At 45.7% G+C, this 60,798-nt stretch overlaps 1 protein-coding gene across 2 annotated transcripts; it reads left to right on the plus strand.

The window, feature by feature from the left end:
• The first annotated feature begins 13,601 nt into the window (after positions 1-13,601).
• ACTN4 (actinin alpha 4) lies at positions 13,602-60,544 on the plus strand. Of its 2 annotated transcripts, none has more exons than XM_069746548.1 (21): positions 13,602-13,879; positions 47,795-47,909; positions 47,998-48,117; positions 48,202-48,288; positions 48,379-48,466; positions 50,205-50,283; positions 50,375-50,456; positions 51,304-51,389; positions 53,892-53,984; positions 54,248-54,478; positions 54,672-54,819; positions 54,936-55,086; positions 55,663-55,771; positions 55,871-56,011; positions 56,106-56,288; positions 56,374-56,508; positions 57,318-57,497; positions 57,581-57,727; positions 58,424-58,504; positions 58,881-59,039; positions 59,125-60,544. In XM_069746548.1, the coding sequence occupies exons 1-21, from the start codon at positions 13,748-13,750 to the stop codon at positions 59,281-59,283; spliced, it is 2,706 nt and encodes a 901-aa protein (XP_069602649.1). In that variant the 5' UTR covers positions 13,602-13,747; the 3' UTR covers positions 59,284-60,544. The 2 variants fall into 2 exon arrangements, with proteins under 2 accessions (XP_069602649.1, XP_069602650.1); XM_069746549.1 differs by lacking the exon at positions 51,304-51,389 and adding an exon at positions 51,715-51,800 and having other exon boundaries at positions 13,627-13,879; positions 59,125-60,401.
• The last annotated feature ends 254 nt before the right edge of the window (positions 60,545-60,798 follow it).

Consider the following 60,798-nt stretch of genomic DNA (forward strand, 5'->3'; position numbering starts at 1 on the left):
TGCTGGGAGTTGTGGTTTTGCAATCACTAGCTGAACACCTCTGCTTTTCTGTTGGCAGCAAAAATGATTTTAAATGTTGAAATCCAGCATGTACAATCTCAGAATGTATTTCACATTCTGTGTGCTCGATACAGAATGGGGGAAGAAGCAGGAGTCTTAAAATATCTTCACCTTTGGTTTCGGACCACCCCTTTAAGATTTCCCTTCACTGGAATGAAAGGGCTGGGGGCGCACCCTCATAACAAGCCCGTCCTCCACCAAACTGTACAGCGGGCACAATGGAGTCAGAGGGTAACGTCCTCCTGGTGACACCAAACCAAGACTCGTCCATCAGACGCCAGATAGAGAAGTGTGACCCGTCACTGCACAGAACACGTTTCCTCCAGAGTCCAGTGGTGGCGGCTTCACACCACTCCATCCGACGCTCGGCATTGTGCTTGGTGATGTACGGCTGTATGCAGCTGCTTGGCCATGAAGGTCCTGGCCGGGCGCAGTGTCTGTGCTGATGTTATACCAGAAGAGGTCTGGACTCTGCAGTTATGGGGTCAGCAGGGCGTTGGTAACTTTTCTGCCCTCTGCTCCTCAGCACTCGGGCCCCCACTATGTAACGTTACGGGGTCTCCACTATTATACACTGGGGTGGGGCTGGATGTTATACATCGGGGGCAGTGAAGCCGGATATTATACACTGGGGTGGGGCTGGATGTTATACATCGGGGGCAATGAAGCCGGATATTATCCACTGGGGTGGGGCTGGATGTTATACATCGGGGGCAATGAAGCTGGATATTATACACTGGGGTGGGGCTGGATGTTATACATCGGGGACAATGAAGCCGGATATTATCCACTGGGGTGGGGCTGGATGTTATACATCGGGGACAATGAAGACAGATATTATACACTGGGGTGGGGCTGGATGTTATACATCGGGGGCAATGAAGCCGGATATTATCCACTGGGGTGGGGCTGGATGTTACACATTGGGGGCAATGAAGCCGGATATTATACACTGGGGTGGGGCTGGATGTTACACATTGGGGGCAATGAAGCCGGATATTATACACTGGGGTGGGGCTGGATGTTATACATTGGGGGCAATGAAGCCGGATATTATACACTGGGGTGGGGCTGGATGTTATACATCGGGGACAATGATGCCGGATATTATACACTGGGGTGGGGCTAGATGTTATACATCGGGGACAATGAAGCCGGATATTATACACTGGGGTTGGGCTGGATGTTACACATTGGGGGCAATGAAGCCGGATATTATACACTGGGGTGGGGCTGGATGTTATACATCGGGGACAATGAAGCCGGATATTATACACTGGGGTGGGGCTGGATGTTATACATCGGGGGCAATGAAGCCGGATATTATACACTGGGGTGGGGCTGGATGTTATACATCGGGGGCAATGAAGCCGGATATTATACACTGGGGTGGGGCTGGATGTTGTACATCGGGGGCAATGAAGCCGGATATTATCTACTGGGGTGGGGCTGGATGTTATACATCGGGGGCAGTGAAGCCGGATATTATACACTGGGGTGGGGCTGGATGTTATACATCGGGGGCAATGAAGCCGGATATTATCCACTGGGGTGGGGCTGGATGTTATACATCGGGGGCAATGAAGCCGGATATTATACACTGGGGTGGGGCTAGATGTTATACATCGGAGACAATGAAGCCGGATATTATACACTGGGGTGGGGCTGGATGTTATACATCGGGGGCAGTGAAGCCGGATATTATACACTGGGGTGGGGCTAGATATTATACATCGGGGGCAATGAAGCCAGATATTATACACTGGGGTGGGGCTGGATGTTATACATCGGGGACAATGATGCCGGATATTATACACTGGGGTGGGGCTGGATGTTATACATCGGGGGCAGTGAAGCCGGATATTATACACTGGGGTGGGGCTGGATGTTATACATCGGGCGCAATGAAGCCGGATATTATACACTGGGGTGGGGCTGGATGTTGTACATCGGGGACAATGATGCCGGATATTATACACTGGGGTGGGGCTGGATGTTATACATCGGGGGCAGTGAAGTCGGATATTATACACTGGGGTGGGGCTGGATGTTATACATCGGGGGCAATGAAGCTGAATATTATACACTGGGGTGGGGCTGGATGTTATACATCGGGGACAATGAACCCGGATATTATACACTGGAGTGGGGCTGGATGTTATACATCGGGGACAATGAAGCCGGATATTATACACTGGGGTGGGGCTGGATGTTATACATCGGGGGCAGTGAAGCTGGATATTATACACTGGGGTGGGGCTAGATATTATACATCGGGGGCAATGAAGCCGGATATTATACACTGGGGTGGGGCTGGATGTTATACATCGGGGACAATGATGCCGGATATTATACACTGGGGTGGGGCTAGATATTATACATCGGGGACAATGAAGCCAGATATTATACACTGGGGTGGGGCTGGATGTTATACATCGGGGGCAGTGAAGCCGGATATTATACACTGGGGTGGGGCTGGATGTTATACACTGGGGTGGGGCTGGATGTTATACATCGGGGGCAATGAAGCTGGATATTATACACTGGAGTGGGGCTGGATGTTATACATCGGGCGCAATGAAGCCGGATATTATACACTGGGGTGGGGCTGGATGTTATACATCGGGCGCAATGAAGCCGGATATTATACACTGGGGTGGGGCTGGATGTTATACATCGGGCGCAATGAAGCCGGATATTATACACTGGGGTGGGGCTGGATGTTATACATCGGGGACAATGATGCCGGATATTATACACTGGGGTGGGGTTAGATGTTATACATCGGGGGCAATGAAGCCGGATATTATACACTGGGGTGAGGCTGGATGTTATACATCGGGGGCAATGAAGCCGGATATTATACACTGGGGTGGGGCTGGATGTTATACATCGGGGACAATGATGCCGGATATTATACACTGGGGTGGGGCTGGATGTTATACATCGGGGGCAGTGAAGCCGGATATTATACACTGGGGTGGGGCTGGATGTTATACATCGGGGGCAATGAAGCCGGATATTATACACTGGGGTGGGGCTGGATGTTATACATCGGGGGCAGTGAAGCCGGATATTATACACTGGGGTGGGGCTGGATGTTATACATCGAGGGCAGTGAAGCCGGATATTATACACTGGGGTGGAGCTGGATGTTATACATCGGGGACAATGAAGCCGGATATTATACACTGGGGTGGGGCTGGATGTTATACATCGGGCGCAATGAAGCCGGATATTATACACTGGGGTGGGGCTGGATGTTATACATCGGGGACAATGAAGCCGGATATTATACACTGGGGTGGGGCTGGATGTTATACATCGGGGGCAATGAACCCGGATATTATACACTGGAGTGGGGCTGGATGTTATACATCGGGGGCAATGATGCCGGATATTATACACTGGAGTGGGGCTGGATGTTATACATCGGGGGGCAATGAAGCCGGATATTATACACTGGGGTGGGGCTGGATGTTATACATCGGGGACAATGAAGCCGGATATTATACACTGGGATGGGGCTGGATGTTATACATCGGGGACAATGAAGCCGGATATTATACACTGGGGTGGGGCTGGATGTTATACATCGGGGACAATGAAGCCGGATATTATACACTGGGGTGGGGCTGGATGTTATACATCGGGGGCAATGAAGCCGGATATTATACACTGGGGTGGGGCTGGATGTTATACATCGGGGGCAATGAAGCCGGATATTATCCACTGGGGTGGGGCTGGATGTTGTACATCGGGGGCAATGAAGCCGGATATTATACAATGGGGTGGGGCTGGATGTTATACATCGGGGGCAATGAAGCCGGATATTATACACTGGGGTGGGGCTGGATGTTATACATCGGGGGTAGTGAAGCCGGATATTATACAGTGGGGTGGGGCTGGATGTTGTACATCGGGGGCAATGAAGCCGGATATTATACACTGGGGTGGGGCTGGATGTTATACATCGGGGGCAATGAAGCCGGATATTATACACTGGGGTGGGGCTGGATGTTATACATCGGGGGCAATGAAGCCGGATATTATACACTGGGGTGGGGCTGGATGTTATACATCGGGGGCAATGAAGCCGGATATTATACACTGGGGTGGGGCTGGATGTTATACATCGGGGGGCAATGAAGCCGGATATTATACACTGGGGTGGGGCTGGATGTTATACATCGGGGGCAATGAAGCCGGATATTATCCACTGGAGTGGGGCTGGATGTTATACATCGGGGGCAGTGAAGCCGGATATTATACACTGGGGTGGGGCTGGATGTTATACATCGGGGGGCAATGAAGCCGGATATTATACACTGGGGTGGGGCTGGATGTTATACATCGGGGGCAATGAACCCGGATATTATACACTGGAGTGGGGCTGGATGTTATACATTGGGGGCAATGAAGCCGGATATTATCCACTGGAGTGGGGCTGGATGTTATACATCGGGGGCAGTGAAGCCGGATATTATACACTGGGGTGGGGCTGGATGTTGTACATCGGGGGCAATGAAGCCGGATATTATACACTGGGGTGGGGCTGGATGTTATACATCGGGGACAATGTAGCCGGATATTATACACTGGTGTGGGGCTAGATGTTATACATCGGGGGCAGTGAAGCCGGATATTATACACTGGGGTGGGGCTGGATGTTGTACATCGGGGGCAATGAAGCCGGATATTATACACTGGGGTGGGGCTGGATGTTATACATCGGGGGCAGTGAAGCCGGATATTATACACTGGGGTGGGGCTGGATGTTATACATCGGGGGCAATGAAGCCGGATATTATCCACTGGAGTGGGGCTAGATGTTATACATCGGGGGCAGTGAAGCCGGATATTATACACTGGGGTGGGGCTGGATGTTATACATCGGGGACAATGAAGCCGGATATTATACACTGGGGTGGGGCTGGATGTTGTACATCGGGGGCAGTGAAGCCGGATATTATACACTGGGGTGGGGCTGGATGTTATACATCGGGGACAATGAAGCCGGATATTATACACTGGGGTGGGGCTGGATGTTATACATCGGGGACAATGAAGCCGGATATTATACACTGGGGTGGGGCTGGATGTTATACATCGGGGGCAATGAAGCCGGATATTATCCACTGGAGTGGGGCTAGATGTTATACATCGGGGGCAGTGAAGCCGGATATTATACACTGGGGTGGGGCTGGATGTTATACATCGGGGACAATGAAGCCGGATATTATACACTGGGGTGGGGCTGGATGTTGTACATCGGGGGCAGTGAAGCCGGATATTATACACTGGGGTGGGGCTGGATGTTGTACATCGGGGACAATGAAACCGGATATTATACACTGGGGTGGGGCTGGATGTGATACATCGGGGACAATGAAGCCGGATATTATACACTGGGGTGGGGCTGGATGTTGTACATCGGGGGCAATGAAGCTGGATATTATACACTGGGGTGGGGCTGGATGTTGTACATCGGGGGCAGTGAAGCCGGATATTATACACTGGGGTGGGGCTGGATGTTGTACATCGGGGGCAGTGAAGCCGGATATTATACACTGGGGTGGGGCTGGATGTTGTACATCGGGGACAATGAAGCCGGATATTATACACTGGGGTGGGGCTGGATGTTATACATCGGGGACAATGAAGCCGGATATTATACACTGGGGTGGGGCTGGATGTTGTACATCGGGGGCAGTGAAGCCGGATATTATACACTGGGGTGGGGCTGGATGTTGTACATCGGGGACAATGAAACCGGATATTATACACTGGGGTGGGGCTGGATGTGATACATCGGGGACAATGAAGCCGGATATTATACACTGGGGTGGGGCTGGATGTTGTACATCGGGGGCAATGAAGCTGGATATTATACACTGGGGTGGGGCTGGATGTTGTACATCGGGGGCAGTGAAGCCGGATATTATACACTGGGGTGGGGCTGGATGTTGTACATCGGGGGCAGTGAAGCCGGATATTATACACTGGGGTGGGGCTGGATGTTGTACATCGGGGACAATGAAGCCGGATATTATACACTGGGGTGGGGCTGGATGTTATACATCGGGGACAATGAAGCCGGATATTATACACTGGGGTGGGGCTGGATGTTGTACACCGGGGGCAATGGTGCCAAATGTAAAACCTGAATTCAATGATTAAGACGTCCCAATACTTTTCTCCATATAGTGTATGTTGCAGTAAACTATCAGTACAGGAGAGCCATTTGCACAGATAACATAGATGCAACAGAAGAAACCTCTCAGCTGTGATAAATATTATGTATATCATACACTGTTTAATCTTTAGTTAAATACAGACATAAAACCCTTGAAGTGAACAGGAATGTATTACCAGAGGTTTGGCACACAAAAAATTAGTCTGTATCATGCAATATCCAGAAATAGACACTAGGGGGAGCCTGTGAATGTGCTTGTTTCTATATATAAGAATAAGTTTATTACAAGTATTCCATGGATTCTCTCCTCTGTACACTCTCTGAATCTCACACTACATGAATATACATCTCCCCTCCTTTTACACTGAGGTTGTACACAAGAATAGGGATCAAAGTAAAATGTTGAGCTCCAGCATCGGTATGGACGACCCTTCATCCCTGCAACGTATGGTCATTGATCTAGGGCTCACATATGTATGGCGCTCCCTTAACCCCTCAGCAAGGTTGTACACCTACTACTTGTGGAGAGTGACATGTCAAGCCTGACATGCCAAGGTGAGGAGACTTTTTAGTCTTTACGGGGATGATTGATATCTTCCTGTTCGTATCCGTTTCGATGGCACTGAACACAATAGGTTAGTTTGGTCTTTTCTCTGGCCTAAAATTTAACTGGGATAAATCCTGTGCCCCTCGCAACGTACTTGATGGCATTAGGGAGACCTGTTCAGAGGTGGCCACCAAGTCAATGGGAATGGAACCCAATTTCCCTACAGGTCTCCAGGAACTTGGGGAGACTTTTATCACCTGAATATCTCCTTTTTTAATTCAGTATAAGATAAAAAAGAGAGTAGCTGTCCTTATAGCCCATGATCTGCATCTGCCTAATTAAACTAATTATTATGCAGAAGGTGCTATGTAACCTCCTAAAATTGCTAGCCTATGTAGACACCAACATGGTTGATAGACATTGGGGGTGAGGGACCAGACTCAACTCTTTATTTACCTCTTCTATCTGGCAGGTCCATAGCGCCAGGCTCTGGGGTCAGATACTGCGAAATCCCTGGTCACGGGGAAGTACTACACTGCCATACCCTAAACTATAATAATAATAATCTTTATTTTTATATAGCGCTAACATATTCCGCAGCGCTTTACAGTTTTGCGCACATCATCATCACTGTCCCAGATGGGGCTCACAATCTAGAATCCCTATCAGTATGTTTTTGGAAACCAGAGAACCCGGAGGAAACCCACGCAAACACGGGGAGAACATACAAACTCCTTGCAGATGTTGTCCTTGGTGGGATTTGGACCCAGGACTCCAGCGCTGCAAGGCTGCAGTTCTAACCACTGAGCCACCGTGCTGGGCGGCCCAGCTTTCTCATGAGTGTCATTGGGTAAGAGGATTCGTTGAGGGACCTTGTAGAGATCATCCCAGGGATCTCACATTCACTACATGCTCCTCTGCAAGGGCTCCACGAGTCTCTGCTGGATGCCCGATTCTCAGGCAGGCTCTTCTGGTTTGGTTTTCTGCACCAAGGTTGCTTCAGTCCACTCCCTATGACAGCCTCACCCGTTTTTGGTATTATAAAACCCTCAATGATCTGTCAAATCTGGAGTAGGGTCCTATGTGGTAAAGGGTGGGATTGATCTACCTTGATAAAAAATTGTAGTAGAGACCCTTAAACCATTCCTGACACTAAGATAACTATACCTTCCAAACAATTACCTCTTCCGCTACCTACAGTTACAAAATGCCCTTCAGACCCTGTTCCTGGGTCCAACCCCTGTCCTGTGGGACTACCTCTTGTCCAGGAGCTACGGTTCCCCTGGATCTGACCGTATATCCCTTTTGCTGGAGGCGAGCACAGAACCACAGCATAACCTGTCGAGAAGCAAGTGGGAAGCTGATGTCGGACCAATGATCGATGAAAGCCCACCGTGGAAGCCCCATGTTTCCCCTAATTATACTGAAAGAGCCACTCATTTATATATTGTTCACTGTATGTATTTCATCACATCCAGAATGCACAGGGTACAACCTCCAATCTCGGATGAGTGCCCCAAATGTCACAAAGGCCCAGGAACATTTTTTTTTTACCACCTATGGGACTACCCAGAGATTTGAGGATAATGGGACCATCGCAGATGACCCTGAGATTTGTCTACTATTTGTTGTCCCGGGACAATATCAAAGGACTGTAGGTTGATGATTACTTCTGACTAAGGTTCTATTTAAAGCCCCAAAATGTGTGGCCAGATATTGGATGTCGTCAAGAGGACCCAACATCTCACGAAGGAAATCGGCAGCAAACCTCTACTAAAATAAATATATATATACCTATATATGTGCCCTGGAAAGCGCTAAAAAAGTGAGTAAATTGATTGAATTCCATCTAACTGCTTAACTGGTGGACGAAAGTGATTGAGGGTAGGTTGGTAGATGACCAGTAGGAGAGAGGGAGGAGGCCTTCTGGGCCGAACTTTCTTCTAGGTGGTCTTGAAAAAATAAAAAAAAGTAAAGTAGTCGATGGAAATGACTGGAGTCTGGGGCTTATAAACAGAGCTGCTGATATTATTATCGCACATCCCAATGAATCTAAACATTTCCGGAAGTTCTAACGAGCTGAGACATAATGTGAGATAATGTAGTCATGGAGGGGGGCAGAGATTCCTCTGGATTTCTTGTCATTGATCCCATTGAAGAACCTAACAATCTGCCTCGCCCCAGCCTGAAATGTCCAATAAAAGGTAACAATAAAACGCATTGAAGAACGCCGTGGCTGTAGATAAGAGAGGCTGCAGATGTGGTATCAGTTAGGATAACCCTTCCATTGTGGGTCTTGAGTTATACTGTACATAGAATGTAAGTCCGCAAGGACAGGGTCCTCTCCCCTCTGCACCAGTCTGTCATTGTAAATCTGTTTACTGTAAATGATATCTATAACCCTGTATGTAACCCCTTTCTCATGTACAACACCATGGAATTAATGGTGCTATATAAATAAATAATAATAATATACAAATGGCATGTGGGAGCCGCCATGTTGGTCCCTCATCTGCTGGAGAACCCACAGTTACACAATGCAGGGCTTCCACTCACCTTAATCACTATTATACTGGGATAATTTTATCCAGCCACTAGGGATTGTCTATTAAATATTATTACCCTGCAAATGCTGTAGGGAAAAGGAAGCATTACCTGGTGTCTATTCAAAAGCAAAATAGTGAGAGGGGCCGGGTCCTCCAGCGAGAGAGGAGCTCATTCTAAGTGCTTCCTGCTCTGGTAAAAGATGTGGGTCCGCTCTGCTAGGCTCATGGACTATGTAAAGGCTAGAGACACTTTTGAAATGGAAAAAAAATATTTCTATGCATGTGAATGGTTACCTTTAATTCATAAGATGGCAATATATGTCAGCCTGTAACTTAATTCCTTTGTTCATTTTCAAATATGCAATTTGCATCCTGATCCAAGTTTCAGATTTTTTTTCTTGCGGGAGTGTCTCTGCTGGTAATATAGGCTGGATGTAATCCATGTGTGCTTCTCCCGGTAATATAGGCTGGATGTGATCTCTGTATGCATCTCCCAGTAATATAGGCTGGATGTGATCTCTGTGTGTTTCTTCCAGTAATATAGGCTGGATGTGATCCATGTGTGGTTTTCCCGGTAATATAGGCTAAATGTGATCTTTGTGTGCTTCTTCTGGTAATATAGACTGAATGTTATCTATGTTTGCTTCTCCCAGTAATATAGGCTGGATGTGACCTATGTGTGTTTATTCCTGTAATATAGGCTGGATGTGATCCATGTGTGGTTTTCCCGGTAATATAGGCTGAATGTGATCCATGTGTGCTTCTCCCATTAATATAGGCTGGATGTGATGTCTGTATGCATCTCCCTGTAATATAGGCTGGATGTGATCTATGTGTGTTTCTTCCCGTAATATAGGCTGTATGTGATAAATGTGTGGTTTTCCTGGTAATATAGGCTGAATGTGATCTATGTGTGCTTCTTCTGGTAGTATAGACTGAATGTTATCTATGTGTGCTTCTCCCTGTAATATAGGCTGGATGTGATCTATGTGTGTTTCTTCCAGTAATATAGGCTAGATGTGATCTCTGTGTGCTTCTTCTTGTAACATATACTGGATGTGATCTATGCATGCTTCTTCCGGTAACATAGGCTGTATGTAATCCATGTGTGCTTCTCCCTGTAATATAGGCTGAATGTTATCTATGTGTGCTTCTCCCTGTAATATAGACTGAATGTTATCCATGTGTGCTTCTCCCTGTAATATAGACTGAATGTTATCCATGTGTGCTTCTCCCTGTAATATAGGCTGAATGTTATCCATGTGTGCTTCTCCCTGTAATATAGGCTGAATGTTATCTATGTGTGCTTCTCACAATAATATAGGCTGAATGTTATCCATGTGTGCTTCTCCCTGTAATATAGGCTGAATGTTATCTATGTGTGCTTCTCACAATAATATAGGATGGATGTGATGCCGGCGTGCTCCTCCCGGTAATAAAGGCTGGGTGTGGTCTTTGTGTTTCTAGTGTATTGCTATCTTCATTAGCTCAAATATCAGCACAGCTTCTATCCTCAACTTATTTGCACTTTACATCTGCACCTTGTTTTCTTTGTCCTCCCTGAAAAACTTTCTCAAACCTCCCCATATTGTTGAGATCTGTGTACACCCCAGCAACACCCCCGCTATCTGTAAGGGTATGTGTCCACTTTCAGGATGGCCGGTGGTATCGTCGGAGCGGCTTAGCCGCTCTGCGGTAAGCCCCGCCCCCTTTCTGGGACGCGATGATGCCGGATGTGTTCATAGCACACATCCGGGATCATCGCTCCCCACCATAGGGCCCTGTGCTATATCTTGCGGCGACGCAGCGTCGCCGCAAGATATACAGACATGCTGCGATCTGAAAAGACGCGCAGCATGTCCGAAGTCGCAGGGCCGCCGCGTGCGTGTTACCACGCATAGTGGAGACGGGATTTCATTCAATCCCCTCCACTATGCTGTAACATCTGGACGCTGCGTGTCTGACGCTGCGGCTCTATGCAGCGTCAGACACGCAGCGTTTCCTGCACGTGGAAACATACCCTTACACTGAGAGAAGGCAGAGGGAGAGCAGAGGAGCTCTTACCGATTTGTATCAGATAAGGAACTTACATTTGCTCTGCAACAGCAAATGGATAGAAAGTTTTTAATGAAGATTATTTACAAAGTTGCTTAACTCAAGAAGAAAAGAAAAAAAAGTACCCAGTGACCTGGAGCCAAGGTGCGATTGCCACTACAACTACACCCCTTACTGGTGGGTCCGGACTCTGATATAAAGGGCTTCATTTGGAGGTGACTTTGGAGCTGATCACTTATCAATAGGGTCTATTTATTATGGGACGGGTCACTTATTGATGCTCCGTCCTGTATAGCATAAGATTGCGGGCCCATTAGAGCATCTTTTAGCCCTTGGACCATGAGTCGTCCAACCCTGATCTTAAATTTTGGAGAACATTCCTGACTGCTATTCTGGGATGTAGAAGCACATAGAAGCGATCACCATTGTGGCAGACAGTCAGTACATCAGATTTTCCTCCTACCAGGGCAGCGTTGTCAGTGAGTAGCCTTAGGGGGATGATTCAGGCCTTCCTTGTACGATTATTGAGCATAGCATTAGTAATTGGAAGGATTTTGTAGTATTAAGTAACATTATCCCTAAGGGCCACATTACAGGGACAGTTCATTAGATGTGTTGGAATATTGGGTTGTCCACCTTTGGGGACACCTATTTTTTTTACTTAATGGTATAATATTGGGGCTAAAACTCATTTTTGTAATTGGGTTTCATTAGTGCAGGATTGTGGGATCCCACCTGGCATTCAGTGAACCCACAACCCTGCTTTTTGCTAGAAAGTCAGGTCCCTGAATGCTGGCATTAGAGACATTTTTGTTGATGTTATATTTAGCATATTTCTTACATGGGCCGCCACGGGCAGATGACAGATACCCCTTAAAGGGGTTATTTCCGTGTTCATAGAAGGTTATCGTCTGATAGAGCTTGTAAAAACAAGCACTTTTCCAATTTACTGCTTCTTAAAATTTGCAGCCGTTCTTGAGATATTACCACTTTTTCTTTTGTTGACAGCTCGTTGCCTAGGAGACCGACCACCGCTGACGTCTTGCTGATAAGCACTGCTCTGAAAATGGCCGGGGTTTAAGAGATAACAGCGCGCTCCTGCTTCAAAACAGTGCTTATACTCGCAATTTTTAAAAAAAGAGCTTGTAAGCGCTGCACGTGTTCAGAAGAACTGTCTGACGGCGTTGGTCGGTCTCCAAGGTAACGAGCCGTTAAATAAGAGAAAAGTGTTAATATCTCAAGAACGGCGGAACAATTTACCAAGAAGTAAATTGCAAAATGGTTTGTATCAACAAGCTTTATCTGACGATACCCATATATGAAAGTTAAGAGTAACTCCTTTTATATATATTTTTTTTTAAAGAGGTCAAGACAAGATGGGAAAAGTGAACAGAGTGTAATCTATCAGTAGTGATAGCTATAGTAGTATCTACCACTATATGGGCATTGTATGGCGGTAATATAGCAATGGTTTCTACTGAGGGGTCCACTGTATGTGCGTTACCTAATATGGGGCCCACTTAGATGGGTTATGACCCCCATTTGGTATGCTTCTGACCCCCGACAGAAGATCAAGCACCATACGAAGTGTCCGAGCCGCCATTTTGCGATTGCCAAAAAGTTTTGACGGGGTGATCTGAGGGGACCTGTTGCTAGGCAACCCCGAACATGGCAGGTGACGTCTGTGGCAGGCAGCCATCTTGGTTGTCTCACAGCTCATTTTAGAGTCCAATTATCCCCCCAAAAAAAATAACAAGAAAAGAATTACCACAGATGGGGAAATATGGAAGGACTTTTATTAATAACTTTTTTTTGACTATTTTAAGGCAAAGGCATGATGTCAATTCTGTGTGCACTTATGTCATAACTCTGTGAGTAACTTCTAGGCGTGGAGATTCCTCAGCAGTGCCTCAGAAGTGCTCTCCATATTGTAACATGAGCCAATACTTTCTACTAGGGACGAACGTGTCGGTTGTCGACGCAGACACCTGGCTGAAGAAAAGGGCGGGAACCGTCTCTCACAGGGTGTGAGGGGAACATTGGGTGTGGTAGGTGGCGTCAGCTCGAAGTGGGCGGGTCTTGACTAGTTGAAGCGGGAGGCTTCTATGCCCTCTTTTATTGGCTTACAGTCTAGGTGGGCGTGTTTCTGCCGGAGTAGTGCTCTGCCATTGGCTGGCGCTGTTGAGGAGAGTGAGTAGACGCTGTGGTGGTGGAGGAGGCACACTACGCATGCGCATTCAGCGCTGATCCCTGGAGAGGAGAGGAACCCGAGGCTCTCACACACCGGAGAGACCCCGTCACGTATCACACTAGCTGCCGCCTCTCTGTTATCTCCGGACCGCCATGGTGGACTATCACATGACCGGCGGCGGGGCTACCTCCAACATGACGCAAGATGGCAGATACATGGAGCAAGAGGACGACTGGGACCGGGACCTGCTGCTCGACCCGGCCTGGGAGAAACAGCAACGCAAGGTAACTGCTACCTGTGCAGTGCGTGTGTCTGTCAGTGCAGAGCCTGCCCCCTCCTCTGCAACCTGTGGAGTCCAAGTGTGCACCAACTGCAACTCCTACCAGGCACAGGGGGCCGTGACCGAGCTGTGCTGGGAGCTGTAGTTCCCCAGACCTGAGGAAGTCCTAGTTCTGTTATGCATCCTATGTGTCCTTCTATATGTAACCGGGGCTGAGTATAGCTTATATAGGTGTGATCACATCCTGTGTATACACTGTATACCGTGCAGGGCTATATATAATATATACACATGTATGATCGCGTCCTGTGTATATACAGGGGGCAGTATGAGCGTGTGCAGGGCTGTATATAATGTATACACATGTATGATCCCGTCCTGTGTATATACAGAGGGCAGTATGAGCGCGTGCAGGTCTGTATATAATGTATACACATGTATGATCCTGTCCTGTGTATATACTGTATACAGGGGGCAGTATGAGCGTGTGCAGGGCTGTATATAATATATACACATGTATGATCCCGTCCTGTGTATATACGGGGGGCAGTATGAGCGTGTGCAGGGCTGTATATAATGTATACACATGTATGATCCCGTCCTGTGTATATACAGGGGGCAGTATGAGCGCGTGCAGGTCTGTATATAATATATACACATGTATGATCGCGTCCTGTGTATATACGGGGGGCAGTATGAGCGTGTGCAGGGCTGTATATAATGTATACACATGTATGATCCCGTCCTGTGTATATACAGGGGGCAGTATGAGCGCGTGCAGGTCTGTATATAATATATACACATGTATGATCCTGTCCTGTGTATATACAGGGGGCAGTATGAGCGCGTGCAGGTCTGTATATAATATATACACATGTATGATCCTGTCCTGTGTATATACAGGGGGCAGTATGAGCGCGTGCAGGTCTGTATATAATATATACACATGTATGATCCTGTCCTGTGTATATACAGGGGGCAGTATGAGCGCGTGCAGGTCTGTATATAATATATACACATGTATGATCCTGTCCTGTGTATATACAGGGGGCAATATGAGCGCGTGCAGGTCTGTATATAATATATACACGTGTGATCCTGTCCTGTGTATATACTGTATACAGGGGGCAGTATGAGCGCGTGCAGGGCTGTATATAATGTATACACATGTATGATCCCGTCCTGTGTATATACAGGGGGCAATATGAGCGCGTGCAGGTCTGTATATAATATATACACATGTATGATCCCGTCCTGTGTATATACAGGGGGCAGTATGAGCGCGTGCAGGTCTGTATATAATATATACACATGTATGATCCTGTCCTGTGTATATACAGGGGGCAGTATGAGCGCGTGCAGTTCTGTATATAATATATACACATGTATGATCCTGTCCTGTGTATATACAGGGGGCAGTATGAGCGCGTGCAGGTCTGTATATAATATATACACATGTATGATCCTGTCCTGTGTATATACAAGGGGCAGTATGAGCGCGTGCAGGTCTGTATATAATATATACACATGTATGATCCTGTCCTGTGTTATACAGGGGGCAGTATGAGCGCGTGCAGGTCTGTATATAATATATACACATGTATGATCCTGTCCTGTGTATATACAGGGGGCAGTATGAGCGCGTGCAGGTCTGTATATAATATATACACATGTATGATCCCGTCCTGTGTATATACAGGGGGCAGTATGAGCGCGTGCAGGTCTGTATATAATATATACACATGTATGATCCTGTCCTGTGTATATACTGTATACAGGGGTCAGTATGAGCGCGTGCAGGGCTGTATATAATATACATGTATGATCCCGTCCTGTGTATATACTGTATACAGGGGGCAGTATGAGCGCGTGCAGGTCTGTATATAATATATACACATGTATGATCCTGTCCTGTGTATATACAGGGGGCAGTATGAGCGCGTGCAGGTCTGTATATAATATATACACATGTATGATCCTGTCCTGTGTATATACAGGGGGCAGTATGAGCGCGTGCAGGTCTGTATATAATATATACACATGTATGATCCCGTCCTGTGTATATACAGGGGGCAGTATGAGCGCGTGCAGGTCTGTATATAATATATACACATGTATGATCCTGTCCTGTGTATATACTGTATACAGGGGTCAGTATGAGCGCGTGCAGGGCTGTATATAATATACATGTATGATCCCGTCCTGTGTATATACTGTATACAGGGGTCAGTATGAGCGCGTGCAGGGCTGTATATAATATATACACGTATGATCCTGTCCTGTGTATATACAGGGGGCAGTATGAGCGCGTGCAGGGCTGTATATAATATATACACATGTATGATCCTGTCCTGTGTATATACTGTATACAGGGGTCAGTATGAGCGCGTGCAGGGCTGTATATAATATACATGTATTATCCCATCCTGTGTATATACTGTATACAGGGGGCAGTATGAGCGCGTGCAGGGCTGTATACAATGTATACACATGTATGATCCTGTCCTGTGTATATACTGTATACAGGGGGCAGTATGAGCGCGTGCAGGGCTGTATACAATGTATACACATGTATGATCCTGTCCTGTGTATATACTGTATACAGGGGGCAGTATGAGCGTGTGCAGGGCTGTATATAATGTATACACATGTATGATCCTGTCCTGTGTATATACAGGGGGCAGTATGAGCGTGTGCAGGGCTGTATATAATATATACACATGTATGATCCCGTCCTGTGTATATACAGGGGGCAGTATGAGCGCGTGCAGGTCTGTATATAATATATACACATGTATGATCCCGTCCTGTGTATATACAGGTGGCAGTATGAGCGCGTGCAGGGCTGTATATAATATATACACATGTATGATCCCGTCCTGTGTATATACTGTATACAGGGGACAGTATGAGCGCGTGCAGGTCTGTATATAATATATACACGTATGATCCTGTCCTGTGTATATACTGTATACAGGGGACAGTATGAGCGCGTGCAGGGCTGTATATAATGTATACACATGTATGGTCATGTCCTGTGTATATACAGAGGGCAGTATGAGCGCGTGCAGGGCTGTATATAATATATACACATGTATGATCCTGTCCTGTGTATATACTGTATACAGGGGGCAGTATGAGCGTGTGCAGGGCTGTATATAATATATACACATGTATGATCCCGTCCTGTGTATACACTGTATACAGGGGGCAGTATGAGTTCGTGCAGGGCTGTATATAATATGTACATACACATGTATGATCCCGTCCTGTGTATATACAGGGGGCAGTATGAGCGCGTGCAGGGCTGTATATAATATTTACACGTATGATCCCGTCCTTTGTATATACTGTATACAGGGGGCAGTATGAGCGCGTGCAGGGCTGTATATAATATGTACATACACATGTATGATCCCGTCCTGTGTATATACTGTATACAGGGGGCAGTATGAGCATGTGCAGGGCTGTATATAATATGTATATACACGTATGATCCCATCCTGTGTATATACTGTATACGGGGGGCAGTATGAGCACGTGCAGGGCTGTATATAATATATACATTTATGATCATATCCTGTGTATATACTGTATACAGGGGGCAGTATGAGAGCGTGCAGGGCTGTATATAATATATACACGTATGATCACGTCCTTTGTATATACAGGGGGCAGTATGAGCGCGTGCAGGGCTGTATATAATACATATGTACATGTATGAATGAGCAGGGTGTGGGGCTATATATACTTGTGTGTTCATCCTGTGTACATACTATATACAGGGATCTGTGTGATCACGTTATGTATGTGTGTGTATGTGTATATATATATATATATATATATATATATATATATATATATATATATATATATATATATTATACATATATATACTAGCTGAAGAGCCCGGCGTTGCCTGGGCATAGTAAATATCTGTGGTTAGTTATAGCACCTCACTTCTCTTATTTTCCCATCACGCCTCTCATTTTCCCCCTCACATCTCTCATTTTCTCCCTCACACCTCTCATTTTCTCCCTCACTCCTCTCATTCCCCCCTAACACTTGTCATTTCAACCTCACATCTGTCATTTTCTGATCACTCCACTATTTTTCCTCACTCCTCTCATTTTGCACTCACACCTTTTCATTTTCACCTCACACCTCTCATTTTCACCTCAGTATATACATGTTTGTCATCTCCCTTATATATAGTATACATCTGTATGTCATCTCCTGTATATAGTATATACCTGTATGTCATCTCCCCTGTATATAGTATATACCTGCTGTGTCATCTCCCCTATATATAGTATATACCTGTATGTCATCTCCCCTATATATAGTATATACCTGTATGTCATCTCCCCTGTATATAGTATATACCTGCTGTGTGTCATCTCCCCTATATATAGTATATATCTGAGTGTCATCTCCTCCTGCATATAGTATATACCTGCATGTCATCTTCTATATATAGCATATACCTGTATGTCATCTCCTGTATATAGTATATACCTGTGTCATCTCCCCTGTATATATCCGAGTGTCATCTCCTCCTGCATATAGTATATACCTGCATGTCATCTTCTATATATAGCATATACCTGTATGTCATCTCCTCCTGTATATAGTATATACCTGTATGTCATCTCCTCCTGTATATATATGTACCTGTATGTCATCTCCTCCTCTATATAGTATATACCTGTGTCATCTCTCCTGTATATAGTATATATCTGTGTCATCTCCCCTGTATATAGTATATACCTGTGTGTCATCTCCTCCTGTATTAGACCTCGTTCACACGTTATTTGCTCAGTATTTTTACCTCAGTATTTGTAAGCTAAATTGGCAGCCTGATAAATCCCCAGCCAACAGAAAGCCCTCCCCCTGGCAGTATATATTAGCTCACACATACACATAATAGACAGGTCATGTGACTGACAGCTGCCGTATTTCCTATATGGTGCAATTGTTGTAGTTTGTCTGCTTATTAATCAGATTTTTATTTTTGAAGGATAATACCAGACTTGTGTGTGTTTTAGGGCGAGTTTCGTTTGTCAAGTTGTGTGTGTTGAGTTGCGTGTGGCGACATGCATGTAGCGACTTTTGTGAGATGAGTTTTGTGTGGCAACATGCGTGTAGAAACTTTTTGTGTGTCGTGTTGCATGTGACAGGTTAGTGTAGCAAGTTGTGTGCAGCAAGTTTTGCGCATGGCGAGTTTTGCGCATTGCGAGTATTATGTGTTGTGCCTTTTGAGTATGTGCAAGTTTTGTGTGAGGCAACTTTTGCATGTGTTGCAACTTTTGTGCATGTGGCAATTTTTCCGCGTGTGCAAGTTTTGCGTGTGGCGAGTTTTTCATGAGGAGAATTTTGCACTTGTGGCGAGTTTTGCAAGAGCCTAGTTTTTGCATGTGGCGAGTTCTGCGCGTGGCGAGTTTTGAGTGGCGACTTTTGTGTTTTGACTTTTATGTGGCGAGGTTGGTGTATTTGTGGTGAAATGTGTGCTGAGGGTAATATGTGTTCAAGCACGTGGTAGTGTGTGGCGCATTTTGTGTGTGTGTTCATATCCCCATGTGTGGTGAGTATCCCATGTCGGGGCCCCACCTTAGCAACTGTACGGTATATACTCTTTGGCGCCATCGCTCTCACTCTTTACGTCCCCTTGTTCACATCTAGCAGCTGTCAATTTGCCTCCAACACTTTTCCTTTCACTTTTCCCCATTATGTAGATAGGGGCAAAATTGTTTGGTGAATTGGAAAGCGCGGGGTTAAAATTTCACCTCACAACATAGCCTATGACGCTCTCGGGGTCCAGACGTGTGACTGTGCAAAATTTTGTTGCTGTAGCTGCGACGGTGCAGATGCCAATCCCGGACATACACACACACATACACACATTCAGCTTTGTATAGTAGATATATCTATATGATTCTAATGCATCGGGTATTCTAGAATATGCATGTCAACGTAGTATATTGCCCATTTACGTAGTATACAGCACAGAGCCACGTAGTATATTGCCCAGTGACGTACTATATTACCGAGCCACGTATGTCACAGGTAAAAAAAATAAAAAATAAACATACTCCCCTAACGATCCAAGGGCCCCTTGTAGTTGAACATACTCCCCATTCTGGTCGCTGCTCCTCAGCCTCCCGTCTCTCCCATTCCTGGGATCCAATGGCGCTGTGCAGATGGGCGCGCGGCTGCCGCCATCTTGCGTTCCCAGGATGCTTTGCGAAATTACCCATATGACTTGGCGGTCTCGCTGCCGCATAGGCAGCATCAATAGTAAACGGTTGGGGACACACAGGGTTAATAGCGGTGGTAACGGAATGCGTTACCGCCGGCATTAACCCTGTGTTAGCGGTGACCGGAGGGGAGTATGGAGCGGGCGCCGGGGACACTGACTGCGGGGAGTAAGCAGCGGAGCAACGGGGACACTGACTGCGGGGAGTGGAGCGCCGGGGACACTGACTGCGGGGAGTGGAGCGCCGGGGACACTGACTGCGGGGAGTAAGCAGCGGAGCAACGGGGACACTGACTGCGGGGAGTAAGCAGCGGAGCAACGGGGACACTGACTGCGGGGAGTAAGCAGCGGAGCAACGGGGACACTGACTGCGGGGAGTGGAGCGCCGGGGACACTGACTGCGGGGAGTAAGCAGCGGAGCGCCGGGGACACTGACTGCGGGGAGTAAGCAGCTGAGCAACGGGGACACTGACTGCGGGGAGTGGAGCGCCGGGGACACTGACTGCGGGGAGTAAGCAGTGGAGCGCCGGGGACACTGACTGCGGGGAGTAAGCAGCGGAGCGCCGGGGACACTGACTGCGGGGAGTAAGCAGCGGAGCGCCGGGGACACTGACTGCGGGGAGTAAGCAGCGGAGCAACGGGGACACTGACTGCGGGGAGTAAGCAGCGGAGCAACGGGGACACTGACTGCGGGGAGTAAGCAGCGGAGCAACGGGGACACTGACTGCGGGGAGTGGAGCGCCGGGGACACTGACTGCGGGGAGTAAGCAGCGGAGCGCCGGGGACACTGACTGCGGGGAGTAAGCAGCGGAGCGCCGGGGACACTGACTGCGGGGAGTAAGCAGCGGAGCGCCGGGGACACTGACTGCGGGGAGTATAGAGCGGCCATTTTCTTCCGGACTGTGCCCGTCGCTGATTGGTCGTGGCTGTTTTGCGGCAACCAATCAGCGACTTGGATTTCCATGATAGACAGAGGCCACGACCAATGAATATCCGTGACAGAAGGACAGACAGACGGAAGTACCCCTTAGACAATTATGTATATAGATATATTTCTCCCCATGTCCTTTGTACTGTATACAGGGGTCTGTATGTATGAGCATGTGCAGGGCTGTGTATAACTTGTGTGCATTATCATGTCTTGTGTATATACCATATACAAGGGAATGAGTGAGCTGGGTCCAAGGCTGTATACAACTTTTATGATCGCCTCCTGTGTATATGCTATATACAGGGGTATGTATGGCTGCAGTGCAGGGTTGTTTATAACCTAGGAGTTATACGTGTATGATCACGTCCTGTCAGGACTGTATATGACTTGTATAGTAATGTAAGCACTGGGTCTGTATAATTTGTTGGATTGGATTTTGGTGTAATTCGGTGCCAATGGAAATGTCACAACCTTGCTGACCTTCGTGAAGCTATACTTCTGGCTACTTGAATAAGTTGGGCCCCCCTGTGCTATTCTCTTGGTGGCTTTGACGCCTGCAGTTTACACCCCATCCTTATAGTCCTTCCCCCCCCCCCCCCTCCCCTTCCATAAGTAATAGATAAAATTTATCCAAGCCCACCATTATTTGTGAGGTTGGCCGTCCATCCAATGTACGTGAGGGCCTCCAGACTGCCCCCCAGCAGGTAAATGGGGAGATATAATGATCGAGTTGTTGGCATTTGATTGCCTAAGCTTCTTGCCAAGACTGGTCTCGGTGTGATGACTGTCAACTGAATGATAGTTAGCAGACCACTATAATGTGTGTGGCCAGCTTTAATGTGAACTGTGGTGGTCTCCAACCTGCAAAACTACACTTCTAATAAATATGCAATAGCCAGATGCTGTAAGACATGATGCTGGGAGTTGTAGTTTTGAAACTGCTGCAAATTAGAGATCACAGCTTTATGATCTACTTGTATATTAGATTATACAGTAGTGATCTACAACCTGAGCACAGAGGCTGTTGGGGCATGCTGGGAGTTGTAGTTTTGCAACAGCCGGAAGGCCTAGACCAGGGGTGTCAAACTGCATTCCTCGAGCGCTGCAAACAGGTCATGTTTTCAGGATTTCCTTGTACTGCACAGGTGATAATTTAATCACCTACACACACAATGATTGCAGCACCTTGTGCAATGCTAAGAAAATCTTGAAAACACGCATGGTTTGCGGCCCTCGAGGAATGCAGTTTGACACCCCTGGCCTAGACCTAGACCATACAGCAGTGGTCTCCAACCTACAGCTCTCTAGCAGTTACAAAACTACAACTCCCATAATGCCCTGGAAACTTCTGGCCTGAGGTTAGACATTGCATGTATGATCCCGGCAGTGGTATCTAACCTGTGATTTTCCAGCTGCAAATTGCAACTACAGATCCCAGCCAGTGCGGTCAGACATGTTGGGTGTTGAAGCTTTACATAATCTGGTTAGAGACCTCTGCTCTATTATCTAAATATATATTATGTTCCTGTTGGCCGAAAATAAACTTTTAGTAATGTTACACCTAACTTTCTTTTTTAACAAACAGTCATAGAGGAAACCCCAATCTTAATCTGCAATCCCATACCTGAGACCTGCAGTGTGGCCTCTGCCAGCGACCTTTACTACATTGTAACACTTCACTTGTGGTGTCTACATGTAATACAATTACCGTATGTTACATTGTATGTCTAATGCTTCCGTTTATGTACTGTGTCATGGGAATACTGAGAGCTTCGAGAAAATTGCTTTCAAGTGAGAGCTAAGAAAGTAGATGGCAGATCCTTGGGGAACTTTTCCATCAGGGTCCTCATGTGATGTTACACAATCCTTGTTTGCAGAATATTTGCTCCATGAGGGCTACAAGACTTGTCTTGATATCACAGTATAGACCCTAGTAAGTGGGTTATATATATATCTATATCTATCTCAGACCCTAGTATTGACCTATTTAATCCTGGTCTTTCTTTACTGAGGAGCGGTGGATTTGGGAAGGTATATGGGAGCGCTAGGTGGCTTGACAGGGTGTCACAATGAACCGGAGGGTGTGGCGAAAGATCAGTGAGACATGATTGAGAGTCACGCGTATAAAAATTCACATATATTGCCGCTTCAACAGAGCAATGGGGCTGTCGCCTAATCCCAGGGTGGGAGTCAACGATTGTTGCCAAGCCGTCAGTTGTCACGCTGGGCTATGAGACGAGAGTGCACTAATGAATACCCTATGTGCAGATGGGTCACGGCCAGGCTCTTTAATGCTCTGCAATCTGGGCTGGGTTCCTTGATGACATGGGTGGTAATAAGTAATAACCCAACAACATATAACTAGCTGGTGCATTGCATGTTGTAATGATAAATTGGATCACATGGTTATAGTCCAGGTTAAGGAGCAGGGCTTTGAAGTTTATGTAGGGACCACCTCTTGACACGTGTGGGGGAGCCCCATTTGTGCAGTGACACTTGTTCTGTTGTCTGAGGGGAAGGTAAATGTACATAGGGTTATTTTCAGCTGAATAAACAGGACTGATGACTGCGGATGCTGGATTTCATGTTCCTGAATACCTCCTTTTTACGCTTTGGCTTCTGTGGTCTCGGCCTGAGCCGGCTGTGTGTTGCATGCACAATTGTGTCCCTTTCTAGTCTCTTTTCTTCCAGGCAGAGAACAGTTTAGTGTGTCCAAACCTGGTTTGCCAGTTGTAAGTGAAACCAGTGACCTATTAACAGAGAGCCTGGAAATCTTTCATGTTTGTACTTTAACTCCCCCCACCTCCCCTGACTGGGCACAGTCCTCCTCCTGTCTGAAAGACCTCTTTATGGGGGCTCTCCTAGTGAAGCATAGTTGCCTTTTTGTGACACACAATGACCACAGATAAGAGTGCTCAGTGTTCACATGCTGACCAGACCTGAATTCTCACATTTTCAGGTTCCTGTCTGCAAGGATTAGTAACATGCAGGATTGTTTGTGCCTCTTGGATAAAGTCCTAGGAGCTAAGATCACTTTCTGGGGCCTCCTGCTCTTGGAAGCTGTTAACCTTGTGCGTGCTGGGTCACACCTGTGCACTAGTTTTACCTTTACAGCAGGAATTGGAACATTACAGGAATGTTTAGGAGCAAGATCCTGTTTAAAGATAATCTTTCACCGTGTTTTTGCTGCTTCTAAGAGCAACATGACATAGAGGGCAGAGACCTAGATTCCAGCAATGTATCACTTCCTGCATGATGATGATCCCTATATTCTGTGAATGGTCAGCTCTGTATAACCCCGCCCACATCACTTGAAGCTTTCTGCCTAGGCAGTGTACTCCGAAAGCTGTCAATCAGTGGTGGTTACACAGCTCATGTATATGGATGGCTAATTTAACCCAGGTTTGTTCTCTAGTGATAATCTTTTGCTGATAAAACAGTGGTTTCATGAAATCTACAGCAGGCAGCCCAGTAAGTGACACATCGCTGGAATCAGAGTCTCTGTCTCAACATTATGCTGCTCTCAGATTAGGCAAAAACCTGGTGATAGATTCTCCTGAATCGTCAACCATCAAAACTTAGCGGAGGCAGTGCTTGCTTGTTGGATTGGCCCTTTCATGCTTGGTCTTTATTCCAACAGCTGTGCTGCCATTATCATATTCCAACTCAAAGAATCAATATTACTTATGAAGATCAGGCAGGTATGAGCCCTGTGTTGTCTCTAGTTATGAAGGTACAGGACTCCAATTTCATCTATTCTCCTCTTAGATGTTGTGTGCATGCACCAGCACATTCTGCATCAGTCCCTGACAACGATAGAGAATTTAGGCTTTTCTACTAATCAACCTGGTAGTGTTTTTGGAGTGTGAGACACAACCCATGCAAATACATCTACTCCATGGACACATCCTATGGCCCTATAGTAGTGGTTCGTTCACCTGTTTAACCCATTTTGTGCTGAGCCGACAGCTAGTCATGTCCTTTGCACATAGCACAGTGCCAGGTTCAGCCGTGGACTTGTACTTTTAACCTTCTAGCTTTTTAATCATTAACAGGTTTCATCATGGCCCTGTCAGTAGACTACGGTAGGTTAATGAGTCTTGCATTTGCTCTGTAGAGAATAGGTTGGTGAGTCTTGCATTTGCTAACTTATGCAAGCAGTGATGGTTTAACTCTTGACTTATACTCAGGATGATGCCCTTATGTTTGCTCTGGCCTCATGTGCAGCCACAGCTATTTTTCTCCTCTTCACATGGCTATTTCTGAATCTATAATGGCCACTTAATTGGTTAGTTTGCCGCATAAGTCATCAGGCCCCATAACATGCTTACTACTAGTTCTGTATCAGTGCCCTACAATGGGAAACAGAAGGTCGCGACGGTCATTTAATAGATAAATGGAAACCGCAGCACAGTACCAGATCCTTTCCACGATTGGCATCCGCATAGCCTGCCGAGATCCCGACGGCATAAGGAGGTCCACTGGGTTCACTGTTGTCTGTCGTTCTAATTCGAGAGGTATCACAGAACGTAGTCCAATTTATTTTTATTTTTTTCCCCCATCAAAGTTGATTATTCTGCTGCAGATGAAGTCAAGAAAAGTTGTTCAGAACTGCAAGAATGCCAACATGATTGCCTTAGGCTACTTTCACACTAGCGTCGGAATCTCCCCGTCGCAATGCGTCGGGGAGAGATTCTGACGCTAGCGTTTGACGCACTGCACAACGGGTGCAGCGGATGCATTTCCCTGGTGCATCCGCTGCCCCATTGTGAGGTGCGGGAAGGTGGGGGCGGAGTTCCGGCCGCGCATGCGCGGTCGGAAAAAGCGGTCCGTCGGGAGCAAAAAACGTTACATGTAACGTTTTTTGCTCCCAGCGGTCCGCCACAACACGGCGCAACCGTCGCACGACGGTTGCGACGTGTGGCAAAGCGTCGCAATGCGTCGCTAATGTTAATCTATGGGGCAAAAACGCATCCTGCAAACAACTTTGCAGGATGCGTTTTTTTGCCATAAACGACGCATTGCGACGTCTGGCAAAAAACGCCAGTGTGAAAGTAGCCTTACTTCTAAATATTGCTAGGAGCCCACATTTTTCACTTTAAGAAAACCATCAAATGGTGTGGTAGGCACCGCTGAGATGACATGACTTGGCTGCAAAAAAAAAGGCAGCGCAAGATTCTTCTTCTAATGATGCAGTTTTCTGAAATCTTAGTCGGTAAGATCTTCTCCTTTTTCATTATTTAGTGGCTAGAATGAATAACTGACAACTGCTGTAACCCAAATTGATGATGATAAACTGTTGTCAGTTTTCAGCCCTATTATCAGGTGTATGCATCACACGTTAAGCCGTTGCGTCTTCATACTTTGTTTGTATATCTGCCTCTTATTTTTTGTCCTGACTATCCACCTCCTCTGAAAAGACTATTACGAACCTCAGTAGTTTAATATAGGGCCATATAAATTCCCAAGGTTAGTTATTCCCATTTTTGTGGCATCTTTTTGTCAAGACTGCAGCTTGTTCCCCAGAAAACCACCCTAGGGAGGTAACCAGTAGCCTGAAAATAGACTGCGCCGGAAAGTTGCTTGCTCATAATGTGTCTTTGTGTTTCTCCTATTGGCAGGTCTAGTTATGTGAACATCTGTGAAGCAGGCTTAGGTGTGTACACAGGACACTATGTCCTCAGAAGCTTGCAGTCTAAAAAGTGCCCCCTCCCGTGCGCATAACCCTGCACATCTATTGAGTCCCTTTCTTGAGGAAGGTGTTCAGAGCAGGGCTTAATTTACTGCTGCAAAAGGCCAAGTGTTCCTGTGGTTTTTGCTGTTTCGTTCCCTCGGGTTGCTGGACAGGAATCTCAGCTATGCACTTTTTAAACAGCCAAGTAGAAATTGCATTCACCCTTTGCTTGTTTTCCCAAACTTCCACAAACCAGATATACGCGCTGTGCCAGTAAAGTTACATTTCCATTTTCTATTCCCGATCCAAACTCTCGGCCGCCTTATCACTATAATTAGCGTTTCCCAGAGTGCTGCAAATGAGAAAAGGGAATGTCTTGCTGTAGCCCACCATTCCCTCCTGCAAACCTGGCTGCTACCAGCTTTTTCCTCTCTTATTGCTGTGGGTGTAATATTGGTGTTTGCTCCAACTTGTGGCTGGGTATGTGCCAGCTAAGAAACACAAGATGCATATGAAGGCTGTATTGTGTTAATGGCGCAGGCTGGGACCAGAAGGTTGTGGTGGAGGGAGGTTGCTTGGACCTCTATAAAGAGGGGAGTCCTATCATTTATACTAACAATCAGGTCGCTTCATAAGATACTTTTGTTTTTGAGGTTATCCTGCCACTCCAGGAATGTGTGTATAAAACTCCCATCTAGCTAAATATATTTAGTAGCACCCTAAGTTTTTGGTCATGCAGATCCCTCTCTCACGAATAGGGGGCTTTTTTTTTCTGTACCAGTGCCCCTCCAGACCATGGGCTGCAACTGGAATTGCAGCCCAAGCCCTACATTTGAGCAATGCAATACTATACGTGGCCCATGAATGACTAGCACCGTTTATGGAAAAAAAATAACCACTCCTTTAAACAGTAACTAAACTTTTATTAAAAAAAAAAAAATATATATATATATATATATATATATATATATATATTACACACACACACACTTTTATATGTTCAGCATGGAATTATGAAACGTACGTGTGTTTTATATATTATATTTTCACTCACTCTACACATACGGTCCATACTACCAGCCTAGTTCTTCCAAACTCCCGCAGTTAAAGAGCCTTTGGCAACGACGTGTTCATATGACCGTGATGTCATTAAAGTTCCTTGCGCAGTCCTGAAATCGGAATAGAAATGCTGGGGTCCCTGGGCAATTGCCCAGTCCTCCTCAATCACTGGTCACTTCGACTGTAACTAGGGCTTACATTTCAAGCATATTCCCAAAATCATGCTAGGGCTTATTTTTGGGGAAACACGGTAAGTGGCTTCCAAACCCCTACTCTTCCCAAGTCTGTTTTCTGGCCTTCAGCTGCTATATCAGAATCTACTCGTTTGGAGTACTGATGCTGGCAGTGATGGGTCAGCTCAGCGCCTGTGTCTCACGAATGCCAAATTCATACATCTATGTGTCCATGATCACAATATGGACTGTCTGCGGACCCCCTGATCTGATCTTGACATCCTCATATTATGCCAGTTCGGATCAGATCATCTGCTGCCATTTGGTGCATCACGGTCCGTACTAGGACCATGACACTGATGTGTGAATGCGGCATAACTCTGGGGAGACTCTGTTGCAGGAGATTTAGTGTTCTGCTTATCTGAACAGATGGGGAGACGTGCTGACCCATCACTGCCAGCATCGGTACTCCTCGTGAGTAGGGTTGAGCGACTTTTACTTTTTTAGGGTCGAGTCAGGTTTCGCGAAACCCGACTATCTCTAAAGTCGAGTCGAGTGAAATCGGCCGATTATGGCGAAAAGTCGGGGATCGACCGAAACACGAAACCCAATGCAAAGTCAATAGGAATTTTTTATTTTTTTTTATTTTTTTTCCCTCTCCCGTCCCTGCCCCTAAGACCTATGTCATCACTCTGCACACGCTCCTTCATTGGCTGAAAAAATGGCGCCAAGCGCATCATACGAAATGCGACTTTGGCGCGAAAGTCGCGTACCGCATGGCCGACCCCACACAGGGATCGGGTCGGGTTTCATGAAACCCGACTTTGCCAAAAGTCGGCGACTTTTGAAAATGAACGATCCGTTTCGCTCAACCCTACTCGTGCGTACGTTCTGATATCAATGCATGTTAAGAATGGATAAAAGCAGGCGTATGAAAGCTCCTTGCCCTGCTTTCACAGGAAAGAAGACCAGTCCCCTGATTGATTTACAAAGTTTGATCACTTTGTCCAGCATGGAAAGTAATTTTAAAAAAAGTTTAAAGTTTAGTTACTCTTTAATCTGTGAAACAAAAGTGTCTGTTGCAGGTCTGAATGGTCCTAACGTGCTTCCTATATATGCTTCTGTAATCACCAGGCCGTAGTCGCGTCTCGCTCCGAGCCGGTCTAATTCTTCTGCATTTATAAAATGCTCTGCTAACCACAATGTAATTTAAGCAGAAAACTGTCTGTACAAAGTGGAGACGAGCATTTAGGGGCATTTAGTTCAGTGCTCCTAATGTTTCTTTCAAAGATTGTGTTTAGAAGTGTGGAGCATGGCTGCCGGATGAGCCTTTCAATACTATATTAGAGGTTTTGATGGCCTATGACTGTGCCAAGGCATGGAATAAGTTCCTGTTAGTACACCCCCCTTGCATGACTGCAGTTTAACCCTTCAGAAACTGTATGACTGGCAACATGGAATAATACCAAATAAATGTGTTGGCCACTTATTAATTTAGTTTTCCTTCTGGTTTGCTTGGTCTCTGTGCCTGCTGGGAGCCGTGGGCATTACCTCTGCCACGCTGTTGGTACATGTGGTCAGCCAGTGATTACGGGCTGGGAGTGTAATGTCTGTATGGCTCACCAGCCTCACCCTTTATATGTGTGGCAACAGTTCTGTAAGATTAGTGATCTTGGCACGTAGATGGGATCATTGCAGAGTCTGTGTCATTGCTATTGCTCTATACTGGAACTCAGGTGTGGGTATGAGGCTTTTTTCTTTTTTTTCTTTTTTTTTTTTTTTTTGGAGGAAAGGGCACTAGTACTAAAAGTTTTTGACCCCCCTAATAAATAAGTGGACAGGATTTCATTAGCCCTGTACTGAATGGCAACAGGTAGGACTAGCTTAGCCAGTCTTATTGTTTCTGCACCCTGCAATTACTTATTTCTTGGCGGTTTACTCTGAGGAATAGCAGATTTCCATGTTTGGTAACCTCTACCCCCATAGCGTGTTTTCTCATGTCACAATAGCCCTCCTTTCTGTCGTGTGTGCACCGCTGTCGGGCAGCAGTTTTGCAATAGGAAATGTAGAAAATGCCGGTGTTCCTGTATTTTGCTTTTACTGACATATTTTCCCTGGCTTCTTTTGTTGGGTGGGGGAGTGTTGGAAGTAGCAAGTAAAACTTTGCACAGTCCTGACATAAAATGAACGTAATGGGGTGCAGGGAGAGAGTCTCACCAGCCTGGAGAGGGGGCTGGCTCCAGTGGCAGGGGATGAATGTAGGCGTAGCATATCGCAACACACGCTCTTTCCAGGGTGTGGCAAGTCATGGAGCAGATCCACAGACTTCTTCATTCTCACATGTGACTCCTATTTTACATTTTCTAATCTTCAGCGCATGTGTAAAAACAAAAAAAAAACAAAAAAAAAAAACCCTTGAGACGTGAGTGTGTTTTCAGTTCCGCTTATTTATAGCAGAGGAAAGGGTAGCCCCTCGTATAGCGCCGTATGATGTCAGACCCTGCTTGCCGTGATTACATGGGGGGGGAGTTTTGTGTACTCTGGGCTCTTGTGGCTCATAAAACGCGCTTGTCTTTGATGTCCCGTATACAGAAACTTTTAATAAAATTTGTGATGTACGCCGCGCCCCTCCCTCGCTCCCTCCGCCGGATCTTCCTTCTCTCACTTACGGCTCGCTGTATCGCACACATTGGGATTAGGCTGTTTCTAATTTGCAATATTGGAATGTGCGTTCGGTTTTCATCACCAGAACATCCATTGCCGGTTCTCATTTGTGAAAACCTGCAATTAAAAAGCATCCACGCCTATAAAATGAAGATCTGATCTGAAGGCTTTTTTCACTAGGTGTGGAAGCAATATTAATATTAAGTGTCTTTTATGCGATGTTTGTGGCCAGGATATGAATGACAAGCCCTTTCTTTTCCAGTATCGCAGCATTGGCTTAATCATAAAGTCGACAGCAATAATTGACAGCAGCAGCGGTGACCTTTTTTAAAGGGGTTTGTCAACTGGACCTATTGCATTGATGCATCTGTCAGATGAGGCAATGCTAAAATAGTGAGAATACTGGATGGTTCCCCAAATCCATGGGCTGGGAAATAACATTAACTGGTGACCCTGGAAGTCCAGCTGGGAGGGGGTAACATGACACATAGTAGTATTTGAGGGTAGCGCCCATCAACGGATAGTTGGGCATTCCAGTGACGGGCCCGTCTTGAAATTAGTCCAGGGGGGCCAGCTGTTGTGGAACGACTATTTGGAGCATGCCCAGCTGTTGTGACATGATATCTCCCAACGCTCCATGGTAGCCGGAGCATCGGTGATTGCTAACCCTCTAGCTTAGACCATGGAGCTGAAATTAATGCTCCTATGTTGGTGCTGTTGAAATAAACATCATTATTACTGATCGTCTCGATGAATTGCTCAGCATTTGGCGGTCCTCTGTGTGCCCACCCAGTGCTGTACAGTATATGGGACCTCAATCCTGGTTGTGCATGAGATGATTTCTGATTATAAAACAGGGGTGGATTCAGCTTTCTCAACTTCGTCCTTTCGTTTTTTTTTGCTTAATACCAAGTAAGGACATGTCAGTGTTCTCAGGGCCTCTCCCTTTGTGAGACAGGTAGTGTCACTTATTTTTTTCTTCTTCTTGTCTCTTCACATGCAGCCGGTGTATACTTTACTCACACCTTTTTTTTTTTTTTTTTTTTTAAGCAGATCTTTATCACTTTAACCTCACAATTATACATGGGTCCTCTAGACTAGAATGTATAGAATGTGTGTATGTGGTAAAACAGGATCATAAAGATCGCACTGCGCTGCCAGACACGGCCGCTGCCTCGCACACAGGACATTGTGGTCAGGCCTTGCAGAGAAATGGCGAATCTCTAATATACTGCCATTATCAAAATAAAGACTGATTTGATATTAACCCCGCAGGCAAAACATTCTGTGACACTGGTTAGCAAACTTTCTTGCTGGTTCCCCATAAGACCTGCAATCTGTCCCTATGATAAGCCCTCACATGCCTTATAAACTTTGATGCGCTGCCATAGACTGCAATAATATTGTTCTGAATTTCATTTGGTTTCCTTGAGAAATCGGCAAGATGGGATATCAAGTCTTCTAAAGTGAAGCTGTAGGACTTCATTTTTCTTTTCCCATTTTTTTTTTTTTCTTCTTTTAGGATTCCTAATAGTCTTATCACAAATGAGTAAAATTGCAAAAAAAAAAATGCTTCTAAAAGCAACTAGTCAATTTGCCTTCTATTAAAAATCCTTTCCTTTCTCAAGAGCAGAGGGATTTTTTCCTTCTGTCGTGTGCTGCTAGTTTCCCTGATTAGTATATGTGCACACGTTAAGCATTTGGTGCAGAAATTTCTAAAATTTCTACACCATTTAGGCTATGTGCATACGTTGCGGATTAGGCTGAGGAATTTCTGGTGCGGATTCTGCCTCTCCTGGCAGAAAACGCACCTGCGGATTTGTTGCGTTTTTTGCTGCGGTTTTCTTGCGGATTTGCTGCGTTTTTTACCGCTGCGGATTTCTATAATGGAATGGGTACAAAAACGCTGCAGATTCACAAAAAAGCGACATGCTACTTCTTTTAAACCGCAGCGTTTCCGCAGCAAATTTTCCGCAAAGAGTGCACAGCATTTTTTTTTCTCTCATTGATTTACATTGTACTGTAAATCAATTACGGATCTGCAGCGTTTCTGCACTGCAAAAAAACGCTGCGGATCTGCAGAGAATCCGCAACGTGTGCACATACCCTTATGCATCTCTTGGCAAGAAATTGCAGCATAAAGTTGTTGTTTTTTTTCTTGTTTGTTTAACTTGTGTTTTTGGAGGAGCCCCCCCATTCTTTAGTATGAGTAAAATCTGCAGAAAAACGCTGGTAGAATTGACATGCTGGGGATTTAAATGTGCTCCGAATGAGCAAGTCACAGTAAGCGCCGCATGCAGGATTCTCATTCACTTTGCTGGAGTCAGGAAACCCTACAGGATTTGTGACTTCTGCTCATAAAAAAGACTTGATAAAAATGCAACGTGTGCACACAGTCTTACCGGCCACCTGTGCAGTTCAGCAGTTTTTTAGGCAAGTTCTTTGCTTTTGTTGGCCAGATAGTTGGATGTCACAAGCTTCAGTGCCCCACGCACCTATTGTGCTCTGCAGCTGCCTTGGCTTGCAACATCTGAGAGCACATTCGTCTGGACTGTCAATCATCCAGGAGCATCCCTCCCATCCCAGCATGTAAGGAGGCAGAGGAGCGGTTTGCTCCTGAAGAGAGATCATGAGAATAACCCTTTAAAAGAAGATGCAAAATACGAGGCTGAAGTTGGTTTCTTATTCGTTCAGTTTCTTATTCGGAGCTGAAGTTGGTTTCTTATTCGTCGGTTTCTTATTCGGCAATTTTTTCTTTTCTGTTTTTTATAGGTTTAACAGCAAAAAATAATCATCATAATAATAAGACAATGCAGCGAGGAGCCCTGATGTGAATACACTTAAAAACGGCAACAAAAACAATAAAACTGGCACAAAAATGGGCATCAAAGTGGGCACCAAAGAGTGCTGAAGAAAGGGTTAAATGCCTTTGGGCCACTGATCTAACACTGCAGACATATAGAACAGGGCGCCCCACATCCAAACCAGTTATTTCTAGCCTGGCCCAAATGGGTTCTGGGCATCAGAACTGGCATCAAAGTGGGCAGACAGTCAATTTTTGCCATTTGAATAAGTAACTGATGTTTTTAAGGGGTTAAATGCCTTTGGGCCACTGATCTGACACATAAAATATACAGATAGTGATGCCCTGCATCAAACCCAGGTCCCTCCAGCCTGGCCCAAATGGGTTCTGGGCACCAGAACTGGCATCAAAGTGGGCAAACAGACAATTTTCTCAGATTTGAATAAGTAACTGATGTTTTTAAGGGGTTAAATGCCTTTGGGCCACTGACACGACACTTAAAATACACAGATAGTGATGCCATGCATCAAACCCAGGTCCCTCCAGCCTGGCCCGAATGGGTTCTGGGCACCAGAACTGGCATCAAAGTGGGCAAACAGCCCATTTTCACACATTTGAATAAGTAACTGATGTTTTTAAGGGGTTAAATGCCTTTGGGTCACTGATCTGACACTTAAAATACAGACAGTAATGCCCTGCATCAAACCAAGGTCCCTCCAGCCTGGTCCAAATGGGTTCTGGGCACCAGAACTGGCATCAAAGTGGGCAAACAGCCCATTTTCACACATTTGAATAAGTAACTGATCTTTTTAAGGGGTTAAATGCCTTTGGGCCACTGATACGAAACTTAAAATTCACGGACAGTGATGCCCTGCATCAAACCCAGGTCCCTCCAGCCTGGCCCAAATGAGTTCTGGGCACCAGAACTGGCATCAAAGTGGGCAAACAGCCCATTTTCACACATTTGAATAAGTAACTGATCTTTTTAAGGGGTTAAATGCCTTTGGGCCACTGATACCACAGTGCATACTTATAGAACAGGGAGCCCCACATCAAAAACAGGTCCCTCCAGCCTGGCCCAAATGGGTTCTGGGCATCAGAACTTGCATCAAATTTGGCAAACAGTCCATGTTCACACATTTGAATAAGTAACTGATGTTTTTAAGGGGTTAAATGCCTTTGGGCCACTGATCTGACACTTAAAATACACAGATAGTGATGCCATGCATCAAACCAAGGTCCCTCCATCCTGGCCCAAATGGGTTCTGGGCACCAGAACTGGCATCAAAGTGGGCAAACAGCCCATTTTCACACATTTGAATAAGTAACTGATGTTTTTAAGGGGTTAAATGCCATTGGGCCACTGATACCACAATGCATACATATAGAACTGGGAGACCAACATCAAAAACAGTTCTCTTCAGCCTGGCCTAAATGAGTTCTGGGCACAGGGACATTGGTTTGATGCAGGGCATCACTATCTGTGTATTTTAAGTGTCAGATCAGTGGCCCAAAGGCATTTAACCCCTTAAAAACATCAGTTACTTATTCAAATGGCAAAAATTGACTATCTGCCCACGTTGATGCCAGTTCTGATGCCCAGAACCCATTTGGGCCAGGCTAGAAATAACTGGTTTGGATGTGGGGCGCCCTGTTCTATATGTCTGCAGGTTTAGATCAGTGGCCCAAAGGCATTTAACCCTTTCTTCAGCGCTCTTTGGTGCCCACTTTGATGCCCATTTTTGTGCCAGTTTTATTGTTTTTGTTGCTGTTTTTAAGTGTATTCACATCAGGGCTCCTCGCTGCATTGTCTTTTATTATGATGATTATTTTTTGTTGTTAAACCTATAAAAAACAGAAAAGAAAAAATTGCCGAATAAGAAACCGACGAATAAGAAACCAACTTCAGCTCCGAATAAGAAACTGAACGAATAAGAAACCAACTTCAGCCTCGTATGTAAAATGGGAGCTGATAGAAGTGTGCAGCACCCGTCCAGTCCTGCAGGCAACACACATGGGCATATTGGCTGCAAAAACAGATACAATCTGCAGCGTAATGCAGTTATGGCACAGAAGATGAGATCTTTCCAACTCTCTACATTACAATAATAAAATCCACCACAAGTTTGCATAGACAGAGATTTTGCAGTGGACTCGTGGTGAGATCCACAGGGTGTTCTTCTAGGCAGGCCACTTTTTTTGCTTGCTCTCCTATACTTTGTTTAGGTCTTTTTCAGGCTATTTCATGGAACCTCCGAAGTGAACTTGTCACATGTGTAGACTGCGGCAGGGACCACAAGTGACATTTGCAGCCTAGGGAGTGAAATGACCAAACATCCTGTGTAGACAATTGAGTTTGCATGACTTGTCGCCAAATCTATAAAGTAACTATGTCCTAACTTGTGCGTTAATTGGGACATGTCCTTTCCCCCCTCACCAATGTTGGGAAGTTGGAATGTGTAATAAAAGCAGGATTGTGCCAGCATGGAGTAAAGGAGCTTTGTGCTTTCAGTAAAGTCCAATTAGTGTGTGATTTGGGGGAGTGGGATGTTTCTCCAGGCTGCGCACCTCCCCTGTACTGTGTTCTGCATCACATCTCATGGAGTAATAATAGAAAGTGACTGCTGTAAATGTGCCAGAAGCAAGTGTGCATTATATAAGACTGCTTATCGTCAGACTGCGGTCACCCAGTGTGCACAGAGCCTGAACTCCGGTGGTGCCGCAGCCGGCGTAGACACAATCGTCATGGTTTGCGTTTGTAGCTTCTCGCAGGTCTAGGCTTGCACTTATTTCAGTTTGTGGACGTCTTCTCATGTGAAACAGACCTGTTCGGAGGGCAGGGCCAGGAATCTGCACCCAGGGCTGGTTGTTGGGTGTAACAGTCAGGAGCTAGTTGAGATGGTGATGCAAACACTGGCACTGGAGAGCTGCTCTGTAAACAGAGGATCTCCAGGAGCAGCCGCACTTTTGCAATGCAAATCACATAGGTGGCCTGGTTTAATTATACTGGGTGGGCCAGTGAGACGAGGCCTTTCTCTTGTCCTTTTGCAATCATGCAAATGCCTCCCCCATCCTGTCTCATAGGGGCTGTGTGCGATCCGGAAGTCAGGGCTTCCTTACTTAAAGTCTCTGATAAACACTCTGATTACTTTCAAGGGCCCCCTGTCAGCAGCCAGTTGCTTGCCAATTTTTTTTTCTTTCTTCTTTTACCGTCCGCATCATTTGAACATTTCTTGGCTTACTCCGTGTACTTTCTATCTGTACATAAAACAATACAAAGTCAGTCTTGGATTCCATTGACATGAACCTGTGTGTCTCGCTGACATTTGTCAAACCTGCTATTGTGAGTCCTGGATGTCTGCTCCAGACACTAAAGGAAAAGTAAAGTGACAGCCATTGTAAGAGCTGTAATGGCAGCCGTATTGTGGTCGTCCACATTTCTCAGGATCAAAAAAAATATATATAGACGTATGTATAACCAATATATATTCTAAAATTCTCTGTGATTTAGAATTTTTATTAGCCTCTGATTCTTGCTTTTCAATCCCTACGAAGAAGCAACCACATTTTGTTTTACGGACAAAACCCAAGAAAAGAAAACGATGAGCATATACCCTACAGCAAGTAAATAGTAATGGTACATGTAAATAACACAGGGTATTTAGTTAACGCTATTTTGATAATAAACCATCCCACAGCGACAAGGTGTACTTATCGCGAAGGTCTTAACCTGTCTGTAGTATTAAAACCTTACCAAGTGTCAAACAATATCAATATGAATAAGGACCAGGGGCCGACTGAGACAACCCATCCATGGGAAGCTATACAGATGAAATACTAAGCTCATAAACCGATGCTGTACAAGGCACAAGAGGATCCAGGAAAACCAAAAGGAATGAGCTGGACTTTAAGGTTATAGTCCGGCTCATTTCTTTGGTTTTGCCACATTTGCTTTTACTTTAGGGAGGAAGGTGGAAAGAGGGAGAAAAAGCAGAAACCGTTGCCAACTACTCCCACCTTCCAAAGGGAAAAATTGTACTTGCATAGCTTGGGATTTATAAATTGCTAATTAAGAATCACATTTTGCAAATTTAATAATTCATTTTAATTTCCGATGGTCCGTAATTTTCTACCTGTTTATTGCATCACTTTATATCAGGGGTCTCCATCTCCAGGCCGCCAACAGTGCAGGTTTTCAGGATTTCTTTAGCATTGCATCGGTGGTAATGTGATCATCTGCACAGGTGATGATTCCAACCCCTGTGCAATACTAAGGAAATCCTGAAAACCTGCACTGTTGGCGGCCCTCGAGGCGTGGAGTTGGGGACCACTGCTTTATATAGTGCTAACATATCCCCTCAGTGTTGTACAAAGAATATCAATACTCGCACCAGTCTCTGTCTTATTGGGGGTCTATTTTTGATGTATGGGATGATGATGGAGTACTTGAAAGAAACCCACTCAAACACAGGGAGAACATAACACTTTGCAGGTGTCAGATTTGAAAGCTGAACCACAGAATATTGTGATGTCGGCTACTGCTGGCTTCAGCAAAAAATGGCAGATTAATTTTGAACAAGCCTCTTTAATCTGTGTATGGAGCCACAGTAAAATCAGGGGGTTAGGCATGTTGGATTTCAGCATGCCTGATCCTTCTGTTCTTAGTATAAAGTACGTTGCTGCCAGATATGTTTGGCAGCAACTTGCTCCTATCTTTCAGAAGTCAAGAATGCATATGTTTGGAGGATGAGTGGCCATAGCAGACCAGAAGGTTGCCGGCATAATGCCGCTATCTAAGATGCCGCCTTTTGCTGGATATGGACCTGTAAAGATCAGGTATGTTGGGGAGTATAATGTAAGTGCGGCACCTGTCACGCGCCTCCTGCACAATCGTCATCTGAGCTGCTCACATGAAAGGTCTGACCGGAAGGCGTCTCCGTAGCCATTGTAAGGGCGCGGAGAGCATCCTCAGCCATGTTTGGACTGCAAGTGACTCCTGTTTCCTCCAGATACTGCCCTCCTTGCTCACATTTCCTGGAGCAGCTGCTTAATAGGATTTGTCCAGTAGGATCAAGCTATGGGAATTCTCCTCATTCTTTATCCTTATTAGGCATTTGCAAACTTTTGAATTTTAGGACGAGGAAATTCTTTCTCACACTGCCCCCCCGGCCGGTCCCGGCTGCCCCCCTCCTGGATTATTCTCACACACGTGTGTGATTCTGTGCATCATCACTCCTTCCTCTTGCAGGATTAATGTTGCTTTTCAACCTGCCACGAACGGACAAGAGTCGCAAATATTTCTAAAAAATCTCCTGTGCTGCAACCCCAAATATGGCAAGTCTGGAGTGCCCGCTCTTGCAACTCCTAAACTTAGTGGCGCTGGAATTTCAACAGTTTTTAAATAGAATTGTTTTACATAATATCCTAAAAAGAAGAATGAAGGGGGCGATAATCTGCGCTGGCATGTGTCTCTGTACATCCAAGAGGCATTCTCTGCAGAAGTGCACGTTTTGTGTTGCTTTTAGGATGTTTAAATGGCCTTGTATGTGCCCTTAAATATATTTTGTAGTGTTTTCTTTAATCAGTCTCTCCTTCTGCATTGAGTGGAAGTGGTGCTGATGATGTCCCACCGATGGGTGTCTGCCATGATGCCGTGCATAGTTGGTGCCGGTGTGAGTAGGACAGGTGCATAATGCGTGCCGTCCATGCTTACATCCTGACAAGTGATGCTGGAAAAGCCCTTTAATTACCATTGCCATTCTTGATGGTTCCCCAAGGCTCATCAATTACAACCCAGAGAGACCACTGCCAGGTCGGGCCTTCCACGACAGAAGGCCGTGACTTACCAAGAGAAGGTGACGGCGTCTATATGTGAGGGCTATGTATTCAAGGACACAAACTGAGCAGATAGTGCCAAGATGAGTATAGATGTAAAATGCTTCCCTAAGCAAAAACCTACTTTCCACGTGGAAATTAGAAGCAGCTCTCACGCTCGGCGCAAAAGTTTCACTTCTGACATAATTAGAAACAGAAAATGCAGCACAAGTTCCTAAAACGCATGCAGAGTTTTAGGAGTTCATCCCAAAAGGAACATATGACCTGGAAACACATTCTGCGAAGACTCAACTTTTCACCTACCTATTTCAGAGGTAACTTGGTGCAGACGCAGGGTGGGATCTATTAATGTAAAACTATGCATATAAAATGGACAGATAATTTAAAAATTACACATCAAACTAATCAACAGTCAAACCTAAGGAATAAAAACTCTAACCATGTGGTTGGCCAGTATGGAAATCAGACCGGTCTCCACAATTTTTCATGGACCACTTGGTCTGTGGGAAATAACCGGACGTGTGACCACCCCCTTAGACAATTGTAGGTACGAGTGCTGTCGTTGAAAAGCCCAGAACTCGTACGAGAAATACTGATGTCTGAATGAGGCCTAAGTCTGAGTTTTATCCTCTGGTTAGATATTGATGACCTATGCATAGCCTAGACTATCAATATCAAATTGGTGGAGGTCCAAAAACAGCTCCCCCCCCCCCTTTGTGCCAAATTTGAGTTGCGTGCGCCATTTTGATGAATTTGGCGCCCATCAAGACCCTGATGCAATTTCCCTCTCTTATGGTTGGATTCGGTCTCATTTGGTTAAGCTTATATGGAAATGACAATGACGTGATACTCTGTGTGTGACCCATCATAGCTCTGAAAGCAAACATTGCAGAGTAATGGGATATATTACCCACAGCACCGCAGCTTTTTCCCTGGAGGACTCGATGGGCCACTTGGCTTGAATGGGTGCCTTGTAATACCATGCTTGTCCTGCAGGGGCCTCCAATACTTTCCGCCTCACTTCTGTTGGGGCAAATGTAGGACGAGGAGGAGGCTGATCCCAAACCGAAGCCTTCATATTTACAAAGTCTCATTATTTCTGACCTTTACCCCAACCATTATCTGTTTTCTTTCTAATTTTGGCTGGACTCCTGGCCAAAGGGCCCCCTCCTCCCATCCTACACACCCAGTTGCTATACTCATCTTCACATACTAGTTTTCCAAGTTTTGAGCCGGAAGTTGCAATACGGCAGTCTGCATAATGCCACCGCTGCTGCTAAACCAGTTTACGAGGAGCCATTGTGAGAGGAGCTTGTTCACTGTTTGCATAAACCCAAGTATATAGGGTGTCTGCGCCCTGCAGAGTGCAACACTGTGCACCATGGTCAGTCATTGCTACACTTACTGTAAAGGAAATTGTGTTTCTGTATAACTCGCAGTCTTTCTACATCAGTAGTGTGGAGGATGCAGAGCGGATGGCCGCAGCCACGTCTGTGTGCAATGTTCACTACGGTCCCAGATCTGTGCACATCAGCGCCATCCTAAAGTTTAATTGAAGCTGCATGAATGCAACATGAAAAATAAATGCCATGTGTCATGTATGTGTTTATGAATTCCTTTTGTAATTTAAAAAACTGAGAAACATGTTCTAGGCAGGGTGCAGGTGCTGCAAGTGTGTGGGGTGGAAGATTGAGGGGAATCGCCGCCATGTGCAAGCGCTGCTGCCTGTGTGCGCACCCGGGGCCACCCCACCGCATCGTCTGCCATTCAGTTTGCAGAACTGTATGTGTAGCAGTTGGCAATATTCTTTATATTCTTTACCTAGACCTATTTTATTGGGCTGTTCTTTATTTGTGTGGATGCAGGTTCCTCTTGCCTGACCAAACAGACTAGTTCCTACTGAGGTATACAGGCGTCCCTATCAGATCGCTGACGGCTATGTACTTGTTCAGACTCGCTCAGACTCCCCCCATTAGCAGGAGAACTTGCACCAACCAGACATGAACGTTTACGTTTAGCACCCGACCGCTCTGACCACTTTTTTCTGGCCTCCATTCTGTAGTTACCAGCAGGTAATCCAAATCTTCGGACGCCTCAGTTTCCCGACTCCACAGCACTGGTCACTACTGAGCGTGTACGTAAAGTTCAGCACAGATAATTACAGCGGGGACATAGGACATTTACAGCACACCCTGCACTAAACTACCAATCTATTATATATTGTCTGAGCTGGTCCATTTTATTCCAACTCCACCAAAACTGACTGCAGCTCCACAGTCCTGATTACTAGCCCTGTGCTAAAATCCAGTTTCAGGCTTCTGCATTGTGAAGGGAGTTTGTCGGACCGTGGCTTCAGCACGTTGCCACTGCGGGGGGCTTCATCATAGGTCTTGACTACAACAACTTTGAGATGGCTTCTGAGGATCGTGATTGGTTGCAGCGGTCATTGACTGATGGGAGGCCATGAGACTCGCAGTATTGGCAATGGCCGTTGGTTTTCAGCAGCAGGGATTGCCTTATGGTAAATGATAGATATTTTCGCCCATAGCTGGGTCCTGTGACGCCCCTCATCCTGCGTCCTCCTTCCTAATGTTTCTTCCCAGCATTCCTCAGATGTCACCTACAGGACAGGCTTGGGCGCTCCTGTCATGTCTGTGTGCATTAGCCTTTCCGTCTGTATACATTTGATGCATAGTTTCCATCCGCTCATATTAATCCCTACACTTTCTTTTCAGTCCAAAATGGAAATTACAAGTGTTGTTCTGGCAAAAAAAAAACCTGTCAGTTCTTAAGTTTGCAAACCGTGAGCACATTACAGCGGAAATGCTCAGCGGCAGGAAATATTTGTCTGCTGGGCCGGGGAGAGGCTCGTTCTGGATGTCCTGCTAATAGTGCTTCGTTTCAACACCTCTTAACGTCTGCGGAGACAGGGCTGAAACCGTTTCCCATTGTGGGGGTTAAACCTATCGGCGTGGGAGACTGCCTGAAACTTCTGTGAATCTGGGGGCCACGGCCTGCGTTTTGTGGTGGAGCGCTGTCCCCGCACATTCCTGGCCTTCCTGTCCTGTGTGTTTAACATTCCTCATGTCGTGGAGGGTTTTCGGCTTGATTATGTCTTGATCTGCTTGTTTGCTGGTCGCTGTCCCAGCCAGGAAGCACTACATCATCCTCTGGGGGGAAAAAAAAAAACAATTTCTAGTTATGGTGTTCTGAGTTTTCCCAAAAAAAGATCCACGGCATGAGTCTCTCATGGTGGCAATACTCCTCCTCGAACTACGCGAGGCACTGATTTCCTGCCGTGCCTCCACCTTCCGGGTGATAAGGTGCTAACCGGGTGAAGCAGGACTCTTATATGACGGGGTTTGTGTTTCCTGCCGCACCTTTATGCTCTGGGTTTCATGAAGTCCAGGAAGCTGGCTGGTACATGGCTGTCACATGGCTTTACTAGTAAAAGGTTCAATCGAAGTATTATTCCTGCTGAAATGCAAAAGCATCTTTCATGCCGCCAGTTCCTTTTGAGCGCTCCCTCCCATTGATGAGCATGACCGTGGAATATGTCAGTGTCCTTTTGTCCCAAACCCCCCTCCATCAAAATGCAACTGTTTGTCCAGCAGGACGGCACACAGGCCAGTAACGGGTTTGGATTTATAAGCAGGAGCTTTTTGATGCCACATTCATGGGAATCTCCCCGCTACCCCCTCTTCTCCTTGTTCAGATGAATGACTGATTTCACGACTTGCCCGTGCCACATTCCTCCAGGCTGAGCTAATGCCAGCCACACTGGTTAGCCGGCGGCAGGACGGGTGGGGAACGGCCATTTATTCACTACCTTTTCAGGTAATGAACACATTGCCCCCTAGAAATAAAGGAGCATTGTGAAGTCCTTGCTATGAAACACATGAAGCCTGCTTTTCTGCTGTCTTAATGTGGCTGTCACATCTTCTTTCTTCAGGCGCGCCTTGTTCTCCAGCCTTCTACCATCCTGGTTTGTGGTGTGCCCCTGATGATAAAAGTCCACTGTCACTCTCCCATGCTGCAGGCGGAGGAATTGCTGCCTCTGAAGCATCGGAGGAACACACGGGCACTGAATCTCTAGAGCAAAGAGTTTGTAAGTGCTGTGCTCCTTGCCTAAGAGACCGACCACCGCTGCAATAGATCAGCGGTGGCCAGTCTCCTTAACAACAATGTTCTTAGCATCTTGACTGCATTCATTGTAGCTATGTTAGAGTTCTCCTTCCTTGCTTTCCCGTGCCTGGCTCCAGAGCCCCTGGTGTGTCCGGAGCAAGGCAAGGGACACGCCAGGGGGCTTCGGATACCCCCCTGGTGCACGAATTAAAAAATTACTGGACTTCGTTTTTCAGGAATATCCTAATAAAGAAATTGGACAATTCCCCAAGAGCACGATAAACTATACAGTGCTGGAGTCACTGGTGTAAATTGTCTCCGGAGCACACATGCGTCCCTTTCCCCTTGTGTATGCGACCTACGTTCTGGGTTATACATGGCCCGATGTATACATTATTCCTCTACTATATATCCTGGCCTGGACAGTTTACTTGGAGATGCATTATTTGATGTGGTGTTGCTCCATCTTTTATTAAAACCACTTTTGCTCCGTCTGGATCAGCATTAGTCAGGTTATTATTATTATTTTTTTTTTTTCTGCACTGTGGCTTTAAATTTTTGAAGGGCTGTTCCAGGAGGTCCCTGCTTTTTGCATCTGCAGTCTGTCAGCAGTAACTAATTGAACCGTTCACTGTCAACAGAATATAAGGGCAGGGGGCTAAAGTCACAGGCTGAAAACCAGGTTGCATGGTTTCAGCAGAGATAAGCGGCGTATAATGCACCTGACAGCCACTAATCTCTGAGGATAAAGAGACTGGAAGGTTTAATGTCCATATACACATTAGATTATCAGCCGCATCTGCTATGAAGGAGCTCGAGTCTCTCCCGTTTCGCTTTCTTAAATGGGTAAAATTGCAGAGTGCGGGTCAAAACAAACCACTTTGCTATTTTTTTTTTAGTTTTCAAAAACTGAGGATTTTTGAATTTTATAGTTTGCCTCTCGTTTCCTATGACCCGTTCCCAAGGCAAGGATCGCTGCTCTGAAGCTAACCAGGTCATTGGATCTGACCAAATGGTGGGCGCAGAAATTGGGCGAGCAGTGCAACAGCGCCGCTGGTCCAAACTGGCAATCAGGAGCACACGGCAGCTCATTTCCCTCCCTGGCAAGCACAAAGTCGGGAGGCAGGGAAGCACAACACGAGAATTGCACTTTATAAAATATGTCCAGTCTGAATAGACACCTAATTTGTCTCTGACACCTGTATAAGAGACACTCGAGCATATATATATATTTTTCTCCTGGAGCACAGAGGGTCCTGCACCCTGAGCGAGCACGCTAGGTGTGGCATGCAAGTAAGGAGCACAGGGCAAGTCATTGCATAGAGTACAGGGTGTGTACACGGAGGAGGGGGAAGTGGCGGAGACTGCAGCCGGTTCACATTCCAGACACCTCACCTGCCCCCTTTCTCAAGGACGCCCCTATCCCAGTCATGAAACTATGACCTGGAAGGTGCAAGAATGTCAGGAATTAGGGTATTTGCGTGCGCTCGCTGGGCAGGTCTCCCAGCTAAGGGGACAGGGTGTTGTAAAAGAACAATGGAAATTTTCTGATCCGCAGGTGAAAGAATTTTGTCAGTGCAATATATGAGTAAGCGAGTGCTGTAACAGGTGCCGCATCCAAAGGATGTCCTCACCCACCCCGCCATATTGATGCAATAAAGGGCCGGGCCTCTCACTGCAAAGGTATTCACACCTTCCTAACCCTGCCATTGCTGCAATGTGAAACCTGAATCCGGGCCACCTCCTATGAAGATTAGGGATTGCTAATCTAAGCCTGGTCTGGGGGTTGCATGCAGTTTCTGTATCGGGAGCTGCCACGCAAGGGTTAAACGGCAGGCATTGTATTTTGCTTCGAGCGATAATTGTGCGCCTATTTCAGGAGACGTGACTCAGTCTGGAGTTAGGGGGGGATGAGGGCCCCAGGAAATGACCCAGAATGTTTTTCTTACTAGAGGTCTCCTGACTGGCACCCACCCTTGCCTCTGCCCAGATGCCATGTGTTGGGTGGTGCCCATGTCATGAGATCTTCTTTCCGTGTCCTGCACAGATTCAGCGACCTTTCTACTCCTTCCAACCAGAGCACCATATTGTGAATCATTTATTCTCCAGGCCGGGGATCTTGGTGTAATCATTTACTCACTTCGCTATGTGACATCTTGCCAACTAACGTAAGCATTTATGGCACGTAGTAAAGGCTCTGTCCGCCGCCTCAGGCTGATGCTGCAGGTTTCACTGAAACTCCTATTTGTAGACTCGATCATTGCAAAGATTTACAGGTTTATAGACATTGGGTTTAGGTTTACAATATAAATAAGTATGAATATTTTACAGAGTAGACTCCTCCTGCCCGGTGAATACACGTCAGAGACGCATTGTATGTCATGGGGAATATGTGCAGGGTACACCACCTATAAAAGTAGTCTCCCATTAGGTGTTTTGGCTTGATACATATGTTACATTGACCCCATCAGTCCTTTTATACCTTATCTTTGTAGCATTTCAGCAATTTATTATGGTATGTAGATGCAGTTGACGTCGCTACAGGTACCTGGATAGTCCATTTTCTACAAGTGGATTCGAAATAAGGTTTTTTTTTTTTTTAGAGCGATTTCTTGCAAGTTGCCCCCAAAATGCAGTCATTTAGGGAGGTGTAATAAGCTGATGCCAACCCCCCTTCCCTGACGGGAGCTTATGTCCCCGGGGCACAAAGGGATTGGCAATATTGGGAATGACATAAGGAAGCTGGTTCTGCAAATGTCATTGATTTGAACCCGCATTTGTATAATGTATACATGCGGTTTTCATTAAAGGGAACCTGTCACCCCCAAAATCAATGGTGAGGTAAGCCCACTGTCATCAGGGGCTTATCGCATTCTGTAATGCAGAAGATAATCCCCTGATGTTGCCTAAAAGAGGAGAAAAAGAAGTTAGATTATACTTACCCAGGGGCGGTCCTGCTGCGGTCCGGGTCCGATGGGTGTCTCAGGTCCGGTCCGGAGCCTCCCATCTTCATTCCATGACGTCCTCTTCTGGTCTTCATGCTCCGGCGCAGGCGTACTTTGTCTGTCCTGTTGTGGGCAGATCAAAGTACTACAGTGCGCAGGCGCCGGAAAGGTCAGAGGCCCAGCACCTGCGCACTGCAGTACTTTGCTCTGCCCTCAACAGGGCAGACAAAGTACGCCTGCGACGGAGCCGCGGCGTGAGGACCAGAAGAGGACGTCATGTAATGAAGATGGGAGGCGCCGGAGCGGACCTGAGACACCCATCGGACCTGACCGCAGCGGGACCGCCCCTGGGTGAGTATAATCTAACCTCTTTTTCTCCTCTTTTAGGATACATCAGGGACTTATCTACAGTATTACAGAATGCTGTAGATAAGCCCCTGATGACGGTGGGCTTACCTCACCATCGATTTTGGGGGTGACAGGTTCCCTTTAAGTGCTCAGGTGGGTCTACACATATACACACAAAGAGTAAATCACATACTTGTAGGGTCTGACTACTGGGACCACTACAGATCCAACAACTAACAGCCTAGATTTGTACCACTTCCAATAATATATGAACCAAAAACAAGAGAAGAAATGGGAAACTTATGCCATAAAATAACAGTTTATTGAAACATACGGTAGTTTAAAGTTTAAAATTGATACATGGACCCGCATGCAATAAAAGAGCCACTTTTTTTTTTTTTTATAAGGAGTACACCGCAAGTAGTAAGACAAATGTAAATCGCCTTAAATAAATATACTCATGTTATCTCAGTAGTAAAAATAACAAGATGTATCAGTATGTACATAAGACAGTGGAAATTCACATAATAGCTGTGTCTTAATAATTTTTAGACTGGGAAAAAAAGAGGGGAACCAAAATGGTTTAATTGGGAGAGTCCCTGTATCAATTTTGAACGTTAAAATGCTTCAATAAACTTTATTTTATGGCGTAAGCTTCCCATTTTTCTCTGGTTTTAGCTCCGGTATGTAGCTGTTTGTTGGCCACTGGCCCTGGTACAGATAACTGCATACAGTCCAATAAGCTATGGATGAGAGCGATGGTCTGCAGGCACAGCCTTTGCTATATTCAGAGGGTCTCTTCTCTCTTAGGCGGTGGTCCCATCGATGAGCTGTTTATCATTGCCTATTGTTGCTGGATAGGTGACGGCTTAATATCCCAATAACTTTGTAGACATATGGACGAGAGAGCTGCTGGGCCAGAACAGCTATGGATGACCACTATCTAAAGTGAATGGGGGGCTTTAACGTATGGCGGAGATCAGTCAGCCATCTTGGATCTTTCTTCCGGTGCTCTCTAGCTGCCTCTTGTAGTATATTTTTATCATCTGTTCTATATGCCCCTCTCATTACCTAGATGTTGATGGATCTGTTTCTTCTCTCCGCAGACGTTCACGGCTTGGTGTAACTCCCACCTGAGGAAAGCCGGCACTCAGATCGAGAATATAGATGAGGATTTCCGAGATGGGTTAAAACTCATGTTACTCCTAGAAGTTATTTCAGGTGAGGTACTAAATAAAACATCTCATCTGCACTCGGGGGTCACTAAGGAGTGAGCGTCTTACATTTCTTTTCTTCGTCTTTGCTTTAGGAGAGCGTCTTCCCAAACCTGAGCGAGGAAAGATGAGAGTCCATAAGATCAATAACGTCAACAAAGCCTTGGACTTCATTGCAAGTAAAGGCGTGAAGCTGGTCTCCATCGGCGCTGAAGGTGGGCAGCAGCGTCTTATCGCCTTCAGGGTTTCTTACACGGTTCTTTTAGGTTTGACTTAATGTCCTTATATCTTTCTACTAGAAATTGTGGATGGAAATACTAAGATGACTTTAGGAATGATCTGGACCATTATTCTTCGCTTCGCCATTCAGGATATCTCTGTAGAGGGTAAGTGCTCTAGCGTTTTTTTTTTTTTTTTTTTGTTTTTTGATGGTGTCCAAATCATCGGCCTCCTGCTGAACGTCTTCATCTCCACAGAAACTTCTGCAAAGGAAGGATTACTGCTCTGGTGTCAGCGGAAGACAGCGCCTTATAAGAATGTCAATGTACAGAACTTCCACATCAGGTGACGCTCTACATGAGGAATATGCAAGTCTGGGGTCCCGGGGATTAGTTCACACTGTCAGGCTTTTAATGAGTGCATCGTGTAGGGATGTGTTTTCCAGATACAAATGTTCACAACTCTCATTTGAACGGACATGTCATAGCCTTACAATGTGTTAAACCCTTGGAGATGCCCTCATTTTTATTTTTTTTTTCACCTTCCAAAATACATTTTTTATTATTATTATTATTATTATATTTTTTTTTTTTTTTTAATCCTTCCATCGACGTAGCTGTATAAAGACTTTTGTGCGGCCAGTTTTACTTTTGAATGAGACCATTAATTTCACCATATAATGCATAATATCGTAACGTTTTTACAATGTTTACTTTTTGGTAAAAATAACAGTTGTGGGTACAGATACCATAGAGGTATACTATAAATAATGATGACCTTAGTATTGTCAAGATTAATAGTTTGTTTTGTTTTTTTTTTTTACTAAAAATTCTTGACAGACAGTGGTGTCATCTATTTTCTGAGCCATATATTTTTTTTTTGTCCATGGAGTTTTGAGGGCTTTGGTCACCCTGTTCTATTTTTGTTTGTTTTTTTGTATCATTTAGGCGTCCATTCGGCCTTCTGGTTTTATTTTTTCTAATACATTTGTTTTTCTTTGTATGCAAAGTGACAAACAAAAAAAATCTGACTTTTAAAAATGGTTCCCCTGTTTCGGCATTCACCATAGGGAATGTTTTTCTGAAATGTTAGTTCATCCAATTGTGCACACGTCAATTCTATAGAAGTTCACTTTTTAAGATTTCACCGCATATGTTTTGTGAGAAGGCAGGTGGTTTTAAACTTTTTTTTTTTTTATTTTGTTTTATTTTTTTTTTATCCATTACTAACCCTTTTGACTTGACTTTAAATTCACTCGATCGCTTATAAAATAACCTTGCAATACTGGAGTATTGCAGTTGGAGATAAGCAAACCATGCAAAATTCGAGTTCGCCCGTTCACGCAGATTTTCCCAGGAATATAGATTAGTGGAGAATCCACAAATTTACGGTCACTTATTACGATATGAGGTCTCTCTACTCCCCAGAACCTAATAAGCATAATATGTAAAAAGTGAAAATAAATCCATATACTCTCCTCTCCTTTCTTTCCATTCCTCGTCCTGTCCTTGACACAACTTCTGATCCCTGCCATGAGCATTGAAATCCCTGAGCCTCTCACTGATGAGGCCAGGGAGTCCTCTGCTTGGTGATACAGACATGGGCCTCTTTCACACAGGCATAAATATGGCACGTTTCTTCACCCATATTATGCCTATGAAAGCTGTCCTGATCAAAGACGTAATCATCTGATCGAACAAGGATCTAAGTCACTTGTGTCCATTAGGCTGCTGTCACACTATCAGTATTTGGTCAGTATTTTACATCAGTATTTGTAGCCAAAACCAGCAGTGGAACAAATAGAGGAAAAGTATAATAGAAACACATCACCACTTCTGCATTTATCACCCACTCCTGGTTTTCGCTTGCAAATGCTGATGTAAAATACTGACCAAATACTGCTAGTGTGACAGCAGCCTTAGACGGAGTTTGGACACTGCAATTTTTTTTTTTTTTCATGGGTGCAGAAAGGAATACACGTATAATACGATTATGTGAAACTGGTCTTTACTACAGTTTCTGTGTTAAAGCCCGCTTATAATTGCAGTTTCCTGACTAATCATTTCCCCACCTCTTTTTACAGCTGGAAGGATGGCCTTGCCTTCAATGCCTTGATTCACAGACACAGGCCTGAACTCATAGAATATGATAAGCTGAGAAAAGTAAGCGGAGATTAGCAACCAAGACCCGATTTGTATGTCGATTTTTAAGAGTCCTCAATTTTCTTACATACCGTCTTCACTCGTATCTTAGGATGACCCAGTCACTAACCTGAACAATGCCTTTGAAGTGGCTGAGAAGTATCTGGATATTCCTAAGATGTTGGATGCTGAAGGTATGTATCGTGAGCTGTGGTCTTAAGTTAAAGCAGCAGTCTGAAAGTTTTTTTTTTTTTTATGTCTAATGTAGCTGCTCTTATGTATGACCTATATATTGGTCGTCTTCTTCACCTCTGATATGATTCTCCTAAGGAAGTCTACATTTCCCATAGTGCATCTGGCATTGTGGGAGGGTCAGTCACATCCTAGGTTATTTGTTCCTATTGATAGATCAGTGACCTAGGATAAATTGTGACTCCACTTGGAAGTCTCAAGTGCTATGTGATGCAGCTTCAGGTTGCCTCCTTCTTGTGATAAGTATCTGCATGTGAGCTGTTTCAAGCAGGAGGCAGGGAAGGCCAGTATAAAGCTGTAGCTCATATACTCCGGCAGTGTGATGTTTATAACTCTGTAACCAATCACTATGTAACTCCATGATGTATATAAAACCAATATCATCAGCTGCATAGGAGGCAGTCAGATCAGCATAACTTGGTGGGCAGGAGGTACATGTGAGGTCTGACACGAGTTTCACAGCTAGAATATTACTGATCTTTTATCCTTATACGTGTAAATAAAAAATTGGTATGGTGCTACTTTAATTTCGAAGATGACAATGCACATATGAAACGCCTTAGGGTTGTTCTTGTTTTTTTTTTTTCTTCCTGTAGTCCAGTCCAGATGCAGACCAGCAATTTTGTCTTTGTCTACCTGTGATTGATGTCCAGTGATTCTTGGATATTTCTTTTCCCCTTCTAACAATAACTGTAGGACCTTTAATGTCTGGACTGGTGCCCCCCTCTTCAAGGACCCCTGATTGTTGACCACTTACCATTTGTTTCATCATGTTTCCTTTGTTTACAGACATAGTGGGCACCGCTCGTCCCGACGAGAAGGCCATCATGACATACGTGTCCTCTTTCTACCACGCCTTCTCAGGAGCCCAGAAGGTAGTGTTTGGGGCAACCGCAGCGCCCCCACCTGTCCGCTCTCTTGCTCTTTTCTCTCTTCCGCATGCCTTATACGCTTCTCTTGCAGCTGCGCGGCATGTTGTCACCTCCGTGCCAGGAACTTTGTAGCTTGGTTGTAGTAATTACTGTCATTAGGAGTTATTTAACTCTGGAAACATAACGAGCCTACTCCCAGCTTATCATTCCTGGCACGGACAAGAGGGCAGAGAGGTGCAGATCTGGGACGGGAAGCCCTTCGCCTGGCTCCTGGCTGGTCCTGCACCACCTCACCTGGCACTTGTCCTTTTCTTTCCTCTCTGCACAGATATTGTGGGCACTCTCAGGCCTGATGAGAAGGCCATAATGACCTACGTTTCCTGCTTCTACCACGCTTTCTCTGGTGCTCAGAAGGTGAGCTTCTGCTGGCATTTCTTCTTTGGGTGCTTCCCTTATCCTAATCTTATTTCTCGAGGTCATCACCTCGCCATCACTCCCTTCTTAACCCCTGTACACCCTAATAAACTGCAGTCTCTCCCTATTCTTCTCAATGCAAGTGGCCTTCCAGTAAGGGTACCGTCACACTAAGCGACGCTGCAGCGATACCGACAACGATGTCGGTCGATCACACAGACAGCTCTCCAGCGACCAACGATCCCGAGGTCCCCGGTAACCAGGGTAAACATCGGGTTACTAAGCGCAGGGCCGCGCTTAGTAACCCGATGTCTAACCATGGTTACCAGCGTAAACGTTAAAAAAACAAACACTACATACTTACCTTCAGCTGTCTGTCCTCCGGTGCTCTGCTTTACTCTGCACTGTCAGCGCCGGTCAGCCGGAAAGCAGAGCGGTGACGTCACCGCTCTGCTTTCCGGCTGGCTGGCGCTGACACAGGATGCAGGAGGAGTGCAGAGAAGCACAGCGCCGGGGACAGACAGCTGAAAGTAAGTATGTAGTGTTTGTTTTTTTAACGTTTACGCTGGTAACCAGGGTAAACATCGGGTTACTAAGCGCGGCCCTGCGCTTAGTAACCCGATATTTACCCTGGTTACCAGTGAAGAGATCGCTGGATCGGCGTCACACACGCTGATCCAGCGATGTCAGAGGGAGATCCAGCGACGAAATAAAGTTCTGGACTTTCCTCAGCGACCAACGATCTCCCAGCAGGGGCCTGATCGTTGGTCGCTGTCACACATAACTATTTCCTTAACGATATCGTTGCTACGTCACAAAAAGCAACGATATCGTTAACGATATCGTTATGTGTGATGGTACCTTAACGCTGCACCTTGACACTTCTGCCAGTCAGATAACAAAGCATTTATGTTTTCATTTAGTCTTCCCTCACCAATGATTGACAGATGCTCATGATGTCCGTTCACATCAGCGGCTGGTGGTTATTGGTGAGGGAAGGGGGAGCTCTGGTGCATGGAAATAGCACATTATATTTTCACCGTAGATCCTATGTATATACACATCCATTAGTTTAACACTTCGTGACTTGCCATATTTTTGCTTTTTGAGCTCCGTTCACACAGGTCATATATCATCTGTGATATAGCCAGCGTCTGTCTCTTAATAGCCGCAGTGTGGCTGTTAACTATTTAAATGCCACTGTCAAACTCTGTCAGCTGCATTTAAGGGGACTGCACACCGGTATTGGCTCCCCTTGGTACCCCGCGACGCAATTGCGAGGGATCAGTGAGGTACTATGGCAGATCCCCCCCCCCCCAATCCCCCACTGCTGTCATTTCAGTCCTGTGATGGTTGCTCCTAGCTGGAGCGTCATTTGAAACTGAGATTTTCAGTTTATGCATTATTGTGCTTTTGCAGGTTCACGTCCCCCCAATTGTGCCAAAAAGCAATGCAAAAAAAAAAAAAAAAAAGTTTTCTTTATTGGGGGACACAGGAGACCGTTACTATATGATGTTGACACAAGGCAGAAAAAGTTAAAGGGGCTATTCCCATTTCCAAGCTCCTATCCCAATATGTGGTAGGTGTTATAATGGTAATAGTCATTTGACCCACCCAAAAAGATAAAAATGATGATGCTTTGATGGCTTACCAATACACATGTACACAAAATTGGTATCCATACATCCGTTCGCTCATCCTGCTGAAAAACATGCAGTCTTTCAGCCCTAGCAACAGAAAAAGAAAAGTAAAAATGTTACTGGTCTCGGAAAATAACGGCACAAAGCATAAATATATATATTTTTTTCTCATAAAAATAGAAAAAAAATTGTATGTTTATGATCACCGTAATCAGACTGACATGAAAATGCATACAGCGCCTCTGTCATTGCTGCCCCACAAAGTAGCGTCCACTGGCGTAACTGTATGGCTTATATTCCTGGGTGTCCAGACTTATCTTGGTCGCGTATTTTTGCAGTTTGGCTGCCAGTTCTGCACTTTTCCATTAGTGATGATATTTTGGGTGAGCACCTCCATAAATGTTTATGGCCTTCTAAACAAATGTCCCCTTTATTTTTTATTTTTTTCTAGGCTGAGACGGCGGCCAACAGAATCTGCAAAGTCCTGGCCGTGAATCAAGAGAACGAGCATCTGATGGAAGATTACGAGAGGCTGGCCAGTGATGTGAGTCCTTCACGTCTCGTTGGTTTTCTAAGGTTGACCTCTCCATGTCCCCATTGCCCTAAATTTGCTCTGTGAAGCTCGGCATGCCATAATTTTGCTTAAATCTGTACTCGCCCGATGAGACACCACCAGCTATAGTGATAGAAGATCCCATTAATATTTGTACTCTTGAAACGGTTTCAGCAAATTTTCCCCTTTTTTTTTGGATTTGTTTTTCTGTTGTCAGTGTATTCTCTGTAATGAAAGCCGTCCTCTCCTCTTAGCTGTTGGAGTGGATTCGCCGTACCATCCCATGGTTGGAAGATCGTCAGCCGGAGAAGACCATGAACGATATGCAGCAAAAACTTGAAGATTTCCGTGACTATCGCCGAGTACACAAACCACCAAAAGTCCAGGAGAAATGCCAGCTGGAGATAAACTTTAACACCCTACAGACCAAGCTGAGGCTCAGTAACAGACCGGCCTTTATGCCTTCTGAGGGGAAGATGGTGTCGGTGAGTGTCGGGGTCCTGTGAATTTAATGGGGAGTGGCACTTCTCCCTCTCCGTAAATTGTGCGTTCTTCTGTAAAAGGCGCCAAGCTTCAGTATCGCCCACAGGCTGTGGTGCTGAAAGGAAGCAGGTCATGTTTTACCAATCCTGAAAAACCCCGTCGAATACTCCCCATTAAAATGTCTTCCAATTTCAGGACATTAATAATGGCTGGCAGCATTTGGAGCAGGCAGAAAAGGGTTACGAAGAATGGCTCCTAAATGAAATCCGTAGGATAGAAAGGCTGGACCACCTGGCTGAGAAATTCCGCCAGAAAGCCTTAATACACGAGGCCTGGACTGATGGTGAGTGTTGTGCCCGTACACCAGAGTAATGGAGGCCTGCAAAGATTGTAGAAACACTGCTAAATAAGGAGGGGAAACGAGAAAGGCATCACGTCTTTATTTTCTCCTCTGAATAGGCAAAGAGGCAATGTTGACGCAAAAGGACTACGAGACTGCCCCTCTTGCCGAAATCAAGGCTCTCCTTCGAAAACATGAGGCCTTTGAGAGCGACCTGGCGGCCCACCAGGACAGGGTGGAGCAGATTGCCGCCATCGCACAGGAGCTGAAGTGAGTGATCATGAAATACTTGCCCCTTTTAACAGGAATGTTAAACGAATTTGAACGGAGGGATTTTTAATTCTCGTTGCCTAGGCTACCGGTCACCTCTGCAGTCTATCGGCAGCGGACGGTGTCCTTTTGACTGCTGAGAAGCCCTCATCCCTAGCACACGGCTTCATGTAGTTAATCTGAGAGCCCACTACTGTGCCAGTGATGTAATTCACGGTTTATTCCAGGCTTCTCTGTATAAAAACCGCCATATTCAGATGTTAAACATTTGAGACCTGTATAGATTGGTTTGGAGTTGAAGTTGCCCACGTGGGTTTTCTCCTGACATAGGTGTGTAGGATAAAACCCTACAGTGCCTCCATTGTTTCCATCCCTCGCACACCGTTATTAGAAGACATTCCAAGGCCGTAGTTTCACAACTTCCACGTCTCGGAGCTTGCCACGGCCACAGTGAATGAAGCCTTTTATTCCACTGACACGTGGAGAGCAGCGAGGGGGCGAGTGCATCCTCCGCAGAATATCGAAATGATGCTCTTGGTGTTTCTACCTTTTTTATATCATCCTTGTCTTTTCTAGTGAACTCGATTATTACGACTCCCCCACGGTAAACGACCGCTGCCAAAAGATCTGTGACCAGTGGGATTTGTTGGGTTCGCTGACGCACAGTAGACGGGAAGCCTTAGAGGTGAGGACAGCGGGGGATGCCACGCCGCTTTGGGTTAATTACATTTTCCCCATACTTGATCATTTTTTTTTATTTTTTTTTTTAACTTTTTTCCTGTAGCAAACAGAGAAGCATTTGGAGGCCATAGACCAGTTGTATCTGGAATATGCCAAAAGAGCAGCACCTTTCAACAACTGGATGGAAGGAGCAATGGAGGACCTGCAGGATATGTTCATCGTGCACACCATCGAAGAGATCGACGTAAGATCTAGTGCATTTCTTAGAGGTGCAGACATCGGGGGTCTTGGTGAACTGGGGTAAAACAAGGCTTTTATTTATTTTTTTTTTGTTTCAGGGGCTTATGGCAGCCCATGAGCAGTTTAAGTCTACGCTGCCAGACGCTGACCGCGAGAGAGAAGCCATTCTTGACATCCAAAGCCAAGCTCAGAAGATTGCCGATTACAACCACATTAAGTTGACTTCCGGGAATCCCTACACCACCGTCACCCCAAAGACCATCAATGCTAAGTGGGAAAAGGTAGGTGTCCACGAGACCTGGTTTGGATGTCCCAAACCTGAGCAGAACGGCAATTTCTAATACGCCCATTACTACTTCATGCCAGGTTCAGCAGTTGGTTCCGAAGAGAGACAACGCCCTGAAAGGAGAGCAAGACAAGCAGCAGTCCAACGAGCGTCTGCGTCTCCAGTTTGCTAACCAAGCGAACGTGGTGGGACCTTGGATTCAGGGAAAGATGGAAGTATGTCGTGTTTTAGTTGCTTACAGGCTTTTGTTTGCCGTCCATATCGGGTGTTGGCGGCGACATACAAACACTAAGAGACAAGCGCCACCTAGTGTATAATAGTGGTAATGCATTTGGAGGAATTTTAGACCAAATATATTAAATACATGCAGGGGTCTAACGATGCATGGAAGGGGAGCCCGCCAACACAAGCAAATATTTCAATCGGATGTGTGTCTGGGAGCTATCCTTCAAATATAGTACGGTGCAGAGACCTACCAACTCCCTGCAGTATATAATACAGGCTGCTGGCATGCATTGCCCATGGCTGACACACCAAACTTAGGTGCAGGCTATAGAAGAGGACGCAGCACGTCGTGGGAGCAGAGGAAGGTAAGAAGAACAGTTTATTCTTTTTGTGTTAGAAAAAAGCAACAGAATGGACATTATACCAGGAATCGGCCCGAGATGGGGGGCATTATACCTGAAAGGGGTCCAGGATGGGGAGAGACATTAGACAAGGAAGGGGTTGACCAAAATGCAGATGGGGGCCCAGGTCCAAATTTTGCACACAGTTTACGCCACAGAATATATGATATGTATTTGGTGTACATATTATACTTGTACTACATGGTGACAATGTAATGGAGCCTCTCTGTATGTTAGATACTTATGTGATGGAGCAAAGTCTCCAGCAGTAATGCTAAAGACGCACGTGCATCCAGCTAATACACCGCGCTTTTGTCTGCCTGCCGGTGACCGATTTTTAGTTTATGTTCATTCCTTGGTAATTACTATGAAGCATTCATGTCATCTCGTCTTTTCAGGAGATCGGAAGAATCGCCATTGAAATGCACGGCACCTTGGAGGATCAGATGAATCACCTGAAGCAGTACGAGCAAAGCGTGATAAACTACAAGCCCAATATCGACAAGCTGGAGCAGCAGCATCAGCTCATCCAGGAGGCCCTGATCTTCGATAACAAGCACACAAACTTCACCATGGAGGTGCGACTCCTCGCCATCAAAACATTTACTGTGGGCACTGCATCTTGGGCCATCGGTAATCTCTCACTTTTGTCCTTTTGCAGCATATCCGTGTGGGTTGGGAACATCTGCTCACCACTATCGCCAGGACAATAAACGAGGTGGAGAACCAGATCTTAACACGTGACGCCAAGGGAATCAGCCAGGAGCAGATGCACGAGTTCAGAGCATCCTTCAATCACTTTGACAAGGTGAGAGCCCCTGGGTGGTCACAGGGAATGTAGTCGGAGATATGCAGGCAGGTTTCCAGGCCCATTTCATAACCAAATCGATCTCCCTCCCTCTCGTCAGTCCCTCGTCAGAGTAAGGCTACTTTCACACTAGCGTTTTTTGGAATATGTCGCAATGCGTCGTTTATGGCAAAAAACGCATCCTGCAAAGTTGTTTGCAGGATGCATTTTTGCCCCATAGATTAACATTAGCGACGCTTTGCCACACGTCGCAACCGTCGTGCGGCGGTTGCGCCGTGTTGTGGCGGACCGCCGGGAGCAAAAAACGTTACATGTAACGTTTTTTGCTCCTGACAGACCGCTTTTTCCGACCGCGCATGCGCGGCCGGAACTCCGCCCCCACCTCCCCGCACCTTACAATGGGGCAGCGGATGCGCCGGAGAAATGCATCCGCTGCACCCGTTGTGCAGTTCGTCAAACGCTAGCGTCGGAATCTCTGCCCGACGCATTGCGACGGGGAGATTCCGACGCTAGTGTGAAAGTAGCCTAAGGAGAGCCGTGTCTCCAGGTCGTTCTCTGCATTGTGTAATGTAATGTTCTGTTTCTCCTCCATTGTCTACCCATCACCTTCCTCTCCATTTCATCGCCTGTGTCTCCTGCCCACCGCTTGCTCTTCCGGACCCATCGTGTCCTTCCTCCACCATCTTCTCATAACAGGATCACACGGGTGCTCTGGGACCTGAAGAATTCAAAGCTTGTCTCATCAGTCTGGGCTATGATGTGGAAAATGACAGACAGGTACCACATTTATCGTGCTACGCCAAACTAATTCTTTGCCGCTTTCTCTCTCCTCTCTCTGTTTGTATGGCTGCTTTCCATTCCTCGATCTGTCCTCTTCTGACATGACTCGCACCTTCTCCTCGTCCACTGCGTCTTTCCCTTTTTGTTTTCCTTTCTTTCCTCTGTTCAATGTTTATTGCTGTTTCTTGGAAAAGAAGAGACTTTCCGCTCTGGATGCCGATGACTTTCGAGCTCTCCTAATATCTACTGGATACAGCTTGGTATGCTTCTTCCACATCTGTACTTTCTGTGGTGCCCACTGTTCTTTCCTAATAGCTTTTGTTTTTTTATACTTTCTTGATTGATTAATTATCATCTTGTTATCCACTGTCAGGGCGATGCAGAATTTAACCGTATCATGGCCAGCGTCGACCCCAACAATTCGGGTATGGTGACATTCCAAGCATTTATTGACTTCATGTCAAAAGAGACCACAGACACAGACACCGCGGATCAAGTTATTGCGTCCTTTAAGGTCCTCGCTGGGGATAAGGTAGGAGGCTGCTGTATTATGTCTAGATGATGCTGATTTTTAGGTCTTTGACACATTTGACAAACTTTTTTTTTCTGTTTCCCAGAATTACATCACCGCAGCCGAGCTGCGCCGGGAGCTGCCGCCAGATCAAGCTGAATATTGCATCTCTCGTATGGCTCCCTACCACGGTCCCGATACAGTGCCTGGAGCACTGGATTACATGTCCTTTTCTACTGCGTTGTACGGCGAGAGCGACCTGTGAGAGCTGGACGGGGACGAGATCAACACTGCCCTACCTCCCTCTGTCAGCTGCAGAAGGGGAGAAGCACCAGATGGTCAGGGGAGATGGGGGGGTCACTAGCATCCCCCCATGTCAAAGGGGAGAGGGAGGGGATCACATTAGCTTTCTTTCCCTTTGCAAGGAGGGAGGAGAAGGCAGAGCAGAAGCGGCTGCAGGGACCACTCCTCCCCCCTTTGCAAAGCTATCTATGCAATGGCTAAGGGGCTGGGGTGCTACCACACACAGCTGGCACGTAGACTGCGCTTCTGGGTAATTTTTTTTTTTTTTTTTTCATTTTTCGCACCTTGTACAGTTCTCACAAGCCCCCTCCCTCTCCCTACCTTGGGGTATTTATTCCTGGTCCTACAAATCTTGCAAGAGGCATGCGGTCCGTGCCCACGCAGTAGAGTACTAACGTCGTCTTCCCCCCTCCCTTTATATCATAGTCTCATAAAGCACCGACCTCATGGTGAGGTCCTAGCATAGAGGGCTCCGCACTGCAGGCAGGGGAGAGGTCCACAACTAGGGAAGGGTGGGGGGAGCTTTACGTCCTCCAGCTGTTTTACCAGACAATATTTTAAGGGGTCACAGAGGCAGCTGGTATGAAACTCTCTGATCTGTTACAATACCCGTAACAGGCCAGAAAAAGACAAATGATCACGTCATTCCACGTAACACAGCGGGATCATTCCTGGTGGATAAAACAAAAACATATCATTCCATATCGCGATTTGCATGACTTCTTTTTGGTGATGGTCACCCATTCCCGGGATGCACACCCCTTTTTTTTTTTTTTTTTTCTATTTCGTATATTCTCATGGCATCATGAAAAAGCGCTCTGTTCTTTGGATACGTCTAAGCCCTCTAATGGGTTATATTTTATTTTATTTTCCCTAAGGACCAAAAAAACAAAACAAATTATAATAAAAATAAAACTTTAAGAGGGGTTACTATTTACTTAATTTAGGGGGATTTATGATATAAATATATATTCACCTAGCAAAACCTATATTTGCAGTTCTTTTTTTTTTTTTTTTCTTGTCTTCTAAATAATAATGAAAAAAAAATAAATAAAAAGAGAAAAGGTTGCTGATTGTTTATCACGAGGACTGTAACATTCCTTATCTCATCTTTTTATACCGGCGGCCCACCAGGAGAAATGTCAGGGGGGCAGCGTCTTTCTATCATTCCTGCACCTCCTACAACTCCGTACAGAACAATAAAAGTAATATTTTTAAGATAAGTCTGGTCAGCGTGTATTTTCTTCATTCTTCTGGCTAATAGACCGATCTCACATTTGCTGTATATAAGTCAAACTCTTAGGTGAAGTTCATACAATGAGTATTTGCTTCTTTAAGCTGAGTTTTTCAGCACTTTGTGCTGAAAATGCCCCCCTCGGCTTACACACGAGTCATTGTGACAGAAGGAGGGGGAGCGGCGGGTCACAGGAGGCAGGAATCGGCTGCTGCTACTATAACTCTGCCTGCTGCTAAAGGG

Source organism: Ranitomeya imitator, chromosome 2 (genome assembly GCF_032444005.1).
Source record: "Ranitomeya imitator isolate aRanImi1 chromosome 2, aRanImi1.pri, whole genome shotgun sequence".
NCBI classification, from domain to species: domain Eukaryota; kingdom Metazoa; phylum Chordata; class Amphibia; order Anura; family Dendrobatidae; genus Ranitomeya; species Ranitomeya imitator.

Excerpts from the sequence above, each read along its gene's own strand:
- ACTN4 (XM_069746548.1), top strand. The coding sequence starts at position 13,748 with ATGGTGGACTATCACATGACCGGCGGCGGGGCTACCTCCAACATGACG. Across the intron at positions 50,284-50,374 it reads AATATGATAAGCTGAGAAAA|GATGACCCAGTCACTAACCT; the intron begins GTAAGCGGAGAT and ends CTCGTATCTTAG. Across the intron at positions 53,985-54,247 it reads ACGAGAGGCTGGCCAGTGAT|CTGTTGGAGTGGATTCGCCG; the intron begins GTGAGTCCTTCA and ends CTCTCCTCTTAG.